This window comes from Lithobates pipiens, unplaced genomic scaffold, assembly GCF_037356315.1.
Source record: "Lithobates pipiens isolate NorthernLeopardFrog02 unplaced genomic scaffold, aLitPip1_a1.2 Scaffold_126, whole genome shotgun sequence".
Classification (NCBI taxonomy): Eukaryota; Metazoa; Chordata; class Amphibia; order Anura; family Ranidae; genus Lithobates; species Lithobates pipiens.
In genome coordinates, this window is record NW_027507714.1 from 97541 (window position 1) to 169629 (window position 72089).

Here is a 72089-nt window from a genome sequence, read left to right on the forward strand (position 1 = left end):
CCCAGCCCTGGACAACCCATTTGATCATTAAAGACTTGAGGCCCCCCCCTCCCCCCAAGTTCCTGATCTGGAACACAGGAAAAGTCGGACCAGGCCACTCTTAAAACTTGTTCTGGTGGGGCAGAGTCTTGGGGAGTCCAGAATCCAACAGCTCAACCCAACAGCCAGGTAGCAGCCTGCCCACTTCTCTGAGTGGAGTGTTCCTTTAAGGAAAACCTTTATCTTAATAGACTTGGGGAGTTGGGTTCAGCGTTTTGGCGGCCAGTGATTAATCACGTGATCGGTGACGGATCTCTGAGCCGTGCGTGGAACCCGCTGATTAATCGCGGGGCGATTGGAGTCTTGCAACGTTTTTATGAGGTGAGTCGCCTGTTTCCCAAAGTCTGAACAATAACCGGAATGTCTTGTGTCAGGTGTTGCGGAGGTAATTACAGCGTGTCTTCTGTAATTGTCCCCGTGTGATTCAGAGCGGACGGGTGTTCAGCGGGCGTGGGAACAGCGAGGAAAGACGCAGTGCAAGAATGCAGGCCGGGGCGGCCATAATGAATGCCTTTCAACATGGCGGCTGAGAAGCTAATAAAAGCTTCCGGCACCAGAGGGAGAGTGCCAAGGAGAGCGTTGGGAGGCGGTAAGCCAGCGGTGGCGGCCAATCATGGCTAACGTTGTGCTGAGCGTCCGGCGTGTGGGATGAGCTTAAATGTCCCCTTTTTTATTTATTTATTTTTATTTATTTTTTGCCGTTTTGCACACCGCGGCGGGCGTTTAACACCTGCGCATTTTAAGGTGCTTCACGCCGCGGCCTTCCAGTCTCTGAGCCGTTTCCCGAGGCCGCGGCAGGTGTCGGAGCTCCAGGAAGCGACACCCGGAGACGCGTTTTACGCTCTCAGACGTGTCGCGTTACACATCCATCCCAGGGTCCTGGCCCACCTCCAGGATAAAACCCGAGCGCACACCTCGCCCGTCTCTGCACAGACGCTCTGCTATTTTATTTAGGGGGGGGGTGGGGGGCGCAGTCCTGGCTGCAGATTGGATTTCAGGATGTGCTGTGTCAGTGCAAACCCCTTCCTCGCCGCCGCTCATGACCCATCATGGGGGCTCATTACTAAAATCACAAAGTCGTAAATATATATATATATATATATATATATATATATATATTTTTTTTTTTTGTGTGGACAATTTTTATTATTATTATTATTATTATTATTATTATTATTATTATTATTATATTATATCCATAAACTCCCTCCCCCCCCACCCCCATGTTGACAATTTCTAATATTTATATTAATACAGATAAAACCACAAACCCCCCCCCCCTCCCCCCCTTTTTTTTTTTTTTTTCTCATGTTGGCAATTTCTAATACATTAGAAATTGCCAACAGCATAAAAGGGGGGGGGGGGGAGTTTGTGGATTAATTAGTATAGAAATAAATGCCAACAACATAAGAAAATGGGGGGGGGGGGGGGGTTGTGGATTTTTCTAATAAGCCACAACTTCCTATTTTATTATTAATAATAATAATATAATATGTTCCCAATTTCTTTCCTATAAATAACAAAAAGGGGGGGGGAGGGAGGAGTTTGTGGATTTACCTGTAATAAATTCCACTGGCTCGATGTAATTGGCTGCCTTCTGCAGGCAGAAAGCAGCATTCCCAATTGGCCGCCCTTCGCCTCCTACAGACAAATAAAAAAAAAAAAACGCAAATTTTATTTTCTTTTAATTTTTTTTTATTTTTTTTTTATTCTTTGCCGCGTCCGCCGAAGCCACGAGGCTGCGCAAAACCCCCCCCTCAGATAGATGTCCGGCTCTTCCCAGCTCGTGGCCAGATCTACCAAGGGGAAGCGCCGCTTCCTCTGCGCGTCCCGGGGTCGCCATGACAGGGCAGAGGACAGGAAAGCGCCCGGCCTCCAAGCAGGAAGCTTTGAATTGTGTGGATATCCGATGGGGATGTGATGGAATTTGTACCGGATTCGGAGGCTCATGCTGGCCGGTTTAAAGGTGGTGGGGGGGGGGGGGGATTTTATTTATTTATTTTTTAAATCAATCGCTATAAAAACCGCTGGTCAACATGACCGGCGCTGAGAACCAAGGAATGTGCTGAGGATCGGCTAATCAAAGAGGCAAAAAAAAAAAGTTAATTGTGCGATTTTTATAAAATGACATCATTTGGGGGAGGAGCTGCACAGAAAATATATTTTTGGTAGAAATGATACAAACTTTTCATCTGTGGAAATTCTGCTTTTTTTTTTTTTTTTTTTTTTTTTTTTGTTACAAATAATCCGATTTTTAGGTGAGAGGATCCAACAATGAATAGTGATCGTAAACTCTCTTGTAGTCGGAGAACGCGGGGGTGGGGGGGGGAGGAGGGGACATGGAGTGCCCGCCACCCTCACAAGCTCGATTATTTTATTTATTTTTTTCCCGGCCCATCCCCCCGCTCCTCGCCATTTTTGGATTTGCAGTAGCTGATCCTCCGTGTTCGGAGTTCACAGATCCGTGACGGAGTAAACAAGGGAGGTGTGAATTCTGCGGAGAGGTGCGACCGCCGCCTGCCAGTCACCTGTTTCTGGCGTCTGCTGCCATCCTGCGCAAACTCCCAACCCCCCCATGTGTGGGGTGAGTTTTTGGGTTGTGTTTGTGTTTTTTTTATTTTTATTTTTTTATTTTTTTTGGTGCAGCGTGATTAGACCGCCGCCGTTATGTAGAGTAGATGGGACGCCATCGCTAGACGCGGGATGATGATCGCCTGATCCACCCGGATTCGGGACATTTCTTGTGTCTAAGCTTGTATTTACACTTTACGCGATTTTTTTTATGCTCCTTCATGAAACGCTAATTTGGTGTGCGTTTACGAAACGCACAAAAAAACGCCCATGATGCTTGCATTGCCGATCATTCATAAGGGGTAAAATGTGCCGCTAGGAAAACGCACCCAAAAAAGGTACCCGCCTAGGGCAGCCTATAGAGGTGAATGGGCTGCTCTATACATATGGCGCAAAAATGCGGCGCAATTTTTGTGTTCTTTTTAACAAAATGCGAAAAGTAAATGCAGCCTAAGGGAGGCCCCCGCTCTTTCTGCCGGTGTCTGGGGGGGGGGGGGGGGGGGGGGGGGAAGGGCGTAGTGGATTGATATTGCCCGTCCTCTCCACTGAACTTGGCTTGGCACATTATTGGCCTTGTAGGTTACCAGAACACGGTTGGGTTGGTTTTTGACTACTGGGGCCCCTGAAGCTTGGGGGGGGGGGGGGGGGGGTGAGCAGAGGTCTCTGGGGCCCCTGAAGCTTGGGAGAAAGGTAGAAACCTCTGGGGGGGGGGCCCCCTGAAGCTTTGGGGGGCCAGAGGGCCTCTGTGCCCCCTGAAGCTTGGGTGGGGTGGCAGAGGCCCCCTGAAGCTTGGGGGGGGGGGGGGGGGGGGCGCAGAGGTCCCTGGGGGCCCTGAAGCTTGGGAGGGGAGAGGGTCCCATCTAGCGTGTCTATTTTTGGGGTCTGGTCCTCCTGCTGAGCTCTCTTAGACGGACTTCCCTATGGAGAAGTGACACCGGACGCGGTGTACACGGACGGCGTGCGTTGGACAGTCGCCGTGTTTTGCGGTGCGCTCATAAAAGGGTTGTCCTAAAGCGACTTGTTTGGATTCCAATCAAGAGGCGGCTTGTTCTGGGAAGAGGAACAAAGCCAACATTAATGGTCTTCATTCCAGCTGTGCGGGGGAGGGGGGGGGGGGGGGGGGTTGTCCTCTTTTGGCTGTTCTGACCTTGATGACTACCCTGTGCCGGTGTTATGGCCAGGAGCAAGAAAGAGGACCTCCCCCTCCCCCGTCCACCCTCCTAGGCTCCACCTGCACCCCCTGGCTCCGGCCTTATCTGCCCTGCGTGCCACCACCCCCCCCCCCCCCCCCCAACAATCTCCTTATCTGTACAATTACACAAAGATTTCTGGGGGGGGGGGGGGGGGATTCGGCGTCCGCCAAGAATTATTCCGGTGTAAGATTGTTGTATATCTCTCAAAATTTTCGCTACAAAGTTGTGCACTCGGCGTTCATCTCAATTTGGGGCGGCCATAACACCATTGTTTGTACTCAGAATAACGAATGGGAGTCAGGGTCAGTTTGGGCGGGGGGGGGGGGGGGGGACTGGCACCTCTGGGTGGGGGAGGGGTTTGCCAGCTGTTTTGGCCCCATATTGCCCCGGGGCTCCTCCCAGAGATTTCCAGGCACTTGCTGTAAATTGCTGACAACCTGTCAGAAGTCGTTAAGCTAACAGATGGGCTCGTCCCAAGAGCTGACACTTCAGTGTGAGGTGTGTGTGTGGGTTTTTTTTTTTTGTTTTTTTTAATAAGCCACTTTTTCATGATCCGTCTTCTTATTTCTGTGCCAAGCTGTCCTCCACGGCCAGGTGGTTCCTTCATCCCCCTTCCAGACTGATGAAGGTTGGCGGTGTTGGTAAATTTGGTCGGTGTGGAGGAGGGGCGCTCTACGTTTACATTGGGTTGTCTGTGGTCTGCTGTGTGCAAATCTGTTCCGTCCTGGCTTCCAGATTGCAGAGATTTTCCAGCACGCTGGCTGCTTTTTATTATGTCGGTTGTAGTAGCAGCAACAATAATAATAATTATTTTTATTATTATTAATCATTTATTTTTTGTTAATCATATAATATGATGATTATTCTTAATATTTTTTATTTGGTTAATATTTTATGCTGATATTCTTGTTAAGATTGCTAAATGTAAAGCGAGAAGTTACATTGTATCAGGCGGTGTAGTGTATTGGGGGGATTCATAGGTCGGTCATCATCCACACCCCCCCCCCCCGACCCACATGTAAAGCGATGGTTGTCATTGGGCGGGGCGGCGCTGATGGTCGGTTGAGGTCTCTCCCGGTTCTGGTGAATACGTGTCGGTGATATTCCTCCAATTGTATCCAAAAAAGAATAAAAACGATTGTACCCGAGGGGTACGTGTGCGGGAATTTTCATGTGAGTTTCTTTATTTTTTTTATTTTTTTTTCTGTTAAACAAAGATTAAAACGTGAAGACATTTTCCCGTACTGTTCCTCTGCGGAGACGCGTTCCCGCTCCATCCAGCGCCAAGCGATATTTTTTTGTTTGGCCGATGCCTGCGGGCCGTGTGCCAGGACCGGTTGCCCCTCCGCCTGGTGGTTTGTTTTCTTGGCCTCACCATTCCCACCCTCCTCGGTGCTGAAGATGAGACCCTTCACCCTTTTTTGATGAATCTATAGGACAATGACGGCTGCCTGCGGCGGGCTGGTTCCCACGGATACGACCGCCATGGTATCAGAATGCTGTTTTGGAGGGCCGCCTCTCCCTCTCCAGTCATAAGTGGGCTCCCGCTGGTGGCAGATGCTCCTGGCCCCCCCTTCTCTCTCTCCTCCAGATTCCCCCCCCCCCCCCCCCTTCATTGTCCTTCCATCAATGCAAACAGCGACAATGACTCCCGCACAGCCCCGCAACAAGTCGGGTCAAGAGTTTCCATTGACCCTCATCAGTTGGTGCTGCTGGGGAAAAGCCGAGCTCTCCAGATTGGCGGGAGGTGGGTGGTGAGACGCCAGTATGGCCAACTTTCACCAAAATTACACTCCGAACCTGCTTGGTTTTTTTTTTTTTTTTTGGGGGGGGGGGGTTCCTGCATATTTAATAAAATGGGAAAATGAAACCGGTTCATTGCACAACTTATTGAAAAAATTTTTATTATTATTTTTATTTATTTTTTCCCAAGTTTATTTTTGGTTGGTTTGTTTTTTCTTTATTTCTTTTTTATTTTTAATTTTTTTATATCGTTGCATTTTGTTATTGTTTCGATTTTATATACTTTAGTTTTGTGTGGTTTATTTTTTGCATTTTATGTTTGTTGGTGTGTTTTGTTTAATTTTTATTTGTTTTTATTATTTGTTGTAATTTTTACAATATCTGCAGAAATGTGACTTTTATTTAGAATTTCTTCCACTGTAAGATTCTTAACCTCCTCACTTTTTTTTTTTTTTTGTCCATCTAAATTTAAATAATTGTAGTATTTTCCCATTGATTTATTACTTTTCTGAGGGGGGGGGGGATAAAAATAAAAAATTTAACTTTTTTTACATCTTCATTAAAGTTCATCAAAAACTTCTCAACCCCCTCCCCCCCCCTTTCCTGTTCCTCCTTTTCTATGTTTTTTTTTTTAGTGGCCCTTTGATATTTTTTAATCCTCCTTTTCCCTTCTGTCTGGAACATTTTAGCATCACCCTCTGGGGTCTCTATACACCCCCCTGCCGGGCCTTTGTTGTCCTTCCCTCCGGGGAGAAGAAATTGTTTGTTTACAGGACTAAAGACTTGAACCTTCCATCCCCGGAGTGAGTCCTCCTCCCCCCCCCCCCCCCTGCTGGTGGGGGGGGGTAACTCCTGTGTTCTGTATATAGGAATCCTCTATATACACCCCCCTGTGGTGTTGGATGGATGAGCTCTTCTGTACTGTAGATGTGACCGATCAAAATTATCAGCCACAGATGCGGTCTCCACATGTGCAGGGAAACTATTGCCCATTTAACCTCCTTCCTGTCCCGGGCTTTTCATTTATTATCTTTTTTTTTTTTTAATTTTCCTGGTTGGCTACATAGTGCCCCCCCGGCACGGTGTAGAAGCCGGTTCTTGCTCCCACCGGGTGGATTGAGGTGGCAGGTGATCGTTTGTCGGGTGGCGATTCTGTAGCAGCGGTCTGTGTGTGTGTGAATGAACATCGCCTGTGCAGCCAGAGGCTTGTCTATGAATTCCGCGTATAGTGGCGCACGTCTGCGCCGTAGAGCCCGCCCTCCCCACCAGGACGCAGATTTATTTTAATGTAGGGGCTCGATGCTTTAAAAACTAGATAGAATTTTTTTTTTCTTTTATTAATGCATCTAAAAAAATTATTAATAATAAATAAATATATATATATATATATATATATATATATATATATATATATATATATTATATATATATATATTATATATATATATATATATATATAAATTTTTTTATTGCGTCTAAAAATATAATATTAATAATAATAATTTTATATATTGTATTATTAAAAAAAAAAAAAAAAAAAAAAAAATTGTATAGTAATAATATGGGACCAAGAATGACATGCTCCCATTGACTTTAATGCAAAAATGCCAGCCACATAAAAAAATAAAAATAAAAAATTTATATATGTGGCTGGCGTTTTTTGCATTGAAGTCAATGGGAGCATGTCATTCTTGGTCCCTTATTATTATTATTATTATTATTATTATTAATAAATTTTTATATATATATATATATATATATATATATATATATATATATATATATATATATATATATATATATATATATATAAATAAATTTTAATGCCGATATTTATTTAAATTTTTTTTCAGTCGATAATTTTTGGTCAAACACCCCTACTACAACCCCATCATCTCAATCCGCCTGAGAGCGAGGGCCTGCCCCATAACGGTCTCTCCTCGATGAGAAGCTTCCATCTCTGCAGTAAAACGTCTTCACCCCCCTGCCCCCCCCCCCCCCCACCGACCGGCAATTGAGGGTAAAAGCCTTGTAAAGTGTCGGCGTTGTGTTACCGGTTTGGCCGGTATATTATACGCTGGTCGTAAAACTCCGACTGACTTATGAGAGCTTTAAAGCCCCAGAACCCTCCTTGTTGGCTCATTCATGGTTTTTACGGCTCCTGAAAGGGGCCCTCGGGGGCCCTCTGATGGCTCGCCGTCTTCACTGAGCGTGCGGGCTGGCAGAGCCGTGTGGGGTTTTTTTGTCTTGCGGTTGGCTTGGACCAGCCAAGACCTTGTAGAAGAGTCTCAGCAGGCAAACGTTCCTCTTTTTGTAGAAGACGCGGCACATGACAATCGTCCCTCATGCCCCCGAGTAGCGGACGGACCGGTTGAACCGGCTGGCAGGTTGGCGCCCCCGGTGGGCCTCTGCTAGGTGACGCAGCCGGCGCCCCGGACCAACCTGTTCCTTTTTTTTTTGGAGGCTTCTATAGATGTGCAGGAGCGGGTGAAAGGTTCCAGCTCCCGGCGCGGCCCCGGTGTCCACCCAACGGGTTAACCTCCACGTCACGTCTCTCCAGGAATTTTTTTTTTCCTCTTCCCCCAGAGCCTCCATTAAATGTTTTAATAAGCCGCCCAGCCACCCGTAAAAGCGGCAAATAAACCCGGGCCAGACAACACAGGCTCCTGTCATTTCCAGAACAAAAAAAATCAGCTATGTGTTCCATCTGCCCCTTCTCTGCTCCGATCCCCCTGGAGTGAGGAAAGGTACTTCCTCTGGGGGGCAGAGGTCAGGGGCAAAAGGTTATACCCAAAATATAGGTGTGCTTTTATAACTGCGTCCTTTTTGTATCACGGATAAAGACGTACAAGTTGTGTTCACAAATGTCTGACGCAGATCAGCCCCATAGTGTAAAGTCTGATCACTGGGGGGAGGGGAGACTGAGGAAATGCTTCCTCCTGCCTGCAGCAGACTGATGGAATCTCAGCCTAGGCAGCGTCGCTGACTGGGGTTCAATGATGAGAGGTGGAGGGTTCCTGAAGGCCGAGGCTCTGGCTGTATATGGTGACGTGTCCGGCATTTTTTATTCTTGGGACTCTTCCTCTTTAATACGGTTCCAGCCAAACAGGATGTGACCCGGGGTGCCCGGCCGCCCCGTTTTTTTCTGAAGCCATTTTTGTGGTTAGGTGATTTATAAACACGCCACGTTCAGGTTTCGCTCGGCGCGGTTTTTGTTTATTTTAGTCCGTTTTTTTTTCTCTTGCTCTCCGTTTACACATGTAAAGCGATCTTTGCAGAAGGGGAAGAACTCGTCTGGTGAGATTCCTTTAACCGTTTCCACGTCTCTTTTTGTCTCCTCCAGCCTGCAAACCCGGGTTCTTCAAAGCCGAAGCCTCGGACAGCCTGTGCCAACCCTGCCCGGCCCACACCGAGCTCTCCTCCGAAGGGGCTACCTCCTGCCCGTGCCAAGATGGCTACTTCCGCGCGACCATCGACCCCATCTCCTCGCCCTGCACCAGTAAGTATTAAAAGAACCTTCCCGGGAGTTTGGATGGGACTGTTTGTAGAGGTTGGACCTGTCTGACTGTCTGATTTTTGCCTTTTGTAGGTTCTCCATCAGCGCCCCGTGAGCTGACCGCCGCCGGCTCGGGTTCCAAAGTCATGCTGCACTGGTTACCCCCCAGTAACACGGGGGGCCGCGATGATGTCCTCTACGTCGTCACCTGTGAACAATGTCTGCCCGACCAGATGGAGTGTCAGCCTTGTGACGCCAGCATCCACTTCTCGGAAAACCCGCGCCACCTCAAAGCCACCGCCTTGACCATCAGCGGCCTGGAGCCTCATCTCAACTACACGTTTACGGTAGAGGCGCGGAATGGGGTGTCGCGCACCAAAACGGCGGGGACCCACACAACGCTGCGCGTCAGCCTCAATCAGACTGGTAAGAGGAACTGGCCACGTGCGCAGTGGTAGCCGCGTTCGGTCTTCCCGGACGTAGCTACGTCCGTAATATGATGGGAACCAGGAACCGGCTAACATCTGATCTCCTCCGTATTTTCTTTTAGAGCCCCCAAAGGTGACTTCCATCAACTTGGAGAGTCGAAGCAAGACGTCCCTGAGCCTGTCCTGGTTGGTGACCCCTCGCCAACAGAGCCGCGTCTTGAAGTATGAAGTGGCCTACAACAAAAAGGTGACCTTAGACCCATGTACCTTAGTTAGGCAAATTTCCAGACCTGTCCATTGGGCCGAATTCTCATACTGACCTTCTTCCTCTTCCTCTTCCTCCTCTTCCTCTTCCTCCTCTTCTTCCTCTTCCTCTTCTTCCTCTTCCTCCTCTTCCTCTTCTTCCTCTTCTTCTTCTTCCTCCTCTTCTTCTTCCTCCTCTTCTTCTTCCTCCTCTTTTTCTTCCTCCTCTTCTTCTTCCTCTTCTTTCTTCTTTCTTCTTTCTTCTTTTTCTTCTTTCTTCTTTCTTCTTTCTTCTTTTTCTTCTTCTTCCTCCTCTTCCTCCCTTTTTTGATTTGCTCTTTTTCAGAATGACGAGAACAGCTACTCCGTTCACCGATGTGACGGCAACTCCGTGATCATTGAGAAGCTTGCGCCGGGCACAACCTACGTGGTGCGGGTTCAGGCCCAGACGGTGGAAGGTGCCGGCACCTACAGCATGGAGTACGAGTTTGACACCCTCCCGGAAGGTAAGGGTCGGTGGAAAGGATTGGAATAGTATGAACGCCCGTATGGTGGGTCTATGTCGGAGCTCGCCGCTTTGCCAATATTCACCATTTTGGATTTTAATACTAATTTTATATACCCCCTTCTATCCATAGAACCAAAAGGAGCCAACCAAGCTGCCATCATCGGAGGAGCTGCAGCCGGTGTGTTCATCGTTCTTCTACTGATCGGTTTCGTCGTCTTTGTACACAGGACGTAAGTACCCCCGCCACGCTTCTCTCTGCACCTCTCTCTTCTTCAGTGTCCTAAGATGGGCCACAGTCATTGTCTGAAGACTTGTATAAATGTATGCAGATTTGAATCCTCTTTCTTTCTTTTTTTTTTTTTTTTTTTCTGTAACATCTCTTCCACCCAGCACCCCCCCCCCCCCCCCCCCTTCTTATCGTCAGCCCTCTGTATCTGTTAACTTTTATTCGGTGATCGGGGTCTGTGTTTTGGCACTAATTTGTTCTCTCATTCTGCAGGCGAAGAAACGGGCGTTCTCGACAATCTGGAGATGATGTGTACTTCTCTAAATCTGGTGAGTTCACCCAACCCCCCCCCCGCTTCTTCCCTCGGACACACTTAGAAAGGAGTGAGCAGAAACTTTTGCTGGGCTCATCTAGTTCGGGATCTCTTCCCCCCCCCCCCACCCCAGCAGCTTTTTACTCTTGAGGAACCCTCAAAATAATTTTCAGGTTTTTGGTAACTTTCTAAAACCAGTTCATTGGTGGTCAGTGGGAAGATGGCTCCTGGCACTATGTGGTCATAATGCCCACCCCTTACATACAGCTAGAACCGTGACTGGTGGTCATGCAGCTGGCTTTGCCATGTTTGGCCCCAGAACTATGGCAGCACCAGCCAACGGGAGGCAGGTCAGCCACAGCTCAAGGAGCCAATTGCATCCTCTAGAGCCGGGGTCTCCAAATTTTATAAACTAAGGGCAATTCACTGTCCCTCAAGCTTTAGGGGGGGCAGACTGTGGCCAGTGGGAATAGAAAATGCCTTGGCAACAGTGGAAGAAGTAAACCGTTCCCAATCTTTGGTTCCAGTGGGAGGACTGGTGCCAGCGGGAGGACTGGTACCCCATCTTTGCTTGCCTTGATCTTCCCCAAAATACCAAACAATAGAGCACCATTCCTCCCACTGGCATCAAAGGGCCACATCTGGCCTACTGGCCAGTTTGGAGACCACTGCTCTAGAGGAACCCTGATTGAGAATGGCTGCCCCAGAGTGTTACACGTAGGGGAATTTGGACTATGCTGCTAAAATATCATAGTCCATCTGGGTCCCTGGTGATGATGGGAGTAAAGAGACCCTGTTATTGGGTAAAACAATACTTCTACAACATTGGGGCTATCTGGCTTAATTATCCTTTTATCAGTGCTAAGAAGGTTAAATTGTATCCCAACAAGAGCTGAGACCCTTCTCCTAGAAATCCCGCTTGTCTGATACCCTCCCAAGGTCTCTGGTGTACGAAGTCTCCATTTACATGTCAAGAGGGCCCATCGAGGCAATCTATACTCTCAGCTCATCTATCACTGAAAGTATCCTGCCATGTCTGACCTCCCCTCTCCTCTGGTTCCTAGCAGAAGTGAAGCCCCTGAAGACATACGTGGACCCTCACACATATGAAGACCCCAACAAGGCCGTACTGAAGTTTACCACTGAGATTCCCCCCAATGCTGTTGCTCAGCAAAAGGTCATCGGAGCAGGTGAGAGTCCAGGTCCATCGTCGATGGCCTCAAGATCTAGATTGGACGTTTTCACAAATTGGTGTATGCCTAGAACTTTAAAGGGACATTTTAGGAGAAACTTGGTCATAATGCAGAGATCATGTGGATAGTTGAGGAACCTTTTTTATATCAGTTCTTTCCCATCAAGCTGTGTGTAATGTGCACCAACAATGCATTCCAGGGTGCGTAGAAAAGATTTTTGGTTGCAGCTTTTGTGAGGCTTTTCCGCTATCAGTAGAACACATTCCTGGCCTACGTATCATTGCCTGCCCTCTGAGTTTGGACCGAAGTCTCAGTCTATTGTGTTTGTGTTTTTTGGTTCCTTCCGGTCGTGCAGAATTACCAGTCATAGTTGAGCACAGACCGGTTTTTAGTTAAATACTACTGTACTTTGACTCACTGAAGGGCATCAGATTACCGGTCTGTACAAATATAGCCACTGCCGCCTTACAGCTTGTTTATACGGCCATTGAGGATCACATTGAATTCACATACCGAACCAAATAGGAGATTGCCATACGGGGCCACTCATGTCTGTGACTTGCATATCGCTCTGGATGTGGCAGGGGAGGGTCAGAATCCCATGATGGCTTTTAATTTTTCTCTTGGTCCCTGTAGGGTGGGTATCACCAGGAGATGAGGGATGATCTTCCACAAGGTTGCAGACCTTTGGGTAGACTTTATTTAGTTGATTTTGAGACGGTGTACAAAGCCAGCTCAAAGACATGGGTTGACCAGTTTGGGCCCCGCGCCCTAAAGACTTGGGTTGACCAGTTTGGGCCCCGCGCCCTAAAGACTTGGGTTGACCAGTTTGGGCCCTGCGCCCTAAAGACTTGGGTTGACCAGTTTGGGCCCCGCGCCCTAAAGACTTGGGTTGACCAGTTTGGGCCCCGCGCCCTAAAGACTTGGGTTGACCAGTTTGGGCCCCGCGCCCTAAAGACTTGGGTTGACCAGTTTGGGCCCCGCGCCCTAAAGACTTGGGTTGACCAGTTTGGGCCCCGCGCCCTAAAGACTTGGGTTGACCAGTTTGGGCCCCGCGCCCTAAAGACTTGGGTTGACCAGTTTGGGCCCCGCGCCCTAAAGACTTGGGTTGACCAGTTTGGGCCCCGCGCCCTAAAGACTTGGGTTGACCAGTTTGGGCCCCGCGCCCTAAAGACTTGGGTTGACCAGTTTGGGCCCCGCGCCCTAAAGACTTGGGTTGACCAGTTTGGGCCCCGCGCCCTAAAGACTTGGGTTGACCAGTTTGGGCCCCGCGCCCTAAAGACTTGGGTTGACCAGTTTGGGCCCCGCGCCCTAAAGACTTGGGTTGACCAGTTTGGGCCCCGCGCCCTAAAGACTTGGGTTGACCAGTTTGGGCCCCGCGCCCTAAAGACTTGGGTTGACCAGTTTGGTGTGGAGGAACTCTAGTGACCTACACAGAGCCCTGACCTCAACCCTATTGATCATCTTGAATTTGAATGCTGGTAGTGATCTAGGTCTTCTCATCCAACATCATTACCTGACCTCAACAATGGGTACAAATTCCCACAGACACCCTCCAAAAAAAGTCTAAGAAAAGTGTAGGCTGTTTATAGCCACAAGGGGGAGGGTGGACAACTCTAGATCAATGGCTATGGGAGGAGGGGAGCAGTTCCAATTAATGGCCATGGTTTTGAAAGGAAATTTTCAACAAGCTCATATAGCTGATGGCCAGTAAAGTTCCGGCTATATAGTGTATTCTCCTTAATGACCTAGGAGACCATTTTTAGAGCCTCGTTCAATTTAAATTAACAGGGGTCAAGGGTCACAAAAGAAGGTTCCTGAGAAAGCCAGGTCCTTTGCTGACGTGCTTGTGCTTTTGCTCTCCCAGGGGAGTTCGGAGAAGTCTATAAGGGAATCCTGAAGCTGCCGGGGAAGAAGGAGATTCCGGTGGCCATTAAAACACTGAAGGCCGGCTACACAGAAAAGCAGCGAATCGATTTCCTGAGCGAGGCCAGCATCATGGGCCAGTTTTGTCACCACAACATCATCCGCCTGGAAGGCGTGGTCTCCAGATGTAAGCATGGGCCCTTCTTATATTTGCCATTTGCCGTTTTTTTATATTATGCGTGCAACCCCTGATGTCAGCTTTTGTGTCCCTGCAGATAAGCCGATGATGATCATCACGGAACACATGGAAAATGGAGCTCTGGACAAATTCCTGAAGGTGAGAATGATGGGCTTTGGGTTTTGTTCGTTCTAGATCGGGAGTCTCCAAACTTTCTAAACAAAGGACCAGTTCATTGTCCTAACTCTAGGTGGGCCAATGGGAGAAGGGGATGTCCTGGCATCAATGGGAGTAAACCATGCTCCATGACTGGTATTAGGGGGGGAGTAATGGTGTCCCATCGTTGATATCAATAGTGCCCCGCCATTGGTGTAATTGGGTGGAACTATGTCGGCAATGATGGAGGGAATAATGCCCTGCCATTGGTGTTAGTGGGTGGAATAGTGCCCCGCCATTGGTGTTAGTGGGTGGAACTATGTCGGCAATGGTGGAGGGAATAATGCCCCGCCATTGGTGTTGGTGGGTGGAATAATGCCCCGCCATTGGTGTTAGTGGGTGGAACTATGTCGGCAATGGGGGAGGGAATAATGCCCCGCCATTGGTGTTGGTGGGTGGAATAGTGCCCCGCCATTGGTGTTAGTGGGTGGAACCATGTCGGCAATGGTGGAGGGAATAATGCCCCACCATTGGTGTTGGTGGGTGGAATAGTGCCCCGCCATTGGTGTTAGTGGGTGGAACTGTGTCAGCAAAGGTGGAGGGAATAATGCCCCACCATTGGTGTTGGTGGGTGGCATAGTGCCCCTTTGGTGTCAGTGGCAGGAACCATGTCAGCAATGGCGGAGGGAATAATGCCCCAAGGACCAGATAACGGCAAGCAAAGGGCCTCGGGTTGGAGACCACTGTTCTAGATTCACATCCCAATGCAAAGAAACCTTCTCGCTAAATATATATGACCCATTCCTTCTTGTTCCCTTTCTGCAGGACAACGACGGAGAGTTCAGCCCCATCCAGCTGGTGGGCATGCTGCGCGGTATCGCCGCCGGCATGAAGTATTTGTCTGAGATGAACTACGTCCACCGCGACCTTGCCGCTCGGAACATTCTGGTGAACAGCCAGCTGGTCTGCAAAGTCTCAGACTTCGGCCTGTCTCGGGTTTTGGAGGACGACCCCGAAGCCACGTACACAACCAGCGTAAGTAGGCGCAGGACATGTGCCGGTGATTTGGGGGGGGGGGGGGGGGCGGAAATTCTGAGAATGTTTTAGATTGAAAAGCTTGCGGATTCTTGACGTGCCTCTTGAAAGAAGAGAAAAATAGGAAGTCTTGTGCGCCGTTTTTTATAAAGGGTTAAAAAACAAATATGTGGTTTGGTGACTATTGCAGAACAGCGATCACGCCGTGACCGCTCAGGAATTTTGAATAAAGTATGAAAGTGACAGCTTTTAGAAAAAATGCGATCGCTCGGGCTCTGCAAAGAAAATGTACCGAGCAGATTGCTGGATTATATCCGGAGATGTGTGCTTCACTCATCCGTGTCCTTGGTGTTGCTGATTTGTGTAGGGCAGTGGTCTCCAAACTGTGGCCCTCTGGCTTTATCTGGCCCTTGAAACCCACAATTGGCGCCAAGGATGGGGCTTGATTCCCTCCCCTGCTGGCGCCAAGGATGGGGCTTGATTCCCTCCCCTGCTGGCGCCAAGGATGGGGCTTGATTCCCTCCCCCAATGGGGCTTGATTCCATCCCCGTGCTGGCGCCATGGAATGGGGCACGATTTCCATCCCCGTGCTGGCGCCATGGAATGGGGCACGATTTCCATCCCCGTGCTGGCGCCATGGAATGGGGCACGATTTCCATCCCCGTGCTGGCGCCATGGAATGGGGCACGTTTTCCATCCCCGTGCTGGCGCCATGGAATGGGGCACAATTTCCATCCCCGTGCTGGCACTAAGGATGGGACATGGTTTTACTCCTACTGGGCACAGTCCAGCCCCCCTAAAGTTTTAACAAAAGTAAACTGGCCCTTTGTTTAGAAAGTTTGGAGCCCCCTGGTGTAGGTAACGAAAAATAGAGGTGTCCACTAGAATTCTACAAATGTCTGATACATTGTATCCTCCATCTCTCTGTATATTATTATTTCAGGTACTTTGTATATCGCTGTCAATTTACACAGCACTTTACATGTACATTCACATCAGTCCCCGTCCTCAATAAAATGTTGCTATTGATTGCGACTTTGTAGGTGATCTTTACAATATTGTGATGTATTAAAAATGTATTTATTTTTTTTCTTCCATCCAGGGAGGGAAGATTCCGATCCGATGGACCGCCCCTGAGGCCATCTCCTACCGGAAGTTTACCTCCGCCAGTGACGTGTGGAGTTACGGCATAGTCATGTGGGAGGTGATGTCATACGGTGAACGCCCTTACTGGGAGATGTCCAATCAGGAGGTGCGTAATGAGTCCTTTCCAGCAGAAAGCTCAGTCTTGTCATCTTAGCGGTTGATGGCTTTTGTGTTTTCTGTGTCGGCTGACGCCTCGTTTTGCCTTTTTCATTATTTTTCAGGTCATGAAGGCCATTAACGAAGGTTTCCGCCTACCGGCCCCCATGGAATGCCCCTCCGCCATCTACCAGCTGATGATGCAATGCTGGCAACAGGAGCGAAACCGGCGGCCGAAGTTCCCGGACATCGTCAGTATCCTGGACAAGCTGATCCGAGCCCCCGAATCTCTGAAGACTATGGCTGACTTTGACCCAAGGTGGGTGCGTGCCAAAAACACTACAAAATTGTGAACCCTGATGGGATGGCCACATTGAGGTAGAACTCTAGAGCCTCTGTTTAGTTAGAAGGTCCTGTGTTGTACTTTTATAGCTGTCTTGGCCTACCCCTCTCCCTCCTCTATGCTATTGGTCAGCTATGTGATGGGCAACCCCATTGACCATGTGAGGTTCTGGGGGAGGTGATGAAGTTGGTGCCCATTTAGAGGTCCACATTTTAAAGGGGCCCCTGTACAGAATTGTATGATCTTCAGCTAGAGCCCATCCCTCTTTAAATGCATTTCTTATAAACTTATTTTCGGGAGTCACAAATGAAGCCAAGTTAACGCCACCAATCATTCCTTAGATTGACAAAGGGCCATCTGACCCGTGACTCCGCCCTCTCTCCGCAGAATCTCCATCCGGTTGCCCAGCACCAGCGGATCGGACGGTATGCCCTTCCGGAGTATTGCCGAGTGGTTGGAGTCCATCAAGATGCAGCAATATACGGAGTGTTTTATGGCTTCGGCCTTCAACACCATGGACCAGGTCATCCTGATGAGCCAAGAGTAAGTGTCCTCTTCTTATGATATCCTATAGAGTGCGAGGTGACTGTGCTGGACCAGCTCCTCCACCCCTCCCCTTCCTACATTGCCTCTTATGTAGCTGCCAGGGAAGGAGTGAAGGGGAAATGTTATAGAACCCTGGGGCTGCTGATATCACATCCAAGATGGCGGCACCTATTGGTAGTCTTGGAGTGTTTCGTATATAAATACAATGGGGAGGGGGGGGCAGTTTACATGTGAAGAATAAGACTGCAAGGTATATAATCCTATGGGGAGGTTGCTGTGGAAATGGCACGCTCGCTTTATTTGAGCTTGCTGGGCCGTTATTCCAGGCCGGCCACCCTAACTGCGCTGTAGAACCATGAGCCTCTGGGCTGGATTTAGGGGGGTGCTGGGCCTCTTTCCCCAGATTTTAGTTGGGGAAGAGGCTACTAGGGACACCTAATGTAATGGGGGGACTCTACTGGGGACACCTGATGTAATGGGGGGACTCTACTGGGGACACCTGATGTAATGGGGGGACTCTACTGGGGACACCTGATGTAATGGGGGGACTCTACTGGGGACACCTGATGTAATGGGGGGACTCTACTGGGGACACCTGATGTAATGGGGGGACTCTACTGGGGACACCTGATGTAATGGGGGGACTCTACTGGGGACACCTGATGTAATGGGGGGACTCTACTGGGGACACCTGATGTAATGGGGGGACTCTACTGGGGACACCTGATGTAATGGGGGGACTCTACTGGGGACACCTGATGTAATGGGGGGGACTCTACTGGGGACACCTGATGTAATGGGGGGGGGACTCTACTGGGGACACCTGATGTAATGGGGGGACTCTACTGGGGGCACCTGATGTAAGGGGGCACAAGTTCTGTTTAATAGTGTTTCCCAGGTCGTGTTTGCATTATGTCCCCCTGACTTTTTACTGTACCCCCAGATCAGATAGGCTAGATCTGGCCTTGCTCAGTGTAATCCTATGGGTGAGACACCAGAATGTATAACCGGCTTATAATGTCACGGCCAGGTAACCCATAATCCTTCTCTGCCTGAGGTCCAAGGTGTCTCCTTCTCCGGCTTATACACGGCGGTACGGAGCCGGTTCTGCCACCTTGTAAAAGTTTTATTGGGTAATCTGGGGAAATGATACATTGTAAACCTGATGAATAATCGCTATTACGAGTCAATGATACAGAATAGCTCATGGCCGATGGAAGTTTTTTTGCTCTGACTCTTCCAGCGTTTAACATTCTCAGACTAGTAAATTGCGGTATTACGATCATACGGGGTGTTGGATGACTTTTAATGGAACTTTCTCTCCTCCCACAGGGACGTCAAACAGCTTGGCATCCGCCTCCCGGGTCACCAAAAGAGGGTCGCCTTCAGCATCATGGGACTCAAAGAACAGGCCAACCAAATGGGGATCCCCATCTGACGGGCAGCCGATGCCGTCCCGACGCCGAAATGCAGCCTTTGCGTTAAACTGCGACCAATGCCGGAGCTTGGAGATCGGACGCTCGTTCCCTGCTCACCGGACTCGTCCTCCGCTCCAGACCACGGGGGAGATCCTCGTCCCACGGGGGAGATCCTCGTCCCACGGAGGAGAGCTTCCTCCGATTTTGGCCGCACAGACGTGTGATCTCTGCTCTCCCGCTGCAAGGACTTGGTGTGGTGGTTCTGCTCCTCAGTGATATGCAATAATACTACAACCCCCCACCACACACACACACGGGTACTGTGGATTATCGGACGATCGTGGAGCCGCCACAGAGCGGGAGAGACGCCCGTACGAAACGGACAAAGGGCGCCTCTAAACCCGCGGACGGCCCCCGCGTGCTGCGGCATGCAGTGTACTTTGCTGGACTCCAGAGCACTTTTTAATGTTCTTTTATATATTTTGTTTTAAAAATAGCGATGGCCCGCTACCGGGGCGATACCCGCAGACGTCCCAACCCCCTCCCCCCTCCCCCTCCCGGTGACCTCCTCCTGGCTCAGAGCCGCCACAGACGCAAACCATCTGGCCAGTTAAAAAAAAAAAAAACACACATCAGGGCATTCCTAGGAAATTACAAGGTTGGCATCGGGACGCGTCTTTAATTTTTTTTTTTTTTTTTTTTCCGTGGTTTTAAAGAGAAAAAAAAAATGAGAGCCTTTTCGCATGTGGCAAATTTTTTATCCTTTTTGGAATGTGGAATGGTACCCGCTGAGAGCCACAGTTCAAAAAAAAAAAAAAAGTGAAATTCACTGCCAGCCTGCTGTGTCTGATGTCCCATCGGGCTCCATGTTTTACCTTTTTTTTACATATAAAACTGCAGAGTGAAGACGGGTCAGTCCACCCAAAACTGATACTGAGATGCTGAAGTGTCGCCACCTAATGGTTTCTTACTGGTATTGGTGACATCTTCTGGATCTTTATAACCCTTGTGCCAATTATGAGGGGTTCCCACCATCCCTGTGCCAAGTTCCCGGGTCTGTACACCTGCTGTGCCCATTATGAGGGGTTCCCACCATCCCTGTGCTAAATTCCCAGATCTGTACACCCGCTGTGCCCATTATGAGGGGTTCCCACCATCCCTGTGCTGAGTTCCCGGGTCTGTACGCCCGCTGTGCCCATTATGAGGGGTTCCCACCATCCCTGTGCTGAGTTCCCGGGTCTGTACGCCCGCTGTGCCCATTATGAGGGGTTCCCACCATCCCTGTGCTGGGTTCCCGGGTCTGTACACCCGCTGTGCCCATTATGAGGGGTTCCCACCATCCCTGTGCCAAGTTCCCGGGTCTGTACACCCGCTGTGCCCATTATGAGGGGTTCCCACCATCCCTGTGCCAAGTTCCCGGGTCTGTACGCCCGCTGTGCCCATTATGAGGGGTTCCCACCATCCCTACTTGGAGTGACTCTATAGCGAGTTGGGGGAGGAGGGGGTCATAGGTCATCTGCACAACAAATATCAGTTTTGGGGGGACTCTTTAGTTCCAGATCATTAAATTCCAGTTTCTTCTGCAAATCTTTAGTGAAATAAATCTGAGAAGGTGATTTATTATCGGAGGGGAGACGCCTTGCTGTGTAGTGAATGGGGGGGGTGGAGCTATGCTCACTATGGATAGCCAATCTTGTGTGAGTAAAATCCTTCTTCTTTCCGTTTCCTCGCACCTGATTGGTTGTTCGTAGTAAATGGGGTGATGCAGTGTCTGGTAACATTCACTTCGCTCGGTGAGCGGCCGGCAATGCTTTAGTGAATGAGCCCCCCGGAGTGTCATCCTGGCCAGCCAAGGTTTACCGTATGTTGCTGTGAAATAGATGTGGGGTCCCCCATATACACACAGACCTCCCGGAGATTGTACAATCAGATGTGCCCCCCCCCCCCCCCCCCAACGTATCCCAAGTGCCTTCCGACCCCCATTACCCCCCAAGCCAGTTTATTATTATTTTGTAACTTATTCCTCTTGTCCTCTTTTTGTACTCAGAAGGCGTTTCTTGCGCTCAGTGTTAATTCTGTACATTATGTATTAATTATTTATTTTTTTGATATTTATTGATCGCTTGTTTGAATGCCGGTTATACTATTTTCTCAGAAATAAAATAAAAAAAACGCACATTTTAGTTTTTCAAGAGAAAACAGCTTTGTTCTTCATCTTCTGTGATCTCACTGTGAGCATTAGAGTGTAAGCTCCTCTGTACAGAGACTGATGTGACTGTGGGGGAGGGGACATTAGAGTGTAAGCTCCTCTGTACAGAGACTGATGTGACTGTGGGGGGGGGGGGAGGGGACATTAGAGTGTAAGCTCCTCTGTACAGAGACTGATGTGACTGTGGGGGGGAGGGGACATTAGAGTGTAAGCTCCTCTGTACAGAGACTGATGTGACTGTGGGGGAGGGGACATTAGAGTGTAAGCTCCTCTGTACAGAGACTGATGTGACTGTGGGGGGGGGGGGAGGGGACAACTGAGTGTAAGCTCCTCTGTACAGAGACTGATGTGACTGTGGGGGGGGAGGGGACAACTGAGTGTAAGCTCCTCTGTACAGAGACTGATGTGACTGTGGGGGAGGGGACATTAGAGTGTAAGCTCCTCTGTACAGAGACTGATAAAGGGGGGGAGGGGACATTAGAGTGTAAGCTCCTCTGGTACAGAGACTGAAGCAACTGCCTCAGTGATCTCTGTACAGCGCTGCGGTATATGTCAGAGGTATATAAATCTATAATGGTGGGGGAGGGGACATTAGAGAGGTGTGCTGCTAATGCTGTAAGTAAAGAATGCTTTCAGAAATTGAAGTGTTAATTTTTATTTTGAATTTTTATCAATTAACAAAATGCAAACTGAAGAGAAATCCAAAGAATATTTTGAGGTACCCCCCCCCTCCCCCCCCCCCCCTTTGCCTTCCTCTAGGTAGATTTGCACCCAGTGTGTGAAGGAATTCGGCAGGTAGGTTGTTTTAGGTACATCTTGGAGAACTAAGCACAGATCTTATGAAGATTTTGGCTGCTTCCAATCCTTCTGTCTCTTCATGTCGTCTTAGACTCCATGATGGTGAGATCAGGGCTCTCTGGGGGGCCAAACCATCACTTCCAGGACTCCTTGTTGTTCTTTACACTGAAGATGGTTCTTAATGATCTTTGGCTGCATGTTTGGGGGTTGTTGTCCTTCTTCAGCAAAATAAATTTGGGGCCAATCGCACTCCTCACTGATGGTACGGCATGATGAAGTATCTGCCTGGATTTCATAGCGCGGAGGACACCGTTGATCCTGACCAAATCTCTAACACCATTTGCAGAAATGCAGCCCCAAACTTGCAAGGAATCTTCACCATGCTTCACAGTTGGCTGCAGACATACATTATTGACCCGCTCTCCAGCCCCCCCCCCCCCCCAAGAAACTGCCCCCTGTGACAGCCAAATATTTCACATTGTGACTCCTCAATGCAGAGGACCTGCTGCCATTTTTTCTGAGCCCCCCCGTGCCTAGGTTTTCCTGCATAGTTCAGTGACTTGGCCTTAATTGTTTTTTTTTTTTTTTTTTTTTTCTCTACATCAGACTTTCTGGTTGCAATCCTACCATGAAAACTACTTCTGGCCAGACTTCTTCAGAGCGCAGATGGGGTATCCAGGTCCCTTTCCTCCAGACAGTAGATATGGGGGAGGGGGGGGGGGTACCAGGTCCCGCTGGTTTCCACCATACGTCTCTGGACAGTAGATGGGGCTACCAGGGATCCACTGGTTAACCCCAGACTACCCTGGACAGTAGATTGGGGGTGAGGGTTAACCGGGTCCCACTGGTTTCTGTCATACTTCTCCGGACAGTAGATTGGGGTACCCGGGTCCCCCTGATTTCCACCAGACTTCTCCTGAAAGTAGATTTGGGGGAGGGGGGGGCCTGGGGCTCCACCATACTTCTCCAGACAGCAGACGGGGTATCTGGGGTTCACTGGTTTCCTCCAGACTACCCTGGACAGTAAATGAGGGCACCCGGGTCCCACTGGTTTCTGTCATACTTCTCCAGACAGTAGATTGGGGTACCTGGGTCCCCCTGATTTCCTGCAACCTTCCCTGGACAGTAGATGAGGGTACCTGGATCCTCCTGATTTCCACCAGACTTCTCCTGAAAGTAGATGGGGGGGGGGGGGGTACCTGGGTCTCCACCATACTTCTCCAGACAGTAGACGGGGTATCTGGGGTTCACTGGTTTCCTCCAGACTACCCTGGACAGTAGATTGGGACCCTGTTACCCCTCACCCCCACTGGTTTCTGTCATACTTCTCCGGACAGATTGGGGCATCCGGGTCACCCTGATTTCCTGCGGCCTTCCCTGGACAGTAGATTGGGGTACCCGGGTCCCCCTGATTTCCACCAGACTTCTCCTGAAAGTAGATTTGGGGGGGGGGGGTGTTCCTGGGTCTCCACCATACTTCTCCAGGCAGTAGATGGGGGTACCTAGGACTGGGTGTTGATGGCACTGCTGGACATCATCTGACGTGGAAGGGAATGAATTGTGATGCGTCTTTCATCTGCTGCATTGTGTTTCCTTTGCCGACCGCGGCCTCTACACTCCTCTGCACTCCTCTGCACTCCTCTACACTCCTCTGCACTCCTCTACACTGCCCAGTTTTCTTTCTGCTTCTTCAAAAGCGAGTGACCCGCACATCTCGAACCCCCAGACCGCCGTGAAACCTTTTCCTGATGCGGTGGAACTCCCGTGTGTCTTGTTGATGCGCTCGATCTTGCCATGCTGTATGACCGGTGACACGAAACCGTCTTCCACAACCTCGCCCGAGCCTTGGTTCACGTTGATGCGATTCGATGTCAAATCGCATTCCAAATCGGCGGCTATTGCCGGAAATGGCACCATCCGAATCTGCGCCGCGCCGATTCCCAAAAGTAGATTCTGTACTACTTTCGCCCCGGAAGTTGGCATGCGGGTATGAAATCGGGCGATTCAGTCCGCAGTAATCTGGACCTGGGCTAAGCGGCAGTTTTGGGTTTTTCCTCACCAAGTTTTCAGCTTCCTGCACAGCTGTTTCTTTTTCCCTTAATGACTCTTTCAACCTCCATATGAAATTGATGATCATTAGCACCTGCTTGTTATAATTGGTTAATCAGACACCTGACTCTAATCCTACAAAATTCCTCAGCTGTGCGGGTGGAAGCTCTGCTGTTGGTTGGAAGCCAAAGGGAAGTCGCAGACTTTACTTCTGTTTACTCAGCATGTTGTAAATTGATAAAAACAAACAATATAATATTTATACATTTTTACTTCACAGCATTTCTTCCCCCCCCCCCCCCCCCCCGCCTAAAACTTTTGCACTGTACTTTCATTGTCCTGGCTCTGATTGGTTGCTGGGCAGCAGTGCGGACGGTCCTTATAAACAGATTTGATAAATGACTTCCAGCAGAGATGAGTCTGAAAACCGACATTCCTGGCCGAGCCGCATTCAGTCCCAATTACAGGACAACTGACATTCCTGAACTGACCGCAGTGCGGGAGGACTACAATTCACACACCAGAGACCGCCGGCAATGATAGAGACCGCTCACACCGAGAGAGACCACCGGCAATGATAGAGACCGCTCACACCGAGAGAGACCACCGGCAATGATAGAGACCGCTCACACTGAGAGACCGACGGCAATGATAGAGACCGCTCACCCCGAGAGAGACCGCCGGCAATGATAGAGACCGCTCACACTGAGAGACCGACGGCAATGATAGAGACCGCTCACACCAAGAGGGACCTCCAGCAATGATAGAGACCACTCACACCGAGAGATACCACCGGCAATGATAGAGACCGCTCACACCGAGAGAGACCACCGGCAATGATAGAGACCGCTCACACTGAGAGACCGACGGCAATGATAGAGACCGCTCACACCGAGAGAGACCACCGGCAATGATAGAGACCGCTCACACTGAGAGACCGACGGCAATGATAGAGACCGCTCACCCCGAGAGAGACCGCCGGCAATGATAGAGACTGCTCACACCGAGAGAGACCACCGGCAATGATAGAGACCGCTCACACTGAGAGACCGACGGCAATGATAGAGACCGCTCACACTGAGAGACCGACGGCAATGATAGAGACCGCTCACACTGAGAGACCAACGGCAATGATAGAGACCGCTCACACCAAGAGGGACCTCCAGCAATGATAGAGACCACTCACACCGAGAGATACCACCGGCAATGATAGAGACCGCTCACACCGAGAGAGACCACCGGCAATGATAGAGACCGCTCACACTGAGAGACCGACGGCAATGATAGAGACCGCTCACACTGAGAGACCGACGGCAATGATAGAGACCGCTCACACCAAGAGGGACCTCCAGCAATGATAGAGACCACTCACACCGAGAGATACCACCGGCAATGATAGAGACCGCTCACACCGAGAGAGACCACCACCAATGATAGAGACCACTCACACCGAGAGATACCACCGGCAATGATAGAGACCGCTCACACCGAAAGAGACCGCCAGCAATGATAGAGACCGATCACAACTAAAGAGACCGCTGGCAATGATAGAGACCACTCACACCGAGAGAATGCCACAAATGATAGAGACCGCTCACCCCGAGAGAGACCACCGGCAATGATAGAGACCGCTCACACTGAGAGACCGACGGCAATGATGGAGACCGATCACACCGAGAGAGACCGCTCATACTGAGAGAGACCGCTGGCAATGATAGAGACTGCTCACACTGAGAGAGACTGCCAGCAATGATAGAGACCGATCACACCAAGAGAGACTGCCAGCAATGATGGAGACCACTCACACCGAGAGAGACCACCAGCAATGATAGAGACCACTCATTGAGAGAGACCTCCAGCAATGATAGAGACCACTCCTAGAGAGAGAACGGCAGCAATGATAAGGGCGCACTCACACCAAGAGACCGCCAGCAATGATAGAGATCATCCTCTGTCCTGAATTATGGGTCTTATGTTATTCAATTTAGATCCTTTGTCCTGGTTTCTCTGAGTTATTTAAAAAAAAAAAAATTCAGGAAGTTCTGTTTGGTGTTGTGGATCCCATGCCCCAGATTCTCAGTCCTGAATTCTATGTCTTGTGTTCTGAGTTCTACTCTTAAGGCTCTTGTTCCTAAGCCCGGGTATAAAGTTAATCTCTGGTTTTAGGTTTTTGGCCCTATGGCCTGGGGAAATAGTCTAGGGTTCTTGGTTCCATGTCCTGGGTTCTGAGTCCTATGACCCAGTTCCTATGTCCTTAGTATATAGTCTAGGGTTCATGGTTCCATGTCCTGGGTTCTGAGTCCTATGACCCAGTTCCTATGTCCTTGGTATAAAGCCTAGGGTTCATGGTTCCGTGTCCTGGGTTCTGAGTCCTATGACCCAGTTCCTATGTCCTTAGTATATAGTCTAGGGTTCTTGGTTCTATGTCCTGGGTTCTGAGTCCTATGACCCAGTTCCTATGTCCTTAGTATAAAGTCTAGGGTTCATGGTCGTATGTCCTGGGTGCTCTGTCCTAAATAGTGATGGCCGAACGGTTCGCCCGGCGGTCGTTTCGCGGCGAATTTCCGACATTCGCGGTCCGCACGTTCGAACGCCTTTTTCCGTCGTTCGCCGCGGCGGACTTACGTGTTTAATGTATACAAGAACTTTAACCTTTGGTGACACGTTTATCATGTGATACAGGACAGCCAATTGAGACATGACAGCACATGGACACTTGTACATTCCCCCTAACCTATAAATACACCCGATCCGGTGGCCATTTTACATTCTTTCTTCTGTTAAGATAGGGACAGGTTCCTGTGTGGAGTAGGGAGAGATAAACCACTAGCTATTTGGTACACAAAAGTTCTTTTCAGGACTGGTATAGGTGTTAGGTGTTGATAGGTTTGCTGTGCTGCTGATTCTTGCAGCAGCCTGAGTGTCTTTTGTTAGTTTAGAGAAAGGGAAAGGACGGTGTATGCTACAGGGACAGCCAGATTAGTCTTTCATCATCATCATCATCATCATCATCATTAGCTGTTACTATCAAGGTCCACAAAAGAGCTGTTCCAGTAACCACTAATCGTTCTCTTTTTTTGCCAATTTGTATAGGGACAGGAAGGAAGCAGTGTTGTCAGGCAGTGAGGGTAATTTTAAAGACTTGCTGTTATTATTAGTTCCACAAAGGTTCTTTTCAGGACTGGTATCAGTGGTACAGTAATAGGCTTGTACATGTATAATATTCTTTCTTCCAAATATAGAAAGGATATTATACTTGACTGCTGCCCTTCTGCTGCAGTCTGCTAAACATTCACAACTCACTTGTTCCACAAAAGTTCTTATAAGGACTGGTAACTTGGTATAGGGTGCTACGGTACATAGGCTTGAGTGCGGTACAGTCTGCTGTTCTGTAAGGACCGCTATCGGTCCACAATAGATAGGGTTGACGTGCACCACTGCTGACCGCTGCCCTATACTGCAGCAGTCCTTCAGCGGTATAGGGACTGACGTACAGTCTGCTAAAAACTAATACACAACCTGCTTGGTCCACAAAAGTTCTTATAAGGACTGGTAACTTGGTATAGGGTGCTACGGTACATAGGCTTGAGTGCGGTACAGTCTGCTGTTCTGTAAGGACCGCTATCGGTCCACAATAGATAGGGTTGACGTGCACCACTGCTGACCGCTCACCTATACTGCAGCAGTCCTTCAGCGGTATAGGGACTGACGTACAGTCTGCTAAACACTAATACACAACCTGCTTGTTCCACAAAAGTTCTTATAAGGACTGGTAACTTGGTATAGGGTGCTACGGTACATAGGCTTGAGTGCGGTACAGTCTGCTGTTCTGTAAGGACCGCTATCGGTCCACAATAGATAGGGTTGACGTGCACCACTGCTGACCGCTCACCTATACTGCAGCAGTCCTTCAGCGGTATAGGGACTGACGTACAGTCTGCTAAAAACTAATACACAACCTGCTTGGTCCACAAAAGTTCTTATAAGGACTGGTAACTTGGTATAGGGTGCTACGGTACATAGGCTTGAGTGCGGTACAGTCTGCTGTTCTGTAAGGACCGCTATCGGTCCACAATAGATAGGGTTGACGTGCACCACTGCTGACCGCTCACCTATACTGCAGCAGTCCTTCAGCGGTATAGGGACTGACGTACAGTCTGCTAAACACTAATACACAACCTGCTTGTTCCACAAAAGTTCTTATAAGGACTGGTAACTTGGTATAGGGTGCTACGGTACATAGGCTTGAGTGCGGTACAGTCTGCTGTTCTGTAAGGACCGCTATCGGTCCACAATAGATAGGGTTGACGTGCACCACTGCTGACCGCTCACCTATACTGCAGCAGTCCTTCAGCGGTATAGGGACTGACGTACAGTCTGCTAATCACTAACACACAACCTGCTTGTTCCACAAAAGTTCTTATAAGGACTGGTAACTTGGTATAGGGTGCTACGGTACATAGGCTTGAGTGCGGTACAGTCTGCTGTTCTGTAAGGACCGCTATCGGTCCACAATAGATAGGGTTGACGTGCACCACTGCTGACCGCTGCCCTATACTGCAGCAGTCCTTCAGCGGTATAGGGACTGACGTACAGTCTGCTAAACACTAATACACAACCTGCTTGGTCCACAAAAGTTCTTATAAGGACTGGTAACTTGGTATAGGGTGCTACGGTACATAGGCTTGAGTGCGGTACAGTCTGCTGTTCTGTAAGGACCGCTATCGGTCCACAATAGATAGGGTTGACGTGCACCACTGCTGACCGCTGCCCTATACTGCAGCAGTCCTTCAGCGGTATAGGGACTGACGTACAGTCTGCTAAACACTAATACACAACCTGCTTGGTCCACAAAAGTTCTTATAAGGACTGGTAACTTGGTATAGGGTGCTACGGTACATAGGCTTGAGTGCGGTACAGTCTGCTGTTCTGTAAGGACCGCTATCGGTCCACAATAGATAGGGTTGACGTGCACCACTGCTGACCGCTGCCCTATACTGCAGCAGTCCTTCAGCGGTATAGGGACTGACGTACAGTCTGCTAAACACTAATACACAACCTGCTTGGTCCACAAAAGTTCTTATAAGGACTGGTAACTTGGTATAGGGTGCTACGGTACATAGGCTTGAGTGCGGTACAGTCTGCTGTTCTGTAAGGACCGCTATAGGTCCACAATAGATAGGGTTGACGTGCACCACTGCTGACCGCTCACCTATACTGCAGCAGTCCTTCAGCGGTATAGGGACTAAGAGTTTTGTCACAGGGTCATTTAAAAAATGACATGCAGAGGAAGAGGCAGGCCCTTCCGCAGGGGTGGTAGGGGTAGGGCAGGAGCAACAGGCTTGAGCCAAAGTGGGAAGTTGCAGAAGGTGCGTTCAATTACTTTAAAGGATGCACCAGACTTGGTTGAGTGGCTCGCTCAGCCTTACTCTTCTGCACCCTCCTCATCCTCTCGATCTGCACCCTCTTCTTCACTCTCTGCTATGTGCACCCCCAAAGACACTACCACCAACAACACGACCACCACCACCACCACCACATACCTTCCGCTTGAGTCACTGGAATTATTTTCCGATCCATATCAAGAGGACATTTCTGATGCGCAGCCACTCTTGGTATTGGATCAGGAAGAGGAGGTAGCAACAAGCGCTACTCAGCAGTCTGACGCCAGTACCCAGATCAGCCCAAGGAGGAGGTTGGTCCCCGGTGTTGCTGCCTACTCCGAGATCTCTACTTATAGCGGTGGGGAAGGTGACGTTGATGATGACGTGTCTAGTGATGTCACGTGGGTGCCCACAAGAGAGGAAGAGGAGGGGAGTTCAGAGGGAGATATGGACCAGCAGATAGGGAGGAGAAGCAGCAATGACTTACATTGCACAGCAGGGACAAAGCAGACTGCAAATGTATCAGGAGCGAGTCATCGACCATGTACGGTCACATCTGGCGCTCCCAGGACACCGGCACATGGCTCCGCAGTGTGGGCTTTTTTTAACGTGTCCGCTGCTGACAATAGCGTTGCCATCTGCAATCTTTGCAGTCAACGCGTTAGTCGCGGTAAGCCCAATACTCACCTAGGGACGACCGCCTTAAGAAGGCACATGAGCAGCCATCACCGAGCCCAGTGGGAGCAACGGAACACACAAAGCCACACTGCAGGCTCTCACCGTCCAGCCTCGTCTTCTACTTCTCCTTCTCCTCTCTCCTCACAATTGTCCTCCACTCCACCTTCCATCACGCCAAGCTCACATTTTTCTGCAAAAAGGCAGGCTTCCGTGGGCCTAATGTTTGAGCGTAAAAAAATGATGATGCCGGATAACCCTCTTGCCCAACGGTTGGCGGCTGGCTTGTCAGAACTCATAGCCCGCCAACTACTGCCATATAAACTGGTGGACTCGGAGGCCTTTCGCAAATTTGTGGCCATTGGAACACCACAATGGAAGGTCCCAGGAAGGAAGTATTTCTCAGAGAAGGGCATCCCAGAGCTATATGGCCATGTTCAGCGGCAAGTGAATGTATCTCTGGCACACAGTGTCGGTGCCAAGATACATCTGACCACAGACACGTGGTCTAGCAAACACGGGCAGGGAAGGTATATCAGTTTTACTGCCCACTGGGTGAACCTTCTGACGGCCGTCAAGCATGTAACCCGTGGCACCCGTGTAGATTTGGTTTTACCGCCACGGATTGCATGCAGGCCTGACTCTTCTTCTCCTCCTCCTACTCCATCCTCCTCCCTCTCCTCCTCAGCTGCCTCCTCCTTTTCCGCTGCTAGCGTCTCTTCCACTGCACCGCCCAAGCTCCCCAGAACCTATTCCACATGCCAGGTGAGACGTTGCCATGCCGTGCTGCGTCTGTTGTGCCTGGAAGCAAAGAGCCACACTGGCCCGGCACTCCTTTCAGCTTTGCGTTCACAGGCAGATGAGTGGCTAACACCGCTCAATTTGACAGTTGGTAAAGTGGTGTGTGACAACGGTGCCAATCTGCTTAGCGCATTGAAACAGGGCAAAATCACGCACGTGCCGTGCATGGCACACGTCTTAAACTTGGTCGTGCAGCGATTCCTTGTCAAATACCCTGGGGTCCAGGACATCTTGCGGCAGGCAAGGAAAATCTCGGCCCATTTCAGAAGATCTTACACGGCCATGGCTCGCCTTGCTGACATTCAGCGGCGACACCATCTGCCGGTCAGACGTCTTATTTGCGATTGCCCGACGCGATGGAACTCAACCTTCTATATGCTTGATAGGCTGCTCCAGCAGAAACGTGCAGTTAACGTCTACCTGTATGAACTCTGCGAAAGAAACGGTTCTGGGGAGCTGGGTTTTTTTTCACCGCGCCAGTGGCTGCTCATGCGCGACACATGCAGACTTCTGCGGCCATTTGAGGAGATCACCAAACTGGTCAGTCGCAGCCATGGCGCCATCAGTGACATGGTACCTTATGCCTTCTTTCTGGAGCGTGCATTGCGTCGTGTCATTGATCAGGCTGTGGAGGAGCAGGAGCGGGAAGATGAGGAAGTCGCAATGCTGGATGAATTCCCAGGGGGGGCTACTCTATCTGAGACAAGTCAACAACAGGAGTCTGATGAGGAGTCAGAGGAGGATGGTGCCGGGGCGGATGAGCAGGAGCAAGAAGAGCATGCTTTAAACCTTTCTGGGATCCCTGTTGTGCGAGGATGGGGAGAGGAGAATGAAGAGGACGACATTATCCTGGATGATGAGCAGGAGCCAGGCCACCACACCGCTTCCACTTTAGTGCAAATGGGGGCCTTCATGCTCCAGTGTTTTAATAGGGACCCCCGTATAAAAAGCATGAGGGTCAAGGACCAGTACTGGGTGGCAACGTACTTAGACCCCCGGTACAAACACAAAATGGCGGAAATGTTACCGCCGTCGCAGAGGGCTGTCAGAATGCAGCACTTCCAGGCCTTGCTTCGAGAAATGCTGCATTCTGCTTTTGCGTGCGCTGGCAGAGGAGCAATTCCCACTCCCAGAGAAGGATTTGCGGGTACCAATCCAACAGCGCCTGCAAGAAGAGGCCGGTTTGAAGATGTGTTGGTGACTTCGGATATGAGGTCATTCTTTCAGCCGACCCATCGACAGGTGTCATCCGGATCCAGCATCAGGGAACGCCTAGACCGTCAGGTGTCCGACTACATTGGGTTAACGGCCGATGTGGACGCTCTGAGGAGTGATGAACCCCTAGACTACTGGGTGGGCAGGCTTGACCTCTGGCCAGAGCTTGCCCAATTTGCAATCGAACTGTTGGCTTGCCCCTCATCCAGTGTCCTGTCCGAAAGGACGTTCAGCGCAGCAGGGGGGATTGTGACCGATAAGCGTACTCGCCTAGCTCACCACAGTGTTAACTACCTCACATTTCTAAAAATGAATGAGGCATGGATCTCGGAGGAATTCAACACATGTGACCAGTAGACCATGTATATGTCTATAAACTATTTTTTTAATCAAGCACACAGACCTTCTTAATTCATTTGGCTCACTTCCTTGACCCAAAAAAGCACACCGTACTATATGCCCCTACCCTCCTCTTTGAAGAGGTTGAGCGGTGTCATATTTCTACTGGGGCTGCTTATGATATCCCTGTGCTGTGCTGACTTCCTCCTGGGGGTTCTTATTATGAAGGGATCACACTATCCCTGTGCTGTGCTGACTTCCTCCTGGGGGTTCTTATTATGAGGGGATCACACCATCCCTGTGCTGTGCTGACTTCCTCCTGGGGCTGCTTACGGTGCTGCTGTCAGTGCTGTATGTCACGGTGCTGCTGTCAGCGCTGTATGTCACGGTGCTGCTGTCAGCGCTGTATGTCACGGTGCTGCTGTCAGCGCTGTATGTCACGGTGCTGCTGTCAGCGCTGTATGTCACGGTGCTGCTGTCAGCGCTGTATGTCACGGTGCTGCTGTCAGCGCTGTATGTCACGGTGCTGCTGTCAGCGCTGTATGTCACGGTGCTGCTGTCAGCGCTGTATGTCACGGTGCTGCTGTCAGCGCTGTATGTCACGGTGCTGCTGTCAGCGCTGTATGTCACGGTGCTGCTGTCAGCGCTGTATGTCACGGTGCTGCTGTCAGTGCTCTGTATTACGGTGCTGCTGTCAGATGCCTCTATCACGGTGCATGTGTCATTCCGGTATGTCACGCTGCTGGTGATCATCTCCTGCACCCTCTTCTTTGCCTACCCTGGTCCCTGACCTTCCCTCTCCTCCATTGCCTTCATTAGCTCCATAGTCCTGAATTGTTAGAACAATTTCCCAAATAAAATAAAAATGCTTGTAGTTATCGATCCCAAATTCACCTCATACATGTATTATGTCATTGTCCAGATGGTGGGACTACGTTTTACCCCCTAATAATTACCACGTGGCCGCAAATTCGACATGAAGGTTTGCAAAGTTCGCCTCCCATTGAAGTCAATGGGGCCCGCGGCGAACGGTCGGTTTCGCGAACGTTTGGGTCCGTTCGCATTTCGCGTTCGCGAAACGTCCCGTCGGAAGTTCGTCCATCACTAGTCCTAAATTCAATGTCCCAGATTCTGGGTCCTAAGTCTTGAGTACAAAATCTATGGTTCAAGGTCCTATGTAAAGGGATATTACGGCTCCAGGTAGATCCATTTGGAACGAAGCTCACCTCTAGTTTAGAAGCCACAGGTGATGGCAATGCATGTAGCAATGAAATTAAGAAAAATTCTGGACAGCCACACTCCGAAAAGTAGCCTTTATCCATCAAGAAAAATTAAAAATACATGCCGCAGCAAAACGGACAGAAGAGCGGACGCATTTCACACTATCGAACAGTGCTTAATCATAGCTATTTTTGATTTTTCTTGACGAATAAAGGCTACATTTTGGAGTGTGGCTGTCCAGAATTTTTCTCAATTTCAAGGTCCTATGTCATTGGTACAAAGTCTATAGTTCATAGGACCCAAAACCCAGGACAAAGAGCACTATGTCCTGGATACAAAGTCTACAGTTCTTGTTCCAATGTCCTGATTACAAAGTCTAGAATTCATGGTCCTATGTCCTGGATACTAATCTGGGGATCTGGTTCCTATATTCTGGGTACAAGGTCTAGGGTTCGTGGTCCTATGTACTGGTTCTTTTGGTCTGGGTTCATGGTCCTTTGTCCTTGGTACAAGTCTAGGGTTCATGGTCCTATGTACTGGTTCTTTTGGTCTGGATTGATGGTCCCATGTCCTTGGTACAAAGTCTAGGTTTCATGGTTCTATGTCCTGGGGACAAATTCCAGGGTTCATGGTTTTATGTACTGGTCCTATGTCCTGGGATCATTGTCCTATGTCTTTCGTTCTTGGTCTTATTTCCCAGGTTATGATTCCCATGCCTTGGGTTCATGGTTCTTTGGCCTGGGTAAAAATTCTAGGGTTCATGGTCTTATATACAGGTTCTTATGGTCTGGGTTTGTGGTACTATGTCCTGGGATCATGGTCCAATGTCTTTCATTCTTGGTATTATTTCTCAGGTTACGGTTCCTAAGCCCTGGATTCGTGGTCCTATGTCCTTGGTTCAAAGTCTAGGGTTCATGGTCCTATATATCCAGAATATAAATTCTAGGGTTCAAGGTCCTATGTACTGATTTTTATGGTCTGTGTTCATTGTCCTATGTCCTGGCCACAAAGTCTAGGGTTTACGGCCCTATGACCTGGGATAATGGTCCTGTGTCTTTAGGTCTTATTTCACAGGTTTCGATTCGTATGTCCTGGGTAAAAATTGTAGGGTTCATGGCCTTCTATACCAGTTCTTATGGTCTAGTTTTGTGGTCCTATGTCTTTAGCTCTTGGTACAAAGTCTAGGGTTCATGATCCTATGTCCTGGGTACAAATTCTAGGGTTCATGGTTCTATGTACTGGTTCTTATGGTCTGGGTTCATGGTCCTATGTCCTTGGTACAAATTCTAGGGTTCATGGTTCTATACTGGTTCTTATGGTCTGGGTTCATGGTCCTTTGTCCTTGGTACAAAGTCTGGGTTTCATGGTCCTATGTCCTTGGTACAAATTCTAGGGTTCATGGTTCTATGTACTGGTTTTTATGGTCTGGGTTCATGGTCCTATGTCCTGGGATCATGATGCTTTGTCCTTGGTACAAAGTCTAGGGTTCATGGTCCTATGTCCTAGGTACGAATTCTAGGGTTCATGGTCCTATGTACTGGTTCTAATGGTCTGGATTCATGGTTCTTTGTCCTTTGGACAAAGTCTAGGGTTCATAGTTCTAAGTTCTGGGTTCATGGCCCTTTGTCCTTGGTACAAAGTCTAGGGTTCATGGTCCTATGTCCTCGGTACAAAGTCTAGGGTTCATGGTCCTATGTACTGGGATCATGGTCATTTGTCCTTGGTACAAAGTCTAGGGTTCATGGTCCTATGTCCTCGGTACAAAGTCTAGGGTTCATGGTCCTATGTCCTCGGTACAAAGTCTAGGGTTCATGGTCCTATGTCCTCGGTACAAAGTCTAGGGTTCATGGTCCTATGTCCTCCGTACAAAGTCTAGGGTTCATGGTCCTATGTCCTCGGTACAAAGTCTAGGATTCATGGTCCTATGTCCTTGGTACAAAGTCTAGAGTTCATGGTCCTATGTCCTGGGTACAAAGTCTAGGATTCATGGTCCTATGTCCTCCGTACAAAGTCTAGGGTTCATGGTCCTATGTCCTCGGTACAAAGTCTAGGGTTCATGGTCCTATGTCCTGGGTACAAAGTCTAGGATTCATGGTCCTATGTCCTCCGTACAAAGTCTAGGGTTCATGGTACTATGTCCTCGGTACAAAGTCTAGGGTTCATGGTCCTATGTCCTCGGTACAAATTCTAGGGTTCAAGGTCCTATTTCCCAGGTTCTGGGTCCTAATCCCTGGGACCTGGGTGAACTCATATTTATGAAGATTATATTTATGGGTGTAGCATTATTTGCGTCCTTCTGAAGTATTGTCCTGGACATAGGACCATGAACCCTAGACATTGTACCAAGGACAAAGGACCATGAACCCAGGACATAAGAACTATTTTGTGAATGGTTGGGTTGTCGGGAGTACCAGGAGGAAGCAGAGCCACAGGGCCGCATCAGACAGATCCCATATGGCGGGGGTGGGGGGGGGGGCCTGCTGGGATTGGTCGGCAGCTTTTAGTTACGCTTATGAAAACAGCGCTGCCTCTCCTTCCTTCCTTCCTCCCAGCAATAATCCGGCTCGGTATTATCTGGTGTAAAATGTCATATTTGCAGATTATTTCTACACAAAGCGGAGAGGACGGCGATGACAGCGGCCTTTCACAGAACTTGGCAGGAAGTATGAGATCCGGATCCCGTCCCAGGAAGCGCTCTTCTATGGTTGTTGTTCTACGTTGAGGTTTAATGTGACACCTGAAGACATAGAAATGTCGCTTTCTATGGAGATAATTTTGCTGGCTGTAAGAAGGAGTCTCACCTCCCCTGCAGCAGAGATGGACCCCCCACCCCCACCTCCACCCAGGAGAGAAGACAATCCTGTTTAAACCTCATTTTTTGGAAAGGAAAGCTGGAAATAAGCTGCAATTAGCCCGAAAATGACCCGGGAGAGATAAAACCAGCTCTGTTCTCCCCTCCACACCCCTCCCCAGATACCTCCACCAACAAACAATGATTGTATAAAAGAGACCTTCACGTTGTATTCCAGGAATTCCGGATCTGAGCAGTGCCAAGCACACAAGGCCTCCTCATAATAAGAGCTTTAGAGGAGAGGCATGAGGTGCCAACTGCAGCCACAGAAGAGAACCCCCACCTTCACGGTAGAGACCACTGAACAGCCACTTTTCCCGGAACATCATTGATGGGTTGCTGGACATTAGTACAACTGGATCTGGCACTGTCCATGAACTGTATGTGGCACCGATACCTACTGATTATAGTGCCAAAGCTCAGCAATAATTATATCCGACACTGAGAAATGTACGCCACTGTCCACCTAACCCGTAAGAGCAATTTCTGGGTGTTACTCCTAACCCTTACTTCTAACTCACCTTCACCCCATTTCCAACCCTTTGCTTTTATGCAACCAGTACCCATAACACCTTGGTGTGTTTCCCCTAACCCTAGTCTGACCCTGACCATTACCTCAATCCTAACCCTCACCATAGCCTAAATTCCTAACCCCCTCCCCTTATCATAATTTCTTTCCCTCACCTTTACCCCCAAACCTTCACCTTATCTTAATCCCAGTTCCTAACCCTCACCTTCCTATCCCATACCTTAACCTAACCACAGTTCCCCACCCTTTTACCCCAATTCCCAACCCTCACCTCGTGCTTAAACCTGTTTCCCAACCCTTACCTTTACTCTGATTCCCAACCTTTACCATATATTGACCCTTCAATTCCTAATTCTCACCTTTACTCTAATTCCTATCCTAAACCTTACCTTTTACCTCAATTCCTAACCATTACTTTTACTCTAATTCCCAACCTTCACCATACTAATTCCTAATCTTTACCCCTCAATTCCTAATTCTCACCTTTACTCTATTTCCTAACCCTTACCTTTACCCCAGCTCCTAACCCTTACCCTACCTTAACCACAATTCCTAACCTTCTACTTCATCCTAATTCCCAACCTTCACCTCATTTTCAAACCCAATTCCGAAAACCTTACCACTACTTCACCCTCAATTCCTAATTCACACCTTTTACTCCAATTTCTATCCCCTACTTTACTGTACCCTAACCACAGTTCTCCACCCTAACTTCTACCCCAATTCCCAACCCTCAACTTGTCCTTAAACTCAGTTCCTCACCCTTACCTTTACTCAAATTCCTACCCCTTACCCTACCTTAACCACAATTCCTAACCTTTTCCTCTATCCCCACTCCCAAACCTCACCTTATTTTCAAACCTAATTCCTAAACCTTGCCTCTACTTCACCCTCAATTCCTAATTCTCACATTTACCCTCCTGTGAAAATTTTTCTTTTTTTTACTGATAAGTTTCCATGGCTGGGAAGGGGCAGATTCTGCTCTGTAGGTGACGCCTCCCATATCCACCTCTTTACCATTCGGCATTGTTCAATAACCGGACAAAATTCTTCCAATCACAATAAATATTTATTTGTCTTCCGATTCATCTCACGGCCTGGGATAATGGTCCTGGTGTCTTTAGGTCTTATTTCACAGGTTTCGATTCGTATGTCCTGGGTAAAAATGTTAGGGTTTATGGCCTTCTATACCAGTTCTTATGGTCTAGTTTTGTGATCCTATGTCTTTAGTTCTTGGTACAAAGTCTAGGGTTCATGGTCCTATGTCCTGGGTACATATTCTAGGGTTCATGGTTCTATGTACTGGTTCTAATGGTCTGGGTTCATGGTCCTTTGTCCTTGGTACAAAGTATAGGGTTCATAGTCCTTCGTCCTTAGTACAAATTCTAGGGTTCATGGTCCTATGTCCTTGGTACAAATTCTAGGGTTCATGGTTCCGTGTACTGGTTTTTATGGTCTGGGTTCATGGTCCTATCCCCTGGGATCATGGTGCTTTGTCCTTGGTACAAAGTCTAGGGTTCGCGGTTCTATGTCCTGGGATCATGATCCTTTGTCCTTGGTACAAAGTCTAGGGTTCCTAAACCTTACCTCTACTTCACCCTCAATTCCTAATTCTCACATTTACCCTCCTGTGAAAATTTTTCTTTTTTTTACTGATAAGTTTCCATGCCTGGGAAGGGGCAGATTCTGCTCTGTAGGTGACGCCTCCCATATCCACCTCTTTACCATTCGGCATTGTTCAATAACCGGACAGAATTCTTCCAATCACAATAAATATGTATTTGTCTTCCGATTCATCTCACGGCCTGGGATAATGGTCCTGTGTCTTTAGGTCTTATTTCACAGGTTTCGATTCGTATGTCCTGGGTAAAAATGTTAGGGTTCATGGCCTTCTATACCAGTTCTTGTGGTCTAGTTTTGTGGTCCTATGTCTTTAGTTCTTGGTACAAAGTCTAGGGTTCATGGTCCTATGTCCTGGGTACAAATTCTAGGGTTCATGGTTCTATGTACTGGTTCTAATGGTCTGGGTTCATGGTCCTATGTCCTTGGTACCAAGTATAGAGTTCATAGTCCTTCGTCCTTGGTACAAATTCTAGGGTTCATGGTTCCATGTACTGGTTTTTATGGTCCTATGTCCTGGGATCATGGTGCTTTGTCCTTGGTACAAAGTCTAGGGTTCACGGTTCTATGTCCTGGGATCATGATCCTTTGTCCTTGGTACAAAGTCTAGGGTTCCCAAACCTTGCCTCTACTTCACCCTCAATTCCTAATTCTCATATTTACCCTACTGTGAAAATTTTTCTTTTTTTTTTACTGATAAGTTTCCATGCCTGGGAAGGGGCAGATTCTGCTCTGTAGGTGACGCCCTCCCATATCCACCTCTTTACCATTCGGCATTGTTCAATAACCGGACAAAATTCTTCCAATCACAATAAATATTTCTTTGTCTTCCGATTCATCTCACGGCCTGGGATAATGGTCCTGTGTCTTTAGGTCTTATTTCACAGGTTTCGATTCGTATGTCCTGGGTAAAAATGTTAGGGTTTATGGCCTTCTATACCAGTTCTTATGGTCTAGTTTTGTGATCCTATGTCTTTAGTTCTTGTTACAAAGTCTAGGGTTCATGGTCCTATGTCCTGGGTACAAATTCTAGGGTTCATGGTTCTATGTACTGGTTCTAATGGTCTGGGTTCATGGTCCTATGTCCTTGGTACCAAGTATAGAGTTCATAGTCCTTCGTCCTTGGTACAAATTCTAGGGTTCATGGTCCTTTGTCCTTCTTACAAAGTCTAGGGTTCCTAAACCTTACCTCTACTTCACCCTCAATTCCTAATTCTCATATTTACCCTCCTGTGAAAATTTTTCTTTTTTTTTTACTGATAAGTTTCCATGGCTGGGAAGGGGCAGATTCTGCTCTGTAGGTGACTCCCTCCCATATCCAACTCTTTACCATTCGGCATTGTTCAATAACCGGACAGAATCCTTCCAATCGCAATAAATATGCATTTGTCTTCCGATTCATCTCACGGCCTCGTCTCCATGGGAACCCAATCTTATCAATCTGTTATGACTCAGTTATTGTGACTTTATATCAGGCTAATGAGTTTATGGCGGTAATTCACATTCTTCTCCCCGATGGAAACAACCGGCGCCATGTGAGGACCATTTCCCAACTTGCACAATTAAAAAGAATTTAACTTCAACAATCGGATATTTGAAGATAAGAATAAAGATCTTCCATCAATCACCAAACAAAACTTATAAAGACATTGTAGATAATTATGCTCTTCCAGCCTTGTGGTAACAATTTTCGTGAAGACCCTTTTCTGTTCCACCATGACTGTCCCCCGTGTACAAAGCCAGTTCCATATAGTTTGGTGTGGAGGAACTCGAGTGTCCTGTACAGAGCCCTGACCTCAGCCCTCATTGGGATGAACTGGAGCATTGACTGCAAGCCAGGACTTTTTGCAAGTCAACTCCAAATGAATGGCCATGGAGAGAGGATTAACTCCTTATTAATGGCCAAGTGGAGAGGAGACAACTCCATATTGATGACCATGGTGTGGGAGGAGCAACTCCATATTGATGACCATGGTGTGGGAGGAGCAACTCCATATTAATGACCATAGTGTGGGAGGAGCATCTCCATATTAATAGCCATGGTGTGGGTGTTGGGGGCAGGGGGGGGTGCAACTAAATATTAGTAACCCTGGGCGATGGACAAATCTATATAAATGACCACAGGAAGATAGGCAACTCCATATTAATAGCCAGAGGGAGACGGGCAACTCCACATTAATGGCCATAGGGGAAGAAGGGCAACTCAATAATAATGGTCATGGGGGGAGGGGTAACTTCATATTAGTGGCCATGGTGTGGGAGAGATAACTCCATATGAATAACCATATGGGATGGAAAAAAATATATATAAAAAAGCAATGGGGAGGGGGGCAATTCCCCATTAATGGCCATAGGGGAAGAAGGGCAACTCCATATTAATGGCCATGGGGAGAGGGGGTCAACTCCATATTAATGGCCATGGTGTGGGAGGGGTAACTCCATATTAATAACCATAGGGGGTGGAAAAATCCATATAAATAGCCATGGGGAGAGTGGGGCAACTCCACATTAATTGCCATGGAGAGAGGGGGTCAACTCCCTATCAATGGTCATGGTATGGGAAGGGTAACTCCATATTAACAACCATAGGGGATGGACAAATCCATATAAATAGCCATGGGGAGAGGGGCAACTCCATATTAATAACTGTAGGGGATGGACAAATCCATATAAATGGCCATGGGGAGAGGGGGGTCAACCCCATATCAATGGTCATGGTATGGGAAGGGTAATTCCATATTAATAGCCATAGGGGATGGACAAATCCATATTAATAGCCATGGGGAGAGGGGGTCAACTCCATATCAATGGTCATGGTATGGGAAGGGTAATTCCATATTAATAGCCATAGGGGGTGGACAAATCCATATTAATAGCCATGGGGAGAGGGGATCAACCCCATATCTATGGTCATGGTATGGGAAGGGTAACTCCATATTAACAACCATAGGGGATGAACAAATCCATATAAATGGCCATGCTAGAGGGGGCAACTCCACATTAATGGCCAAAGGGAGAGGGAAGCAACTCCATGTAAATAGCCATGGGGAGAGGGCCAACTCCATATTAATAACTGTAAGGAATGGACAAATCCATATAAATGGCCATGGAGAGAGGGGTCAACTCCATATCAATGGTCATGGTATGGGAAGGGTAACTCCATATTAATAACCATAGGGGGTGGACAAATCCATATTAATAGCCATAGGGAGAGGGGCAACTCCATATTGATGGCCACAGGGAGAGGGGAGCAACTCCATATAAATAGCCATGGGGAGAGGGCCAACTCTATATTACTGGCCATGGTTGGTTGGAATGGGATGTCCAGGCAGCCCCTAGTGGTGAGATTTTGGGGGGCACACGAATGTTCTCATGTTCTTCTTTCATGCGTTTTATAAATTGGTCTCCAATATTATGGGGTCACCTTAATGTTCTTCCAACCTCTAGAAGAGGCGTGGTCTCCTCGGGGGAATCAGAATGGTCAGTTTATAATATGAAGCCCCGATAATATCGCGAATATCTCACGCCAAACCTCGGCAGGATTACCAGGTGAGGAGAACGGCGTGCGCCTCCCCCGTACAGATCGCTATCTCCTTATCTGATGTATCTGGAGACGGGCGCATTGTGTGGACCCGTCTGAGGTTGTCACCCCCGCAGAACACACAGTTACACTTTCACATTTTTTTTAGGAAAAGATTTCCAAGGCTAAAATCAGGTTTCTTCCTTGGGGGGCGGGCTGGGTTCACATAGGGCAACGCCGATCGATGGGATTTCCTATCAATCGGTGTTGGTTTCTTCCTCGGGGGGGCGGTCTGGGCTCACATAGGGCAACGCCGATCGATGGGATTTCCTATCAATCGGTGTTGGTTTCTTCCTTGGGGGGCGGTCTGGGCTCACATAGGGCAACGCCGATCGATGGGATTTCCTATCAATCGGTGTTGGTTTCTTCCTCGCGGGGCGGTCTGGGCTCACACAAGGCGACGCCGATCGATCTGATTTCCTCTCCAAAAGTGGAGACTTCCAAACAACATAAAATGACTCGTGTGGGATTTTGTAATCACTCTCAGCTTCGGGAATTATTAACGAGTGAATGAAGTACAATGGGGGAAGTGGCAACATTTTCCAACACAGCTGCTTTTCCATCCATGGATCCCCCGGATCGCTTTACGCGTTTTAAACACCGTCAGATATGGTGTGAGGTTTTGGAACTGCACCATTAAGCGCTCGATGCGTTTTGGAGTGAAAGCCATAAGATGGGAGTAAGACAAAGGGCATTTGGTGGCCAATCGGGGACTGAAGGTGTTAAGGCTTTTCTGTCCGTTTTGTGGTTCCTTCACTCCCATGTGCCCCCCTCCCCACTCCCACCCCCTTAGTTTTCAGGCCCTGGGGTTATTATACAGGATAGACTTGACGCGTTCCAATCCTCCATTGTGAATGGACTGTATGCTGCCCCCCGGTGGTCCTCACTGGTACTTCAGAGCGGCTCCCTGAGACTTCCCTGTTCTTTGAATTCAGTGTTTGGGGCTGTTTGGGGGATTCTGGGTGGAAAAGGTCAGGAATGTATTTTATTGTTGGTTTATCACATTCGTTCTGTTATGGTGATTTATGACATTGTACCGCCGCCAGGTAAATGTCTGCGTGGGAGGAAATGTGTGAATGGGGGTTATTGTGGCCCGGAGGAGACAGGATTATACCCCCCCCCACCCCCATAACTCTATTCATATCTCTCATCAGCGTGATACATAATAGAAGACTCCCTGTCATTATCATATTTCCAGAGTGACGATCGGCTCTTACAGGACGAACGTTCTACAATTCTGGATGGAACGTCACACAGACACGACCGTCCCCAGGGGTTCCGGAGAGGGGGATGGGAGGGGGGCGTCCTATCTTCCGGGAGCGTACTGTCGTCTCATTTATTTTATTTTTTTATTCAATTAAATCTGAGACATTGTGTATTAAAGTGGACCTGTCAGTCATTTTAAAAATCTAAAAGAAAAAAATCCTGACTTGCTACAATCTACAATATAAAGTATACCTTCTCAGTGGGGCTTTTTTTTCGGTGGGGGGGGGGGGGGGCGCAGTTCCGGGACCTCCAGCACTGAATCTACACGATATTACCAAAAGTATTGGGACGCCTGCCTTTACACTCACATGATCTTTAATGACCCCCCAGTCTTACTCCGGAGGGTTCAATATTGAGTTGGCCCTTTGCAGATATAACAGCTTCACCTCTCCTGGGAAGGCCGTCCACAAGGTTTAGGAGGGTGTCTATGGGGAATGTTTGACCATTCTTCCAGAAGAGCATTTGTGAGGTCAGGCGCACTGATTGTTGGATGAGAAGGCCTGACTTTCATCCCCGAAGGTGTTCTATGGGGTTGAGGTCAGGACTGTGTGCAGGCAAGTCAAGTTCCTCCACCCCAAACTCACTCATCTATGTCTTTACGGACCTTGAAGGGGGGTTTCTGAGGGCCAGGGCAGGATAAAGGTGTCGATGAAGGTCATAATGGGAGGAGGTAGCCCCTGAGGGCCAAGGCAGGGATAGGGGGGGCTCAGAGGGCCAGGGCAAAAAGAGGGGGTTCTTGAGGGCCAAGGCAGGGATGGGGGGCTCAGAGGGATAGGGGGCAAAAAGAGGGGGCTCCTGAGAGCCAAGGCAGGGATGGGGGGCTCAGAGTGCCAGGGCAAAAAGAGGGGGTTCCTGAAGGCCAAGGCAGGGATGGGGGCTCAGAGGGATAGGGATAAAAAGAGGAGGTTCCTGAGGGCCAGGACAGGAATAAGGAGTTCTTGTAGATGTAGCGAAGAAGGAGGAATGGTCAGGGCTGGCCAGAGAAAGCAGTGAGGGTTCCTGAGGGTCAGGGCAGAATAAAGGGGTCAGTGAAGGCCAGTATGGGAAGAGGTAGCACCTCATAAGCAGGGCAGGGATGGGGGGGGGGAGGGGGAGAAGGGATGGAGTAAAAAGAGAGGGTTCCTGATAGGGTGGGAATGGGGAGAGGTAGTCCCTGAGGACCAGGACCGGGATAGGGGCTCCCTGTAGTGTGGGAATGGGAAGAGATAGTCCCTGAGGACCAGGACCGGGATAAGGGCTCCCTGTAAGGTGAGAATGGGAAGAGATAGTCCCTGACAACCAGGAGAGGGATAGGGGCTCCCTGTAGGGTGGGAATGGGGAGAGGTAGTCCCTGAGGACCAGGGCAGGGATGGTGGGGCTCAGAGGGTCAGGGCAAAGAGAGGGGTTTCTTGAGGGCCAAGGCAGGGAGTTGGGGAGGTAAAAGGGGCTGGGGCAAGAAGAGGGGGTCTCTGTAAGGTGGGAATGGGAAGAGGTAGTCCCTGAGGACCAGGACAGGGAAAGGGGCTCCCTGTAGGGTGGGAATCAGAAGAAGTAGTCCCTGAGGACCAGGGCAGGGATAGGGGCTCCCTGTAGGGTGGGAATGGGAAGAGATAGTCCCTGACAACCAGGACAGGGATAGGGGCTCCCTGTAGTGTGGAAATGAGAAGAAGTAGTCCCTGAGGACCAGGACTGGGATAGGGGCTCACTGTAGGGTGGGAATGGGAAGAGATAGTCCCTGAGGACCAGGACAGGGATAGGGGCTCCCTGTAGTGTGGGAATGGGAAGAGATAGTCCCTAACAACCAGGACAGGGATAGGGGCTCCCTGTAGTGTGAGAATGGGGAGAGGTAGTCCCTGAGGACCAGGACCGGGATAGGGGCTCACTGTAGGGTGGGAATGGGAAGAGGTAGTCCCTGAGGACCAGGACCGGGATAGGGGCTCACTGTAGGGTGGGAATGGGAAGAGGTAGTCCCTGAGGACCAGGACCGGGATAGGGGCTCCCTGTAGTGTGGGAATGGGAAGAGATAGTCCCTGACAACCAGGACAGGAATAGGGGCTCCCTGTAGTGTGGGAATGGGGAGAGGTAGTCCCTGAGGACCAGGACCGGGATAGGGGCTCACTGTAGGGTGGGAATGGGAAGAGATAGTCCCTGAGGACCAGGACAGGGATAGGGGGCTCCCTGTGGGGTGGAAATGGGAAGAGATAGTCCCTGACAACCAAGACAGGGATAGGGGCTTCCTGTAGGGTGGGAATGGGAAGAGATAGTCCCTGAGGACCAGGACAGGGATAGGGGCTCCCTGTAGTGTGGGAATGGGGAGAGGTAGTCCCTGAGGACCAGGACAGGGATAGGGACTCCCTGTAGTGTGGAAATGAGAATAGGTAGTCCCTGAGGACCAGGACAGGGATAGGGGCTCCCTGTAGGGTGGGAATGGGGAGAGGTAGTCCCTGAGGACCAGGGCAGGGAAAGGGGCTCCCTGTAGGGTGGGAATGGGGAGAGGTAGTCCCTGACAACCAGGACAGGGATAGGGGCTCACTGTAGGGTGGGAATGGGGAGAGGTAGTCCCTGACAACCAGGACAGGGATAGGGGCTCCCTGTAGGGTGGGAATGGGGAGAGGTAGTCCCTGACAACCAGGACAGGGAAAGGGGCTCCCTGTAGGGTGGGAATGGGGAGAGGTAGTCCCTGACAACCAGGACAGGGATAGGGCTCCCTGTAGGGTGGGAATGGGGAGAGGTAGTCCCTGAGGACCAGGGTAGGGATAGGGGCCCTCAGAGGGCCCGGGGCAGGCAGAGGTCTCTGAGGGGCAGCTCCGGCTCTAATAACTAAAGGAAGAATTCACAATGAGTGAATGTGGGACGATGACAGATGAGGACAATGAAGACAATCCCACCGACTCAGCGCCGGCGCTCACACATCGCCATCAGGCTGCCCTGCGCTGACAATGACGAATCTTGGCAGCGGGTGATGGATGGAGCGCGGAGGGAAATATGCAGATATGAACACGTTCTCATTGTCAGAAGAGAACCCGGGGCAAGTGTGAGAGAGAAGAACCTTCATTTAGTCCTCAAGTATATTCAGCGAGAAGTCACTGAAGTTATTTTTACATTGCGCTGCGTGTGATGATGAGACGGATCCTCGCCCAGCGGATGAACGATCCCAGCTCTCCTCCTGCAGGAATTGTCTTATTGGCAGGATCACCAGGTGAAATAAAGGGGAAAAAAATGTAACGTAACTCTAAAAACTCCTCCATCCCCAGAACATGCAAAAAAAAGACCATCTAGTTCGACCAATAAATTGATACAGTATATACACTATATTGTCAAAAGTATTGGGACGCCTGCCTTTACATGCATGGAGTCTGTACTGTGTCTATGGCTCCCCTCCAATCCAACGTTCATCTGACCAACCCTGGGGGGTGGGAGGCGCTGGTGTTGATATGATGGAGACGTCAGAGAGGAGGGGTGACCGCCATGCCCTCCTCTGTGTGGTCACCGGCATCTTCCACTCTGATGGAAATCACCAGGATACCAATTCTGACCTTGGTGAATAGGCAGAGATGCCACGCGGAGGTGGCACGTGGAGGTGCCGCGCGGAGGTGGCACGCCAGAGGTGGCACACGGAGGTGACACGCGGAGATGCCACACGAAGGTGACACGCGGAGGTGACACGCGGAGGTGACACGCCGGAGGTGGTTCGCGGAGGTGGCACTTAGAGGTGGCACGCGGAGGTCTCACGCGGAGGTCACACACGGAGGTGGCACGCGGAGGTGGCACGCGGAGGTGGCACACGGAGGTGGCACACGGAGGTGGCACGCGGAGGTGGCACACGGAGGTGGCACGCGGAGGTGACACGCGGAGGTGGCACACGGAGGTGGCACGCGGAGGTGACACGCGGAGATGCCACACGAAGCTGACACGCGGAGGTGACACGCGGAGGTGACACGCCGGAGGTGGTTCGCGGAGGTGGCACTTAGAGGTGGCACGCGGAGGTCTCACGCGGAGGTCTCACGCGGAGGTCACACACGAAGGTGGCACGCGGAGGTGGCACGCGGAGGTGGCACACGGAGGTGGCACGCGGAGGTGACACGCGGAGGTGGCACGCGGAGGTGGCACGCGGAGGTGACACGCGGAGGTGACATGCAGAGGTGGCACGCCGGAGGCGCCGGTCAGCCCCTCTGTGTCATGTTGGGACCTGCGGAATGTTGTTCTATAAAATGAACATTTTATGTTTTTTCCAGGAAATGTCATTTCTGAAAAATTCCACTCAGGATTGCGCAATGTGAGCTCCAGGATTGCGCAATACATACGAAGACTACCAGAGAGTTCAGATATTTCCATGGGGGGGCCACAACAAGGAACCTGCAGAGCCAATCAGAGGCCCAGCGAGGCCGGATCCCAGCGTAAGAGCCTCAGATCCCCTCCCCCCTCAGGAAATGGAGGGCCATATATACACACAGAGGGGTGGAAATTGTCAGAGGATCCCCCATTGTTTGTGCTGTAATACTGAGCTGACTTCTGAGATAAGAGCTGTCTGTACTCCCCACTAACCTCCAATCACCCTCCGGTCTGGACTCCGGACATCTGGGGGAAGAAAGCTTGAGTCTGATTGGTGGCTGCTTGCAATACAGACAGTTTTTGTTGGCTCAGGAAGACAGACTATCAATATAATTATGTAAATGAGTCCTAAATCTTTATGTATCAGTATGATGGGGCGGGGGGGGGGGGGACTCCCAATAAAGAGAATAGACAACCAATGAAGGTGGTAGACTCCCAATGAAGGTGGTAGACTCCCAATGAAGGGAAAACATTTCTAACAAAGGTGGTAGAAGGGGTATTTCTCAATGAAGGGGGTAGACTCTCCATGAAGGGAGTACATTTCCAACAAAGTGGGTAGAATGGGGTAGACTCTCAATGAAGGGGGTATTTCTCAATGAAGGGGGTAGAAGAGGGTAGATCTCCAGTGAAGTGGGTAGATCCCCAATGAAGAGGGTTATTTCCTAATGAAAGGGCTAGGAGGGGGTAGACTCCCAATGAAGGGGGTAGAAGGGGGAAGACTCCCAATGAAGGGAAAACATTTCTAACAAAGGTGGTAGAAGGGGTATTTCTCAATGAAGGGGGGTAGACTCTCCATGAAGGGAGTACATTTCCAACAAAGTGGGTAGAATGGGGTAGACTCTCAATGAAGGGGGTATTTCTCAATGAAGGGGGTAGAAGAGGGTAGATCTCCAGTGAAGTGGGTAGATCCCCAATGAAGAGGGTTATTTCCTAATGAAAGGGCTAGGAGGGGGTAGACTACCAATGAAAGGAGTACATTCCCAATGCGGAGGTAGAAGTGAGTAAACTCCCACTGAACTTGGTAGACTCCCAATGAAGAGGGTAGAGGGGGGTAGACTCCCAATGAAAGGAGTAAATTCCCAATGAAGGGGTAGACTCTCAATGAGGCATGTAGAAGAGGGTAAATGGGAGTAGACTTTCAATGAAGGGGGGAGTAGGGGCTAGACACTAAATGAAGAGGGGGAGAAGGGGGTAGATGCCTAAGAAAGAGGGCAGATGGGGGTAGACTCCCAATGAAGGACTAGACTTCCAATGAAGAGGAGGGGGAAGGGGGCAGACTCCCAATGAAGAGGGGGAGAAGGGGGTAGACTCCCAATGAAGAGGGGGAGAAGGGGCTAGACTCCCAATGAGGAGTGGGAGAAGGGGGTAGACTCCCAATGAGGAGTGGGAGAAGGGGGTAGACTCCCAATGAAGAGGGGGAGAAGGGGGTAGACTCCCAATGAAGAGGGGGAGAAGGGGGTAGACTCCCAATGAAGAGGGGGAGAAGGGGGTAGACTCCCAATGAAGAGGGGGAGAAGGGGCTAGACTCCCAATGAAGAGGGGGAGAAGGGGGTAGACTCCCAATGAAGAGGGGGAGAAGGGGCTAGACTCCCAATGAAGAGTGGGAGAAGGGGCTAGACTCCCAATGAAGAGTGGGAGAAGGGGCTAGACTCCCAATGAGGAGTGGGAGAAGGGGGTAGACTCCCAATGAGGAGTGGGAGAAGGGGGTAGACTCCCAATGAAGAGGGGGAGAAGGGGCTAGACTCCCAATGAAGAGGGGGAGAAGGGGGTAGACTCCCAATGAAGAGGGGGAGAAGGGGGTAGACTCCCAATGAAGAGGGGGAGAAGGGGTAGACTCCCAATGAAGAGGGGGAGAAGGGGGTAGACTCCCAATGAAGAGGGGGAGAAGGGGGTAGACTCCCAATGAAGAGGGGGAGAAGGGGGTAGACTCCCAATGAAGAGGGGGAGAAGGGGGTAGACTCCCAATGAAGAGGGGGAGAAGGGGCTAGACTCCCAATGAAGAGGGGGAGAAGGGGGTAGACTCCCAATGAAGAGGGGGAGAAGGGGCTAGACTCCCAATGAAGAGTGGGAGAAGGGGCTAGACTCCCAATGAAGAGTGGGAGAAGGGGCTAGACTCCCAATGAGGAGTGGGAGAAGGGGGTAGACTCCCAATGAGGAGTGGGAGAAGGGGGTAGACTCCCAATGAAGAGGGGGAGAAGGGGCTAGACTCCCAATGAAGAGGGGGAGAAGGGGCTAGACTCCCAATGAAGAGGGGGAGAAGGGGGTAGACTCCCAATGAAGAGGGGGAGAAGGGGGTAGACTCCCAATGAAGAGGGGGAGAAGGGGGTAGACTCCCAATGAAGAGGGGGAGAAGGGGTAGACTCCCAATGAAGAGGGGGAGAAGGGGCTAGACTCCCAATGAAGGACTAGACTTCCAATGAAGAGGAGGGGGAAGGGGCTAGACTCCCAATGAGGAGTGGGAGAAGGGGGTAGACTCCCAATGAAGAGTGGGAGAAGGGGCTAGACTCCCAATGAGGAGTGGGAGAAGGGGGTAGACTCCCAATGAAGAGTGGGAGAAGGGGCTAGACTCCCAATGAGGAGTGGGAGAAGGGGGTAGACTCCCAATGAAGAGGGGGAGAAGGGGGTAGACTCCCAATGAAGAGTGGGAGAAGGGGCTAGACTCCCAATGAGGAGTGGGAGAAGGGGGTAGACTCCCAATGAAGAGGGGGAGAAGGGGGAGAAGGGGGAGAAGGGGGTAGACTCCCAATGAAGAGTGGGAGAAGGGGCTAGACTCCCAATGAAGAGGGGGAGAAGGGGGTAGACTCCCAATGAAGAGTGGGAGAAGGGGGTAGACTCCCAATGAAGAGGGGGAGAAGGGGGTAGACTCCCAATGAAGAGGGGGAGAAGGGGCTAGACTCCCAATGAAGAGGGGGAGAAGGGGGTAGACTCCCAATGAAGAGGGGGAGAAGGGGCTAGACTCCCAATGAAGGAATAGACTTCCCATGAAGAGGGGGGAAGGGGCTAGACTCCCAATGAAGTGGGGAAGAAGGGGGTAGATGCCTAAGGAAGAGGGCAGAAGGTAAAGTAAATTCCCAATTAAAAGGGAGAAGGGGCTAGACCCCCAAATGAAGGGGGGAAAAGGGCTAGACTCTCAATTAAGGGGTAGACACCTAGTGAAGAGGGTAGAAAGGGGTAGGCTTCAAATGAAGGGCTAGAATCCCAATGGGAGGGGGGCAGAAGTAGGTAGACTCCTAAGGAAGAGGGCAGAAGAAGGGTAAATTCCATATTAAGGGGGAGAAGGGGTAGACTCCCAATAAAGAAGGTAAAAGAGGGTAGACACCTAATGAAGAGGGTAGAAAGGGGGTAGACTCGAAAAGAAGGGCTAGACTCCCACTAAAGAGGGTAAAAGATGATAGACTCCTAAGGAAGAGGGTAGAAGGGGGTAAATTCCCTATTAAGGGGGGAAATGGGGTAGACTCCCAACGAAGAAAGTAAAAGGGGGTTGACTCTCAATGAAGGGGGTAGACTCCCAATCAAGGGGGGAGAAGAGGGTAGATTCCCAGTGAAGGTGGGGGAAGAGGGAAAGACTTCCAATCAAGGGGGGGGTAGACTCCCAATGAAGGGTGGTAGAAGGGGGGTGTAGGCTCCTAACGGGTAGGGTATAAGAGGGGAAGACTCCAAATGAAGAGGGTATAAGTTAGATTTCCATTGAAGGGGGGAGAAGGGGGGTAAAATCCCACTGAATGGGGGGAAGACTGACTAAAAACTGTCCATAAAATAGAACTTTTAGTGGAAATAAGTAAAGTATCACGGACAGTCCTCAGACATATAATAGTGATAAAAATTTCCCTCTGAAGCTTCCTGCCCCGAAGAGGGTTCCAGACGCCAGGAATCTGCGCCCGGCCTGCAACGTTGGTGCTCCCTGCCCCCGCTCCCCTCCGCCTTCCAAACCTCAGACCTCAGAGTGGTAGTCACAGCGATAGAACAAGTGCCGGGACAGAAGTCGAGGAGTTTCCAGGCTTCCTGCCGGCGGCGGCGTGTCCTGGCATGCCCCTCCCCCCCTTCCAGGCTGAGGACAGATGTGTTAGCGGCACGTCGCCTGTTGGGGGGCAGGCGGGCGCTGCCAGGGGAACCAAGCATGCCCCGCTAATGACCTTCGTCTAATCCGGCTTAATTGCTGGTAATTGGCAGCCTCGGCGGTCCCTGGCAGGTGAACACAGACGAGAGGATTCGCCTGGTCCCGGGGGCAATGACATCCCCGGCTCCGCCGAATGAAAGGGACGATTCATCCCGTAAACCTCGCTGTATCTCCCGCAATTGTGTCTAATGACAGACGTCTGATCCGTACCTGGCGCCTCCGCCGCCGAGTGACGCCACGAGGGATGAGAGCGCTGCGGGTCCGCCCACAACCGACACTTCACCGTTCAGCGGGGGGCCCCGCTACGCCCAGTCATGTCCGGCGTTCCCGGATCTGCTGAGGGGGAGTCACACTTTAAGGGGGGGGGGGAATGGTTTACTGGTTTTATACCTTTTTTTTATATTTCTTCAGTTACTTCCTGGTTTCTGGTCTAGGCCAACATGATGTCATCCATACCAGGAGTCGTCATGGGGGGGAGGGGCTTTCTCAGCTAAGCACACCTACTTGCCTACATGTCTGAGCTAAGGGCAGATGGATTCCAGGAAGTAAATGAGTCATCACCAGAAACTCACCCAGAGAGCCACGAAGTGAGTGCCAACAGGCCCCATGCAGCCCAGGGGCCACAGGCGGGGTACCGGGGATTTCCGGGGACTGAGCTGCTGGGAGTACGTTGAGTGGAAATGTCTCCATTCTGGTGGAAGGAGATGAAGCCGATGTGGAGGGGGGGGAGGGGATGAGGTTTTGGTGGTTCTTTGGGGTGAAATGAGGTGTAAATGTCTCCTGAGGGTTACAGAAGGTCCGTCACCTATCCTGGACCAGAAACCCAATCACCATTACCGGAGAACCCAACGAGAGATACTGAGGAACAAAGATAAACCTCAACCCTATCACTGACCCACATTCTAACACCAACCCTAACCAGAACACCAACCAGAACACCAACCAGAACACCAACCAGAACCCTAACCAGAACCCCCAATCAGAACACCAACCAGAACACCAACCAGAACACCAACCAGAACCCTAACCAGAACACCAACCAGAACACCAACCAGAACACCAACCAGAACCCTAACCAGAACCCTAACCAGAACACCAACCAGAAAACCAACCAGAACCCTAACCAAGACCCTAACCAGAACACCAACCAGAACCCTAACCAGAACACCAACCAGAACCCTAACCAGAACACCAACCAGAACCCTAACCAGAACCCTTACCAGAACACCAACCAGAACACCAACCAGAACCCCAACCAGAACCCTAACCAGAACCCTAACCAGAACACCAACCAGAAAACCAACCAGAACCCTAACCAAGACCCTAACCAGAACACCAACCAGAACCCTAACCAGAACACCAACCAGAACCCTAACCAGAACACCAACCAGAACCCTAACCAGAACCCTTACCAGAACACCAACCAGAACACCAACCAGAACCCTAACCAGAACACCAACCAGAACCCTAACCAGAACCCTAACCAGAACACCAACCAGAACCCTAACCAGAACACCAACCAGAACCCTAACCAGAACCCTTACCAGAACACAAACCAGAACACCAACCAGAACCCTAACCAGAACACCAACCAGAACCCTAACCAGAACACCAACCAGAACCGTAACCAGAAACCTAACCAGAACACCAACCAAAACCCTAACCAGAACACCAACCCAAATCCAAATGTGAACCCTAATCCAGAATCTAACCCTGACACTAACCCTAATCTAAAAATGATAACTCTAAACCTGATCAGAACACCAACCCAAATTCTAACCTTGACCTTAATGTTACCCAAGTCCAAATGTGAACCCTGACACTAACCATCCATCCAAATTGGACCCAATTCGCCATTTTCCCTTCCCCCGGTGTCATGTGACTCGTTAGTGTTACAAGGTCTCAGGTGTGAATGGAGAGCAGGTGTGTTAAATTTGTGAGTACACCCCTAAGTGAAAATCTCCACATTGGGCCCAAAGTGTGAATATTTTGTGTGGCCGCCATTATTTTCCAGCACTGCCTTCACCCTCTTGGGCATGGAGGTCACCAGAGCTTCACAGGTCGTCACTGGAGTCCTCTTCCCCTCCCCCATGATGACATCACAGAGCTGGTGGATGTTGGAGACCTTCCCCTCCTCCACCTTCCCTCTGAGGATCCCCCACAGATGATCAATAGGGTTTAGGTCTGGAGACATGCTTGGCCAGTCCATCACCTTTACCCTCAGCTTCTTTAGCAAGGCAGTGGTGGTGTTGGAGGTGTGTTTGGGGTGGTTATCATGTTGGAATACTGCCCTGCGGTCCAGTCTCTGAAGGGAGGGGATCATGCTCTGCTTCAGTATGTCACAGTACATGTTGGCATTCATGGTCCCCTCAATGATCTGTATCCCCCCAGTGCCGGCAGCACTCATGCAGCCCCAGACCATGACACCCCCACCACCATGCCTGACTGTAGACAAGACACACTTGTCTTTGTCCTCCTCACCTGGTTGCCCCCACACACGCCTGACACCATCTGACACCAAATACCTTTATCTTGGTCTCATCAGACCACAGGACATGGTTCCAGTAATCCATCTCCTCAGTCTGCTTGTCTTCAGCAAACTGTTTGTGGTCTTTCTTGTGCATCATCTTTAGAAGAGGCTTCCTTCTGGGGTGACAGCCATGCAGACCAATTTGATGCAGTGTGCGGCGTATGGTCTGAGCACTGACAGGCTGACCCCCCACCCCTACAACCTCTGCAGCAATGCTGGCAGCACTCATACGTCTATTTCCCAAAGACAACCTCTGGATAGGACGCTGATCACGTGACCTCAACTTCTTTGGTGGACCATGGCGAGGCCTGTTCTGAGGGGAACCCGTCCTGTTATACCGCTGTATGGTCTTGGCCACCGTGCTGCAGATCAGTTTCAGGGTCTTGGCAATCTTCTTATAGCCTAGGCCAGAGATATGCAATTAGCGGACCTCCAGCTGTTGCAGAACTACAAGTCCCATGAGGCTTAGCAAGACTCTGACAGCCACAAGCATGACACCCAGAGCCAGAGGCATGATGGGACTTGTAGTTTTGCAACAGCTGGAGGTCCACCAATTGCATATCCCTGGCCTAGGCCATCTTTATGTAGAGCAACAATTCTTATCTTCAGATCCTCAGAGAGATCTTTGCCATGAGGTGCTCCTCCCCCGGTCCTGTAATTACAATGTATGAGACTCCAGGGAAGGGGTGAAGGGTGGCCGGGGATCTATGGTCACGCCGCTGTGCGCGCTCCGCGTCACTCGGAAATGACATTTCATCGGAAGACAAAGAATGAAGATTACAAGGAGACCATTGTACAGGGAGGATAATGACCGCTTCTGGGACCACATTGTCTACCTGAGAGGGCGGAGCCACCAGCTTATGTTCAAATGTCACCTGTGTAAGGTGGAGACCCATCCCCCAACTATTCAATCCTGACTGCATGGAGTTTGCATGTTCCCCCCCCATCCCCCTTCACCAACATTTCTCATCCAACCATGGGGACATTAAAGTGTAAGCTCCTCTGTACAGAGACTGATGTGACTGTGGGGGGAGGGGACATTAGAGTGTAAGCTCCTCTGTACAGAGACTGATGTGACTGTGGGGGAGGGGACATTAGAGTGTAAGCTCCTCTGTACAGAGACTGATGTGACTGTGGGGGGAGGGGACATTAAAGTGTAAGCTCCTCTGTACAGAGACTGATGTGACTGTGGGGGAGGGGACATTAGAGTGTAAGCTCCTCTGTACAGAGACTGATGTGACTGTGGGGGAGGGGACATTAGAGTGTAAGCTCCTCTGTACAGAGACTGATGTCACTGTGGGGGAGGGGACATTAGAGTGTAAGCTCCTCTGTACAGAGACTGATGTGACTGTGGGGGGAGGGGACATTAGAGTGTAAGCTCCTCTGTACAGAGACTGATGTGACTGTGGGGGGAGGGGACATTAGAGTGTAAGCTCCTCTGTACAGAGACTGATGTGACTGTGGGGGAGGGGACATTAAAGTGTAAGCTCCTCTGTACAGAGACTGATGTGACTGTGGGGGAGGGGACATTAGAGTGTAAGCTCCTCTGTACAGAGACTGATGTGACTGTGGGGGGAGGGGACATTAGAGTGTAAGCTCCTCTGTACAGAGACTGATGTGACTGTGGGGGGAGGGGACATTAGAGTGTAAGCTCCTCTGTACAGAGACTGATGTGACTGTGGGGGGGAGGGGACATTAGAGTGTAAGCTCCTCTGTACAGAGACTGATGTGACTGTGGGGGGGGGAGGGGACATTAGAGTGTAAGCTCCTCTGTACAGAGACTGATGTGACTGTGGGGGGGAGGGGACATTAGAGTGTAAGCTCCCCTGTACAGAGACTGATGTGACTGTGGGGGAGGGGACATTAGAGTGTAAGCTCCTCTGTACAGAGACTGATGTGACTGTGGGGGGGAGGGGACATTAGAGTGTAAGCTCCCCTGTACAGAGACTGATGTGACTGTGGGGGAGGGGACATTAGAGTGTAAGCTCCTCTGTACAGAGACTGATGTGACTGTGGGGAGGGGACATTAGAGTGTAAGCTCCTCTGTACAGAGACTGATGTGACTGTGGGGGGGAGGGGACATTAGAGTGTAAGCTCCTCTGTACAGAGACTGATGTGACTGTGGGGGGGGGAGGGGACATTAGAGTGTAAGCTCCTCTGTACAGAGACTGATGTGACTGTGGGGGGGAGGGGACATTAGAGTGTAAGCTCCCCTGTACAGAGACTGATGTGACTGTGGGGGAGGGGACATTAGAGTGTAAGCTCCTCTGTACAGAGACTGATGTGACTGTGGGGGGGGGGACATTAGAGTGTAAGCTCCTCTGTACAGAGACTGATGTGACTGTGGGGGGAGGGGACATTAGAGTGTAAGCTCCTCTGTACAGAGACTGATGTGGCTGTGGGGGGAGGGGACATTAGAGTGTAAGCTCCTCTGTACAGAGACTGATGTGACTGTGGGGGGAGGGGACATTAGAGTGTAAGCTCCTCTGGTACAGAGACTGATGTGGCTGTGGGGGGGAGGGGACATTAGAGTGTAAGCTCCTCTGGTACAGAGACTGATGTGACTGTGGGGGGAGGGGACATTAGAGTGTAAGCTCCTCTGTACAGAGACTGATGTGACTGTGGGGGAGGGGACATTAGAGTGTAAGCTCCTCTGCACAGAGACTGATGTGACTGTGGGGGGAGGGGACATTAGAGTGTAAGCTCCTCTGTACAGAGACTGGTGTGACTGTGGGGGGAGGGGACATTAGAGTGTAAGCTCCTCTGTACAGAGACTGATGTGACTGTGGGGGAGGGGATATTAGAGTGTAAGCTCCTCTGGTGCAGTGAGGCTCTTTAGGTGGCGGTCGGGGGAGGGGATGAAGCGATCTGGACGCTCTCGACCTTTTTTTGGGGGGGTGGGGGTTTGCTATTTTTTGAAGTGTGAATGTGAAGTGGTGACGTCACCGACACCTCTGTCACCATGACAACCAGGCGCAGGCGATTGTGTAAATCGCTCACCGACCGAGAAAGCAGCGGCTGGACTAGTTAAAGGCGCCCTGTCCTGCGATTTGATTGGCTGCTCTCATTTCTCATACAATGATTGGATGTTCTCCCTCCAGCGTCGATCATTCCTTCTACATCTCTGCTGAGATAAGAGCAATCAGTTGTGTGATGTCACCTTCTGATTGGGCCGGTCTGGGCAGACGGATCGGTCAGAATTGTGAGAGGAACAATAAAGTACCTGTCACCAACATGTCAGTAAAATCCGCAGGGGTCACCATCTACTTCCTGCACTGAGATTCCGACTCAGAGATCATAAAATCTGTGAAATCCTGGTGTCTGTGTAGTTCACAAATGTCTGACACAGATCAGCCCCTTGCTGCATATTCTTTACAAAGTTACAATGTACAGTCTGATCACTGGGGGAGGGGAGACTGAGGAAATGACTCCTCCTCCCTCCTCTCCTTTCCATGCAGTGTGTCATGTTAGCGTGTGCGTCACTTTCATTTTTAATGCTCCTCCCCCAACACGGCTCCAACGCACATGAGTTGCGGCGTATGGTTACCGCGTGTCATGGTGCGTGGTGTTGCCAGGAATGGTGCATTGTGGGGGATTTCCTGGACATTTTGGCACATTGCCGGGACCATTCATTAGGATGTCTTATCACATGCATTACCGCAACGCACCAGGACACGGTGCACCGACCGCCGCGCTCCGACCGCGTCCGCAGGACCCACAATAAAGGGGAAATAGTGAGATGAGGACCAATCGTATTCTCTCATGTCCGGGATGCCCACAGGGTCCAATCACACGCCAGCGGTCACATCAGGATACATGTGATTGGCTGCGGTGGGAGCACAGACAGTTCTCCTGCAGAAATGTATCGGATGTCACATTCCTTCCCGTGAAGGATACAATGTTATCAGCGGGAGTCTTATCTGTCTCCATGGCAACCGGATGACAGAAAACTTGTTTGTGTGATGACAATAAAGTGAGGACCGCTCCCAACGCCGACGCGTTCCGACTCCCAAGTGCCGGAATGTCCCATCTGTCAGGAGCGATGTTCTGCAGATCTACAGAGCTGGGAAAAAATTGAATAGTCTGCAGAATATATCAATATGGGTCTGTCAGGTGGAGGATGGGGGGAGCGATGTTCTGCAGATCTGTAGAGAGGTCAGTGATGAGATAATCTGCAGAATATATCAATATGGATCTGTCAGGAGGGGGATGGGAGGGAGCGATGTTCTGCAGATCTGTAGAGAGGTCAGTGATGAGATAATCTGCAAAATATATCAATATGGATCTGTCAGGAGGGGGGATGGGAGGGAGGGATGATCTGCAGATCTGTAGAGAGGTCAGTGATGAGATAATCTGCAGAATATATCAATATGGATCTGTCAGGAGGGGGGATGGGAGGGAGGGATGATCTGCAGATCTGTAGAGAGGTCAGTGATGAGATAATCTGCAGAATATATCAATATGGATCTGTCAGGAGAGGGATGGGAGGGAGCAATGTTCTGCAGATCTGTAGAGGGGTCAGTGATGGGATAATCTGCAGAATATATCAATATGGATCTGTCAGGAGGGGGATGGGAGGGAGCAATGTTCTGCAGATCTGTAGAGGGGTCAGTGATGGGATAATCTGCAGAATATATCAATATGGATCTGTCAGGAAGGGGATGGGAGGGAGCGATGTTCTGCAGATCTGTAGAGGGGTCAGTGATGGGATAATCTGCAGAATATATCAATATGGATCTGTCAGGAGAGGGATGGGAGGGAGCAATGTTCTGCAGATCTGTAGAGGGGTCAGTGATGGGATAATCTGCAGAATATATCAATATGGATCTGTCAGGAGGGGGATGGGAGGGAGCAATGTTCTGCAGATCTGTAGAGGGGTCAGTGATGAGATAATCTGCAGAATATATCAATGTGGATCTGTCAGGTGGGGGATGGAGGGAGGGATGATCTGCAGATCTGTAGAGAGGTCAGTGAGGAGATAATCTGCAGAATATATCAATATGGATCTGTCAGGTGGGGGAGGGGAGGGAGCGATGATCTGCGGAATTTGGATTTCACTGATTTCTGCCATCGGGCGTACGGCGGGGAATTTGGCGTTTATTTTGGGACGTGTTTCTTCCCCGGGGGCGCCGCTTATCTCACCGATCGCAAAATCAGCGACTTGAGGAAATACAGAGTGCGGTTCCCCCGGCTCGGGTCACATGTCCTGTGATGTCATCCTTCTTCTATTTATAGTCGGTCACATATCTGGATGAAGCTGCCATGGCTCCGCCTCCTTCCCCCATAATCCTCTGTGACCAGGACCATGGCCTCCAATAGAAGGCCTCCACCATAGACTGGAAGATCTCCTGTCCTCCGGGGTGTAGATGGAGGCCGAGTGTCCAATGAGCCTCCATAGAGCTGATGTGTAGGAATGGAGGCCGCCATGGTGGGGGGAGGGGGATATATACACAGTGTATATATATATATATAGATAGATAGATAGATAGAAGGGTGTGATGTGGCGGCTGGGCCGTGTTCTCAGTAATTACAGGCCAGAGATACAGATGAATGGACAGCGCTGGGGAACCGACCTCAATACCTCAATCCTCTGCTATGTCAGGAATGTTCCTCACCGCCAGGACATGACTCAGACATTCCACCGCAGGAAGGAACGCCTCAACCCTTATTACTGACTGCAGCCTTCCTGCACCTGCCCCCCTCCCCCCCTAATCCAGTCCATCCCCCCTCAACTGCCCTCGTCCCGGGTACCTGAGTCCAGCCCAATCCCCCCTTACCGGCCCCCGCTCCATCCCCCACACCTGAGTCCAATCTGATCCCCCTCACCTGTCCCCCACACCTAAGTCCAATCTGATCCCCCTCAAATGCCCCCCACACCTTAATCCAATCTGACCCCCCTCACCTGCCCCATACCTGAGTCCAATCTGATCCCCCTCACCTGTCCCCATACCTGAGTCTAATCTGATCCCCCTCACCTGTCCCCACACCTGAGTCCAATCTGATCCCCCTCACCTGCCCCCCACACCTAAATCCAATCTGATCCCCCTCACCTGCCCCCACACCTGAGTCCAATCTGATCCCCCTCACCTGCCCACCACACCTGAGTCCAATCTGATCCCCCACACCTGATTCCAATCTGATCCCCCTCACCTGCCCACCACACCTGAGTCCAATCTGATCCCCCTCACCTGCCCCCCACACTTAAATCCAATCTGATCCCCCTCACCTGCCCCCACACCTGATTCCAATCTGATCCCCCTCACCTGCCCACCACACCTGAGTCCAATCTGATCCCCCTCACCTGCCCACCACACCTGATTCCAATCTGATCCCCCTAACCTGTCCCATACCTGAGTCCAATCTGATCCCCCTCACCTGTCCCCCACACCTGATTCCAATCTGATCCCCCTCACCTGTCCCCATACCTAAATCTAATCTGATCCCCCTCACCTGCCCCCCACACCTGAGTCCAATCTGATCCCCCTCACCTGTCCCCACACCTGAGTCCAATCTGATCCCCCTCACCTGTCCCCACACCTGAGTCCAATCTGATCCCCCTCACCTGCCCCCCACACCTGAATCCAATCTGATCCCCCTCACCTGTACCCATACCTAAGTCCAATCTGATCCCCCCACTTGTCCCCCATACCTGAGTCCGATCTGATCCCCCTCACCTGTCCCCATACCTAAGTCTAATCTGATCCCCCTCACCTGCCCCCCACACCTGAGTCCGATCTGATCCCCCTCACCTGTCCCCACACCTGAGTCCAATCTGATCCCCCTCACCTGCCCACCACACCTGATTCCAATCTGATCCCCCTAACCTGTCCCATACCTGAGTCCAATCTGATCCCCCTCACCTGTCCCCCACACCTGATTCCAATCTGATCCCCCTCACCTGTCCCCATACCTAAATCTAATCTGATCCCCCTCACCTGCCCCCCACACCTGAGTCCAATCTGATCCCCCTCACCTGTCCCCACACCTGAGTCCAATCTGATCCCCCTCACCTGTCCCCACACCTGAGTCCAATCTGATCCCCCTCATCTGCCCCCCACACCTGAATCCAATCTGATCCCCCTCACCTGTACCCATACCTAAGTCCAATCTGATCCCCCCACTTGTCCCCCATACCTGAGTCCGATCTGATCCCCCTCACCTGTCCCCATACCTGAGTCCAATCTGATCCCCCCACTTGTCCCCCATACCTGAGTCCGATCTGATCCCCCTCACCTGTCCCCATACCTGAGTCCAATCTGATCCCCCTCACCTGCCCCCATACCTGAGTATAATCTGATACCCCTCACCTGCCCCCACACCTGAATCCAATCTGATCCCCCCTCACCTGCCCTCATACCTGAGTCTAATCTGAACCCCCCACCTGTCCCCCACACCTGAATCCAATCTGATCCCCCTCACCTGCCCCCATACCTGAGTCTAATCTGATCCCCCTCACCTGTCCCCATACCTGAGTCTAAACTGATCCCCCTCACCTGCCCCCATACCTGAGTCCAATCTGATCCCCCTCACCTGCCCCCCACACCTGAGTCTAATCTGACCCCTCCCACTGCCCCCCACACCTGAGTCCAATCTGATCCCCCTCACCTGCCCCCCACACCTGAGTCCAATCTGATCCCCCTCACCTGCCCACCACACCTGAGTCTAATCTGATCCCCCACACCTGATTCCAATCTGATCCCCCTCACCTGTCCCCATACCTAAATCTAATCTGATCCCCCTCACCTGCCCCCACACCTAAATCCAATCTGATCCCCCTCACCTGCCCCCATACCTGAGTCTAATCTGATCCACCTCACCAGTCCCCCACACCTGAGTCTAATCTGATCCCCCTCACCTGTCCCCATACCTGAGTCCAATCTGATCCCCCTCACCTGCCCCCACACCTAAATCCAATCTGATCCCCCTCACCTGCCCCCCACACCTGAGTCCAATCTGATCCCCCTCACCTGTCCCCACACCTGAGTCCAATCTGATCCCCCTCACCTGTCCCCACACCTGAGTCCAATCTGATCCCCCTCACCTGCCCCCCACACCTGAATCCAATCTGATCCCCCTCACCTGTACCCATACCTAAGTCCAATCTGATCCCCCCACTTGTCCCCCATACCTGAGTCCGATCTGATCCCCCTCACCTGTCCCCATACCTGAGTCCAATCTGATCCCCCCACTTGTCCCCCATACCTGAGTCCGATCTGATCCCCCTCACCTGTCCCCATACCTGAGTCCAATCTGATCCCCCTCACCTGCCCCCATACCTGAGTATAATCTGATACCCCTCACCTGCCCCCACACCTGAATCCAATCTGATCCCCCCTCACCTGCCCTCATACCTGAGTCTAATCTGAACCCCCCACCTGTCCCCCACACCTGAATCCAATCTGATCCCCCTCACCTGCCCCCATACCTGAGTCTAATCTGATCCCCCTCACCTGTCCCCATACCTGAGTCTAAACTGATCCCCCTCACCTGCCCCCATACCTGAGTCCAATCTGATCCCCCTCACCTGCCCCCCACACCTGAGTCTAATCTGACCCCTCCCACTGCCCCCCACACCTGAGTCCAATCTGATCCCCCTCACCTGCCCCCCACACCTGAGTCCAATCTGATCCCCCTCACCTGCCCACCACACCTGAGTCTAATCTGATCCCCCACACCTGATTCCAATCTGATCCCCCTCACCTGTCCCCATACCTAAATCTAATCTGATCCCCCTCACCTGCCCCCACACCTAAATCCAATCTGATCCCCCTCACCTGCCCCCATACCTGAGTCTAATCTGATCCCCCTCACCAGTCCCCCACACCTGAGTCTAATCTGATCCCCCTCACCTGTCCCCATACCTGAGTCCAATCTGATCCCCCTCACCTGCCCCCACACCTAAATCCAATCTGATCCCCCTCACCTGCCCCCCACACCTGAGTCCAATCTGATCCCCCTCACCTGTCCCCATAGCTGAGTCCAATCTGATCCCCCTCACCTGTCCCCCACACCTGAGTCTAATCTGATCCCCCACACCTGATTCCAATCTGATCCCCCTCACCTGTCCCCATACCTAAATCTAATCTGATCCCCCTCACCTGCCCCCACACCTAAATCCAATCTGATCCCCCTCACCTGCCCCCACACCTGAGTCCAATCTGATCCCCCTCACCTGTCCCCCACACCTGAGTCTAATCTGATCCCCCACACCTGATTCCAATCTGATCCCCCTCACCTGTCCCCATACCTAAATCTAATCTGATCCCCCTCACCTGCCCCCACACCTAAATCCAATCTGATCCCCCTCACCTGCCCCTCACACCTGAGTTCAATCTGATCCCCCTCACCTGTCCCCCACACCTCAGTCTAATCTGATCCCCCTTACCTGTCCCATACCTGAGTACAATCTGATCCCCCTTACCTGTCCCCATAACTGAGTCCAATCAGATCCCCCTCACCTGTCCCCATACCTGAGTCAAATCTGATCCCTTCCACCTGTCCCCATACCTGAGTCCAATCTGATCCCCCCCACTTGTCCCCCATACCAGAGTCTAATCTGACCCCCCTCACCTGTCCCCCATACCTGAGTCAAATCTGATCCCCCTCACCTGTCCCCCATACCTGAGTCAAATCTGATCCCCCTCACCTGTCCCCATACCTGAGTCCAATCTGATCCCCCTCACCTGTCCCCATACCTGAGTCCAATCTGATCCCCCTCACCTGTCCCCATACCTGAGTCTAATCTGATCCCCCTCACCTGTCCCCCACACCTGAGTCTAATCTGATCCCCCTCACCTGTCCCCCATACCTGAGTCTAATCTGATCCCCCTCACCTGTCCCCATACCTGAGTCTAATCTGATCCCCCTCACCTGCCCCATACCTGAGTCTAATCTGATCCCCCTCACCTGTCCCCCATACCTGAGTCTAATCTGATACCCCTCACCTGTCCCCATACCTGAGTCTAATCTGATCCCCCTCACCTGTCCCCCACACCTGAGTCTAATCTGATCCCCCTCACCTGTCCCCCATACCTGAGTCTAATCTGATACCCCTCACCTGTCCCCATACCTGAGTCTAATCTGATCCCCCTCACCTGACCCCCACACCTGAGTCTAATCTGATCCCCCTCACCTGAGTCCAATCTGATCACCCTCACCTGTCCCCCACACCTGAATCCAATCTGATCCCCCTCACCTGTCCCCACACCTGAGTCTAATCTGATCCCCCCACCTGTCCCCCACACCTGAGTCTAATCTGATCCCTCTCACCTGTCCCATACCTGAGTCTAATCTGATCCCCCTCACCTGTCCCCCACACCTGAGTCTAATCTGATCCCCCTCACCTGTCCCCCATACCTGAGTCTAATCTGATCCCCCTCACCTGTCCCCATACCTGAGTCTAATCTGATCCCCCTCACCTGCCCCATACCTGAGTCTAATCTGATCCCCCTCACCTGTCCCCCATACCTGAGTCTAATCTGATACCCCTCACCTGTCCCCATACCTGAGTCTAATCTGATCCCCCTCACCTGTCCCCCACACCTGAGTCTAATCTGATCCCCCTCACCTGTCCCCATACCTGAGTCCAATCTGATCCCTCTCACCTGCCCCCACTCCTGAGTCCAATTTGATCCCCCTCACCTGTCCCCCACACCTGAGTCTAATCTGATCCCCCACACCTGATTCCAATCTGATCCCCCCTCACCTGTCCCCATACCTAAATCTAATCTGATCCCCCTCACCTGCCCCCACACCTAAATCCAATCTGATCCCCCTCACCTGCCCCCCACACCTGAGTCTAATCTGATCCCCCTCACCTGTCCCCATACCTAAATCTAATCTGATCCCCCTCACCTGCCCCCACACCTAAATCCAATCTGATCCCCCTCACCTGCCCCTCACACCTGAGTTCAATCTGATCCCCCTTACCTGTCCCCCACACCTCAGTCTAATCTGATCCCCCTTACCTGTCCCATACCTGAGTACAATCTGATCCCCCTTACCTGTCCCCATACCTGAGTCCAATCTGATCCCCCTCACCTGTCCCCATACCTGAGTCAAATCTGATCCCTTCCACCTGTCCCCATACCTGAGTCCAATCTGATCCCCCCCACTTGTCCCCCATACCAGAGTCTAATCTGACCCCCCTCACCTGTCCCCCATACCTGAGTCAAATCTGATCCCCCTCACCTGACCCCATACCTGAGTCAAATCTGATCCCCCTCACCTGTCCCCATACCTGAGTCCAATCTGATCCCCCTCATCTGTCCCCATACCTGAGTCCAATCTGATCCCCCTCACCTGTCCCCATACCTGAGTCTAATCTGATCCCCCTCACCTGTCCCCCATACCTGAGTCCAATCTGATCCCTCTCACCTGTCCCCATACCTGAGTCTAATCTGATCCCCCTAACCTGTCCCCCACACCTGAGTCTAATCTGATCCCCCTCACCTGTCCCCCACACCTGAGTCTAATCTGATCCCCCTCACCTGTCCCATACCTGAGTCTAATCTGATCCCCCTCACCTGTCCCCCATACCTGAGTCTAATCTGATACCCCTCACCTGTCCCCATACCTGAGTCTAATCTGATCCCCCTCACCTGTCCCCCACACCTGAGTCTAATCTGATCCCCCTCACCTGAGTCCAATCTGATCACCCTCACCTGTCCCCCACACCTGAATCCAATCTGATCCCCCTCACCTGTCCCCACACCTGAGTCTAATCTGATCCCTCTCACCTGTCCCATACCTGAGTCTAATCTGATCCCCCTCACCTGTCCCCCACACCTGAGTCTAATCTGATCCCCCTCACCTGAGTCCAATCTGATCCCCCTCACCTGTCCCCACACCTGAGTCTAATCTGATCCCCCCACCTGTCCCCCACACCTGAGTCTAATCGGATCCCCCTCACCTGTCCCCCACACCTGAGTCTAATCTGATCCCCCTCACCTGTCCCCACACCTGAGTCTAATCTGATCCCCCTCCCCTGTCCCCCCACACCTGAGTCTAATCTGATCCCCCTCACCTGTCCCCACACCTGAGTCTAATCTGATCCCTCTCACCTGTCCCCCACACCTGAGTCTAATCTGATCCCCCTCACCTGTCTCATACCTGAGTCCAATCTGATCCCCGTCACCTGTCCCCATACCTGAGTCCAATCTGATCCCTCTCACCTGCCCCCACACCTGAGTCCAATCTGATCCCCCTCACCTGTCCCCATACCTGAGTCCAATCTGATCCCCCTCATCTGTCCCCCACACCTGAGTCTAATCTGATCCCCCACACCTGATTCCAATCTGATCCCCCTCACCTGTCCCCATACCTAAATCTAATCTGATCCCCCTCACCTGCCCCCACACCTAAATCCAATCTGATCCCCCTCACCTGCCCCCACACCTGAGTCCAATCTGATCCCCCTCACCTGTCCCCCACACCTGAGTCTAATCTGATCCCCCACACCTGATTCCAATCTGATCCCCCTAACCTGTCCCCATACCTAAATCTAATCTGATCCCCCTCACCTGCCCCCACACCTAAATCCAATCTGATCCCCCTCACCTGCCCCTCACACCTGAGTTCAATCTGATCCCCCTCACCTGTCCCCCACACCTCAGTCTAATCTGATCCCCCTTACCTGTCCCATACCTGAGTACAATCTGATCCCCCTTACCTGTCCCCATAACTGAGTCCAATCTGATCCCCCTCACCTGTCCCCATACCTGAGTCAAATCTGATCCCTTCCACCTGTCCCCATACCTGAGTCCAATCTGATCCCCCCCACTTGTCCCCCATACCAGAGTCTAATCTGACCCCCCTCACCTGTCCCCCATACCTGAGTCAAATCTGATCCCCCTCACCTGTCCCCCATACCTGAGTCAAATCTGATCCCCCTCACCTGTCCCCATACCTGAGTCCAATCTGATCCCCCTCACCTGTCCCCATACCTGAGTCTAATCTGATCCCCCTCACCTGTCCCCCACACCTGAGTCTAATCTGATCCCCCTCACCTGTCCCCCATACCTGAGTCTAATCTGATCCCCCTCACCTGTCCCCATACCTGAGTCTAATCTGATCCCCCTCACCTGCCCCATACCTGAGTCTAATCTGATCCCCCTCACCTGTCCCCCATACCTGAGTCTAATCTGATACCCCTCACCTGTCACCATACCTGAGTCTAATCTGATCCCCCTCACCTGTCCCCCACACCTGAGTCTAATCTGATCCCCCTCACCTGTCCCCCATACCTGAGTCTAATCTGATACCCCTCACCTGTCCCCATACCTGAGTCTAATCTGATCCCCCTCACCTGACCCCCACACCTGAGTCTAATCTGATCCCCCTCACCTGAGTCCAATCTGATCACCCTCACCTGTCCCCCACACCTGAATCCAATCTGATCCCCCTCACCTGTCCCCACACCTGAGTCTAATCTGATCCCCCCACCTGTCCCCCACACCTGAGTCTAATCTGATCCCTCTCACCTGTCCCATACCTGAGTCTAATCTGATCCCCCTCACCTGTCCCCCACACCTGAGTCTAATCTGATCCCCCTCACCTGTCCCCCATACCTGAGTCTAATCTGATCCCCCTCACCTGTCCCCATACCTGAGTCTAATCTGATCCCCCTCACCTGCCCCATACCTGAGTCTAATCTGATCCCCCTCACCTGTCCCCCATACCTGAGTCTAATCTGATACCCCTCACCTGTCCCCATACCTGAGTCTAATCTGATCCCCCTCACCTGTCCCCCACACCTGAGTCTAATCTGATACCCCTCACCTGTCCCCATACCTGAGTCTAATCTGATCCCCCTCACCTGAGTCCAATCTGATCACCCTCACCTGTCCCCCACACCTGAATCCAATCTGATCCCCCTCACCTGTCCCCACACCTGAGTCTAATCTGATCCCCCCACCTGTCCCCCACACCTGAGTCTAATCTGATCCCTCTCACCTGTCCCATACCTGAGTCTAATCTGATCCCCCTCACCTGTCCCCATACCTGAGTCTAATCTGATCCCCCTCACCTAAATCCAATCTGATCACCCTCACCTGTCCCCCACACCTGAGTCCAATCTGATCCCCCTCACCTGTCCCCACACCTGAGTCTAATCTGATCCCCCCACCTGTCCCCCACACCTGAGTCTAATCTGATCCCCCTCACCTGTCCCCCACACCTGAGTCTAATCTGATCCCCCTCCCCTGTCCCCCCACACCTGAGTCTAATCTGATCCCCCTCACCTGTCCCCCATACCTGAGTCCAATCTGATCCCCCTCACCTGTCCCCACACCTGAGTCTAATCTGATCCCTCTCACCTGTCCCCCACACCTGAGTCTAATCTGATCCCCCTCACCTGTCCCCATACCTGAGTCCAATCTGATCCCTCTCACCTGCCCCCACTCCTGAGTCCAATTTGATCCCCCTCACCTGTCCCCCACACCTGAGTCTAATCTGATCCCCCACACCTGATTCCAATCTGATCCCCCCTCACCTGTCCCCATACCTAAATCTAATCTGATCCCCCTCACCTGCCCCCACACCTAAATCCAATCTGATCCCCCTCACCTGCCCCCCACACCTGAGTCCAATCTGATCCCCCCTCACCTGTCCCCCACATCTGAGTCTAATCTGATCCCCCTCACCTGTCCCCATACCTAAATCTAATCTGATCCCCCTCACCTGCCCCCACACCTAAATCCAATCTGATCCCCCTCACCTGCCCCTCACACCTGAGTTCAATCTGATCCCCCTTACCTGTCCCCCACACCTCAGTCTAATCTGATCCCCCTTACCTGTCCCATACCTGAATACAATCTGATCCCCCTTACCTGTCCCCATACCTGAGTCCAATCTGATCCCCCTCACCTGTCCCCATACCTGAGTCAAATCTGATCCCTTCCACCTGTCCCCATACCTGAGTCCAATCTGATCCCCCCCACTTGTCCCCCATACCAGAGTCTAATCTGACCCCCCTCACCTGTCCCCCATACCTGAGTCAAATCTGATCCCCCTCACCTGTTCCCCATACCTGAGTCAAATCTGATCCCCCTCACCTGTCCCCATACCTGAGTCCAATCTGATCCCCCTCATCTGTCCCCATACCTGAGTCCAATCTGATCCCCCTCACCTGTCCCCATACCTGAGTCTAATCTGATCCCCCTCACCTGTCCCCCATACCTGAGTCCAATCTGATCCCTCTCACCTGTCCCCATACCTGAGTCTAATCTGATCCCCCTAACCTGTCCCCCACACCTGAGTCTAATCTGATCCCCCTCACCTGTCCCCCACACCTGAGTCTAATCTGATCCCCCTCACCTGTCCCATACCTGAGTCTAATCTGATCCCCCTCACCTGTCCCCCATACCTGAGTCTAATCTGATACCCCTCACCTGTCCCCATACCTGAGTCTAATCTGATCCCCCTCACCTGTCCCCCACACCTGAGTCTAATCTGATCCCCCTCACCTGAGTCCAATCTGATCACCCTCACCTGTCCCCCACACCTGAATCCAATCTGATCCCCCTCACCTGTCCCCACACCTGAGTCTAATCTGATCCCTCTCACCTGTCCCATACCTGAGTCTAATCTGATCCCCCTCACCTGTCCCCCACACCTGAGTCTAATCTGATCCCCCTCACCTGAGTCCAATCTGATCCCCCTCACCTGTCCCCACACCTGAGTCTAATCTGATCCCCCCACCTGTCCCCCACACCTGAGTCTAATCGGATCCCCCTCACCTGTCCCCCACACCTGAGTCTAATCTGATCCCCCTCACCTGTCCCCACACCTGAGTCTAATCTGATCCCCCTCCCCTGTCCCCCCACACCTGAGTCTAATCTGATCCCCCTCACCTGTCCCCATACCTGAGTCCAATCTGATCCCCCTCACCTGTCCCCACACCTGAGTCTAATCTGATCCCTCTCACCTGTCCCCCACACCTGAGTCTAATCTGATCCCCCTCACCTGTCTCATACCTGAGTCCAATCTGATCCCCGTCACCTGTCCCCATACCTGAGTCCAATCTGATCCCTCTCACCTGCCCCCACACCTGAGTCCAATCTGATCCCCCTCACCTGTCCCCATACCTGAGTCCAATCTGATCCCCCTCACCTGTCCCCCACACCTGAGTCTAATCTGATCCCCCTCCCCTGTCCCCCACACCTGAGTCCAATCTGGCCAATCACAGCGCCGGCAGCGAGGAGAGCCATAATTGGCCACAGGTTGGATGCCTGTGGCCAATTATAGCTCAGGGGGTTTAGTACACGCCCCACACTATATAAGGCTGGCAGCGTGGTGGCCGTGTGTAGAATATTGCGGCATTCATAGAGAGAAGGATAGGCAGGGACAGTGTCTGCTTTGCTTTGCTTCCTAACCTAGCGCTGTTACAGTGGGTGTAGTGTGCCTCCTGCACAGCATACACCTCAATCTACCCCCCCCCCCCCCCCCCATTGCTGGTGTTGTGTAGTTCATTTGCAACATAGGCTTCTGCCTAATATTAACATAACATATTTTGGATGCGGGGTTCCCCTTAATATCCATACAAGACCCAAAGGGGCTGGTAATGGGCAGGGAGGGCTACCCATGCCATTTTTCTCAAATATTTTCATCCATATTGCCAGGACAAGACATTACATTAAAGCCGCAAGCAGTTTTAAATGGCTTTTTTTCCTTTAGAAATGTCATTTTGTGCAGGGACAGTTCTAAACACGGGAAACACGTGAAACACGGGAAACACGTGGCACTTCACAGGCATACTACAGACACCCCCCAGGCACCATATTTAAAGGAATATTTCACTTTTTTTTTCACTTTAATCGTCATTAAAATCAGTGCTCCCGAAAAAACTTCCGTTTTTAAAACTTCTTTTTGCATTGACCCATGTCCCCTGGAGCAGCACCCGGGTCCCCAAACACACCCCTGGGGCAGGACCCGGGTCCCCAGACACTCCCCTGGGGCAGGACCCGGGTCCCCAAACACCCCCCTGGGGCAGGACCCGGGTCCCCAAACACTCCCCTGGGGCAGGACCCGGGTCCCCAAACACTTTTTAGGACAGTAATTTGCATATTGGCCGTTATAATTAGCACTTTAGATTTTGAACGTTCGTGCGAACTTCATGACATCCCATAATATACAGCAACACAAATTCAACCTTATCATTAAAGAGCCCTCCCTGAGCTCGTCATTGACTCTGTCAAGGCTGAGATGATGTCATCAGTCTGCTGCAGGCAAGAGGAAGCGTTACCTCAGTCTCCCCTCCCCCAGTGATCAGACTGTACATTGTAACTTTGTAGAAGGAGGAGGCATTTCCTCAGTCTCCCCTCCCCCGGTGATCAGACTGTACATTGTAACTTTGTAGAAGGGGGGGAGTCATTTCCTCAGTCTCCCCTCCCCCAGTGGTCAGACTGTACATTGTAACTTTGTAGAAGGGGGAGGAGTCATTTCCTCAGTCTCCCCTCCCCCAGTGATCAGACTGTACATTGTAACTTTGTAGAAGGGGGAGGAGTCATTTCCTCAGTCTCCCCTCCCCCAGTGATCAGACTGTACATTGTAACTTTGTAGAAGGAGGAGGAGTGATTTCCTCAGTCTCCCCTCCCCCGGTGATCAGACTGTACATTGTAACTTTGTAGAAGGGGAGGAGTCATTTCCTCAGTCTCCCCTCCCCCAGTGATCAGACTGTACATTGTAACTTTGTAGAAGGTGGAGGGGTAATTTCCTCAGTCTCCCCTCCCCCAGTGATCAGACTGTTCATTGTAACTTTGTAGAAGGGGAGGAGTCATTTCCTCAGTCTCCCCTCCCCCAGTGATCAGACTGTACATTGTAACTTTGTAGAAGGAGGAGGAGTCATTTCCTCAGTCTC

At 50.9% G+C, this 72089-nt stretch overlaps 1 protein-coding gene across 1 annotated transcript; it reads left to right on the forward strand.

Moving 5' to 3' along the window:
- Window positions 1-558: 558 nt before the first annotated feature.
- EPHA2 (EPH receptor A2) lies at window positions 559-20913 on the forward strand. Its single transcript, XM_077474734.1, is given in 15 exon segments — window positions 559-628; window positions 8857-9045; window positions 9136-9468; window positions 9593-9717; window positions 10060-10219; window positions 10352-10451; window positions 10721-10776; window positions 11825-11950; window positions 13821-14065; window positions 14067-14156; window positions 14979-15188; window positions 16291-16440; window positions 16556-16749; window positions 17161-17316; window positions 18652-20913. Coding segments are annotated over 15 exon segments (2310 nt in total). The 3' UTR covers window positions 18758-20913.
- Window positions 20914-72089: the final 51176 nt, after the last annotated feature.